Here is a 60,948-nt window from a genome sequence, read left to right as displayed (position 1 = left end):
CTACAGGTCCAAAGCGCCGAATAACCTCCTGTTGACAGGGCAGCCTTGCTCTGCGCTCCAAAATCAATGCACCTCTCCATCTGGCTTTGAATTTCAATGTGTTTCCAAGGGGTTGAAAGTAAGATCACTGCTTCAAATAGTTATGTAAGCTGGAATCCCTGTTATCCAGCCTCTCTTGGCCCTTTACAACTTTCATGGTGTTTTCTTTTCAGATTGACAGTTTTACCTTTGTATTTTTGCACACAGCTGGGTCTGAAACTGTGGCCGAGTGGTACCAGGGGCATGATGCACAGTCAGATGGCTGCTCTCCTCCTGTACGACCCAGCTGACTACATACCACTGTGGCATTCACTGGGCTGGAAGGGGAGAAAGGAGATTTTTATTATGCTCCGTCTCAGCTGAAATGTGTTTTTTTTGTGTGATCTGAAGGGATGAGGGGTGCATTGCACTGGGTACACCAGATGTCTGCCCATGCTGAGACCTGGTTTCTTGTAACTGTCCTAGAAAGACTTCGATCTGTTGGTTTTAGTTGGCTACTTTGAAAAGATATATTATTTGATGTAATTGTATTCTTTGTTATTCTATTCTGTTCTGTTCTATTCTATTCTATTCTATATTCTTTGTTATCTGGGAATCAGAACAGTGTTTAGTGTGATTAATGAGTGGGTTCAATGTAGTCATAATCCAAATGTAGCCAAATGTAGCCAAAATCCAGCACCTGATTTTGAAGTGCTAAAGTATTGCTGGCAAATACGTATATCTAAAAGGGATTATACATATACACTTACACTCAGGGGAATTAAACACAGGTAACAGGTGAGACCAGAGCATCCTGACATCGCGTATCACATAAGTAGAGCTTTGCAATTAAAATTGTAATTGCTTGTATTGCCTATTTGCCTGGAGTGACTTTTCTACGCTGTGAAGCTTAAACGCTGGGAGGTTTGTGCTGATGTCTCTGCAATGGCTCTGGCCCTCCTCAGGATGGGTGGAGGAGTCCAGTTGTTTGGGAAAGATTGCTCATAATCACATGAACACCCAGATCACCCTGAATTTATAGAGTTGTGGATTGATATTGTTTGTGCTTGGCACACTCACGCAAACTATAACAGAGGATATTTTTGCTGAAGCGTGATGCCATACTTCATTTGCAGGCAAGGAAAATTGCCAGAAGCTTTTAGCAGAAGATGCTGAGCAGTTCTGACTGTCTTGAAGAGCATGATGATAGTTCCCACTGTTTTGGCAAGGTAAAGCATTTCTTTTAGTCCCGGGATGCACAGGAATTGCCCTCTTTGCTTGTCTGCACCTCACTTCCCCTCTTACTCAGACAGGCTTTTCTGTGCAGCACGGCGGTGTTGGAAGACGTTTGCGAACATTGACAGCTGTGCGGTGCTTAGAGATCCAAGAGGAAATAGTGTCAGATGTCCTAGGGGTGGGAGGGTGAGACTAGCAGGAGCCGGTCCTGTGAAGTGCTATTAAATGATAAAAAAATGCTGAATGACAATCTGGGCTGGGCTCAATTTCCATGGCAAAGTTCACTCTTACACATGGAGCCCTTCCCTTGGGTCTCCCCGAACTTGTACTGGCCACTGGGGGCAGAGAGCAAAGCCAGAGCCTGGCTTCTCACGGCTTTGGTCTCGCTGGTACTCCCTCCTTTTCCACTCAGGTGGCTCAGATTCTCCCATTGTCTTCCACAGCTGAGCACTGGAGGTGGAGAGAGCCCTCAAAATGTACTGCTGTGTCAAAGAGGTTTTGTGCATCCAAAATCATGTGAATATCTAAGATGTCCTGCTGGCTTCCGCAACCTGCGTCAAACTGCTGCTGTCCTTCCAATTCCTTCCATGCTGCTCCGTGCACCCGCTGCCGCTGGCATTTGGGAAGTGACGCCTCTTTTCCAGTCTTCAGTGGCAATGGAAGATGCTGAGAATTTCAGGGCGTGTGTTTCACTGTTATCCCTGCCTCTAAACACGCCATCCATCTCCTAGTGGGTAAAAATAAAGCAGCATTGTTTAATTTCTGGAAAAAGCCAGATGACACTGGAAGGGGTCAGAAATATACATACCAGCCCTCCCTGTCCCACTGGCTCAGCTGTTGCTTCCTGAGAGACAGAAGCATGTGGTTGCTAAAAATACCCTGCAAAGAGAATACATTCTCTCTCCAATGGGAGAGTATAAATTAATCTGAGTCATAGCAGATACAACGGCTTGTAGCTGGGAGAAACAATTCCAAACGTGGGTTTTGGAGGGGGGTTTCCTAATGAAGCAGCAGCCCCAGCCCTGCGCCTTCCCTGCGTAGGTCGGCGATATTGTGCGGAGGATCTTCGCCTCCTGCCCCTCCTGCTCCCACCCCCTCGCCCTCCTATGGGAAACGGTGTGGCCGGGGGTGGGGGAGGCCAATCCTTTTATAAGCGTGGTCTTGCGGCAAGTCGGACCCGACAGAAGTAACGGGAGATTTGACTCGCTCTGAGATCCCCACTTCCCAAGCCTTGGGGTCCCTTGGGATGACCAAAGGGGGAATGGAGTCAGTCGAAGTGTTCACATCTGAAGGCAAAGGCAGGGGCTTGAAAGCGCAGAAGGAATTCTTGCCTGGGGATGTCATCTTTGCGGAGCCAGCCTACGCGGCCGTGGTTTTTGATAGGTAAGAGAAAAGCACACGTAAAACACGGTCTGAAAGTAATCTCGATGCAAAATTTCATCTGGCTGGGTGGGTGAGAGTTTGAAGGCGTCTGGACAACATCAGAGAAGGGTGCGGAGGGGAGTCGGCAGCACTTCTGTAAAGACACACACAGCTTACAGTGACTGTGCTTCCCAGGGCTCCGATCAGCTTTTTTACTTTTAATATGGCACAATCTGTTTCCAGGATGTGATCTGGCAAAGTGCTCGGTGCCGTCAGCTTTTGCCAAATGTGAAGAAAGTTGTGTGCGTTCGGTGCCTCACAAAACCGGACCCGTGTTCCGCTCTGGTGAACTGCCAGGAGTTAGTGTAATTCAGGTACAGCAATCTCAACCTGACTTTGCTGAAGCCTCCGATGTACAATGCGTGATGAAAGTGAGTTACCTTGTGCTCTGCTCACGTGTACCTCCTCCCAGCTTCATCACCCACTGCCTTCAAACTGGAAGTTAGTGGGGTCTGCGAGTGATATTGTTTCTGTTAAAGTGATTTTATATTCCCTGCCCGTGGCAGGGGGGTTGGAACTAGATGATCTTTAAGGTCCCTTCCAACCCAAACCATTCTATGATTCTCTGATTCTATATTTGTAGTCAGATGAGTTAACTGGAAACAAGTCTCTACTTTCACTCTTGCACGAGTCTGGTTTTAAATTTTTGTTCACACTGATGTATCCAGAAACTGAATTCTGGTGCAAATGCATTTTTCTTTTCTGCTGCTTGTTTCAAGGACGAACAACATTCAATCAACCTGTGCTGCCAGTGTGGCTGGTAGGTGCCCGCTTCTGCCCTTCGAGTCAGTGGAAGATTCGCTTAAATACCTTGAAAGCTAAAAGACACAAAGAACCAATTTCAATGTTAAACTTCCATGGGATAAATGTAGAATAAAGCCTCAGATATGAATGGAATATGTTCAGCATTATAATGTGCTGAATAGAATTTGGCCCAAACTTTTAAACCAAGGAGCTAGATGTCAGCTGAAGCGGCTTTGGGCTTAGGAAATTTATGAGCATTCTTCAAGGGCGTCGTGGTGAGTCCTAAGACTGATCTTTTTTCCCCAAATTGCCAGTGACTTTAGTGCATGTTCTGCACACTAAATAGGATGGTGTGTGATCCTGCCTAGCTGAGCTTTCCCTGATTGAATCAGCTCCGCTAATGAAGTCTGGGACGCAAGCAGAGCTCATGCTGCTGTTTTAATTATGGCCATCGTGTAGCTGAAGCTGATTCGTGCTACTGTGTGATCTGGCAATAGCGGAGAATTGGGGATTAAATGGACAGGGCAGGAAAGAAGGTTTTTGTGTCTTTCATTCACTTTTCCTTGCCCTTACAGTGTCAGTGGGTGAACATGTTTATGAATCTATAATAGCAGCAATGACACTTTTGCGTTTGTATTTTAATGTCATTGCAAGAGCTCGCATTACAAATGTAGCTTTTTATTGTAAATTGTGAAGTTCTTGAATTCTTAACCCTGAGTCCAATTAGAGTAGTTAGTGAGAAAACCATCTCTCCTTGATGTGTCCTTCTGGGTCTTGTACTTTAGTTTCACTTGTGTCACTAGCTGGGATCTTGCTGTGATACTGTTGGCTTCGTAAGTGGCTGTGAACAATGATTTCTCCCATATGCTGTATAAAAAAACCTAATTATCCTTTAAACCATTGAAAACATTTTGCCTTTTGATTGCTGGTTGAGAATTTTTTTTCTTCTATGTGAGATGTTGTGAACATCATGCATAGAGTAGAGCTGCCCATGTTGAAGAGCTACAACTTCACTGCATTTTCAAATGTCACTTGTGTAATGTGAGATAAGGGGAAAAACCATCACCACATCAGCTCTTAGACTGCAGACTATCTTAGGCTTAGGTTTCCAGCAGAAAACCTTGGATGGGGAGAGACGTTCTTACTTCCCTCCCCAATCTGTGTTTGTTTAGCTCCCAAGGGCAGATCCAGACGCTGAGCATCAAGGGGGTAAGGTAAACACATCCCTTCTCTGTGACTGCAGAGGATGGGAATGACTTCAGTCATTCCTGCCTTTCTGCTGCTTCTTCATGCTGCTGTGAAGTAATAACAGACTCTTACCCTCCTGCGGCACATTTCATCCCAAAGCACTTCCTATACGTCACTGGTGAAATGCATTCCCAAAATCTCTGAAGCAAGCAATGCCAACTGAATGCTTGTTGGTTAGCGCTCAGCAAGGAATATCCTGGGCCTGAAATATAATGGAAACATGCATTTTTCTTATGAAAAATGCTCTGATGTTTTTCACATGCACATAGGGCTTTGGTTTTGAAGATGTCTTTTACTGCTATCCCAGGGTATTAAATTGCATATAAGCCCCATTGAGCTGGTGGCTATTGAAGAAAGGTAGCCTGCATCCTTGAAGGACCTGCAAGAATAAATCCACACTAGGCCATGGTGGCTGGTTTTGCCCTGAAAAAACTGCTGTTGCCTCTGCAAGGGTGAAGAGTTCAATGGAGAGGCATGTGTTTTCCATACCCACAAATGAGCATTTAGAGGTCCTGAAACTGGTGTTGAGCCTACACTATTAAAAAGGACCTCACTCTACATTGGGAAACTCAAAGTCTGGAGTCCATCATCCTAATTCCACTCAGCATTGTCATCTCTTGCTGAAAGCAATGTAGATATGTACTATGGAAAGAGGATTCCAGTGTAAGTGATTGGTAGGTTTAATTTTTCAGCTCAGGTCCTGCCAAATAGGTGACCAGATTTTCCACAGAGCTCTACTTTCTTTGTGTGTAAAGGCCATCATGGAAGCACGAGAGTGCAGAGTACTTGGAAAGGCTGGTCAGTACTTTACAGCCCTTTGAGGAGCTTAGTTCTTTGGGAAGCCTGGTTCCAGTGTGGATGCTGAGTCCCTGAAATCCTGCCCCTGATTTTGCTGTTGAAACCAACTTCCATATGTTCCATCATACTACTGTGGCCACACTGCATTGTTCTGTGTGACTACATGGGACATGGGAACACAGCAGGCGAAGTGAAAGTCTCTTTTTCAGATTAGTAGGAGCAGCTCTTCAGAGATACAACATAGTTTTCTTGGCGTGACTGTACCACAGGATGGAAAGCAGCTTGTGTTCGTGCCCGGGTACAAAGCTCTCAAGAGATGGGAGGTGTTACTGTTCAGAAATGAGGGATCCCCATAACAGCTGGTCATCATTTTACCTGGTGAAAAACATAATTATGAAATGAAAAAAATTGCATTATCTGCTACAGGTGTTTAACTTCAGGTGTGTAAGTAAGAAACTTCTCCATAGGGCTGTTGCATAGCAGAAACCTACCGTTCACACTCCGAGAAGCTATTGGAAGAACAAACCTCTTTGCCCTGACTGTACAGGGATCTAGGGAGCCTGAACGACTAATCTTGGCACCCGGTGTTAGGTGCTCACAGCACAGTGTGGATACACTACTCTTTGGGCTTAAAGGATGCAAAGGCCCTTCTCTATATATTGATGAGGGGAACTGCTGAAGTCATTTGGGCCTGAGGCTGTGACCCTACTGCACAGTATGAATGTCTGTCTTTCAGCAGGAGGCTGAATTTGAGGAGACGTTGAGAATTTTATTTTGCCAGGAAAAGGAGAAATGTTTTCTTTGACAAGACTCTATAACAAGCCATCATACTATGAGCAAGTAAGACCCAGAAATTTAACTGAACCAACCTACAGGGTGATTTGATGGCTTGTCCAGCAATGTGTGTGTCCAAAGAAGAGCAACGAAGCTGGTGAATGGTCTAGAGCACAAGTCTTATGAGGAGCAGCTGAGGGAAATGGGGTTGTTTAGCCTGTAGAAAAAGAGGCTGAGAAGAGACCTTATCGCTCTCTACAACTACCTGAAAGGAGGTTGCAGCGAGGTGGGTGTTGGTCTCTTCTCTCAAGTAACAAGCGATAGGACAAGAGGAAATGGCCTCAAGTTGCGCCAGGGGAGGTTTAGATTGGATATTAGTAAAAATTTCTTCACCAAAAGGGTTGTTGAGAATTGGAACAGGCTGCCCAGGGAAGCAATTGAGTCACCATCCCTGGAGGTATTTAAAAGACCTGTAGGTGTGGTGCTTAGAGACATGGTCTAGGAGTGGACTTGTCAGTGTTAGGTTAATGGTTGGACTCAGTGATCTTCAAGGTCTCTTGCAACCTAAACAATTCTATGATTCCATGATTCTATGGTTTGAGAGTGAGCTTGCAAATTAAGACACACAAAACTAAGGTCTGTTATAAGTGTCTGTGTAGAGCTCAGGGCAGGTTTCAGTTGCCATAGGTGTTTAGTGTCATTTGAGATGCCTCAGGGTGTCTGAGACATCGTCTTGGGGCTGACAGGTACAAAACAGGATTTATGAGAATCAGGCCTCCTCTCAGCCCAGATGGGTGTCCCTGCAGAGCCTAAAATAACATTAGGCTCCTATGTCGAGGCAAGTGAATCCAGCCCTGAGTGTCCGTTACAGTCAATGGAGCACTATAATGTGCACTGAACACAGACACCTACATTTGAGCTTGATAGCTTTCCAGACCCCACTGAGTGTTTTGGTGGGATCTCTACTTAGACACTGAGGGTACAGATGAGCACATCTAAGTGTCTAAACCGGTAGACTGCATCCCACTCTGGAAGCCCCCGAAGGTCACAGAGACCCTGGAGGTCCTTGAGGGTCCCTGAAGTCACTAAAGCTGGTGAGGGCTTGTACTCTTCAACCCAATGATGGACATCTAAGAAACAGTTTCTTAGCTGGCGCCAGAGACTTTTAATCCAGAAGTACATAAAACTCAAAGTGAAGCTAAAGAAGGTTCCTATAGACATCAGCCAGCTCACAGTTTCTCAAATTTTAAGGCCAGGTTATGACTCACGAAGTTAATCCTGCTTGTTGCAGGAGGGTTGGACTAGATGACCTTTAAAGGTCCCTTCCACCCCAAACCATTCTATGATTCTGCAAGTCTATAACCACAGTGGTTACCTGGTGTTGACTCCTGCATCAAGCCTGTTACTTCTACCTGAACTCGATCAGGCTGTTTAGAGAGTCGGTGAATACTGATTGAAAGGGGGTGCAGAACTCAGTGTGATCTCCGGTATTTTGCTGCTTGGACAAAGTGCAGACACACTCTCTGGTCTGTGTTTGAATCAGCCTTGCTGTTATCAGCTGAAATAGCTTTCAGAGAACACCAGTGTCAGGCCTGCCTTGCCCTAAAATAGATGCAGAAGATTGGAAATGTATCTTCTCAAGGGATTCTTTGCCTTTGTTGGGGTCATTTTTCGATTTGCAAAGCCCCTGTATGTTCCCCGTTGACATTACCTCTCACTGAAGCTTTCTCTAGTGCTCTGCTTAAGTGCTGGCGTTGAATCCTTCCCTGCTCCCTCTTCGCTTTCTCTTTGAAGATCCCAGGTCTCCTTTCCTGACTGGCACCTTCAGGACGATGGCATTCCCATCGCCTGGGCTCCATGTACAGTATGTGACCTTCTCCTCTGGCATGTCAGTTGGCTCTCAAGACTGTAAGAGTTTGCATTTCCTACGGGCATGGGTATACCTGATATATCTCTGTCAACCTTCATCAAGAGAAGGTTTGTTCTTTAACCAGTGGGGTTTGAGAGACAGTAGTCAAGGCAAACAGTGTCATGTGGTAGAAAGCCAAGATCACCTGAAGATCTGCTTGATGAGCGATCTGCAAATTACTAAAAACTTGAGAACATGCAATTTTTGCACTCCTTTTTTGTGTGTGAAGCAGGCTCAAAACATTTCCCAAGGAAAACGTGGGGAGCTTCGTTATTGTAGCTGGGATGACCTCGGGATATAAAAATGCAAATTTCCATAACAATATGACTCTGAAAAGATTATGGAAGCAAATTCTTCGAGTTGATATGAATAAAAACTGAGAGCTAATGTGATCATATTCACATTGTTTAGAATTTTCTGGGGTTTCATTTTTTGTTATTAGCTCATTTGTTCAAAAGCTTAAGTAAAACCTGGGAGAAACCTTCCTTTTTTAAAGCACACTTCTTTAAAAGGAGGCTGAGAAAGCTTGTAATGACAGACTAAAAGTAAAACAGTCTAAAATTAGTCTAAAGAAAACCCTCCACTCAAATCAGACAAACTAGGATGTGTCACCACTGACACTTTAAAGACAAAAGTACTAAATTCCAACCCCTCTTTTTAAAGGAGCAAAACTATTCTTGTGCTAATAATTCACCATTATAGATATCCTCAGTAGAGACCAGCTATTGGATACCCTCCTTTTCCTTTCACTGCTGAAAGAGGAGGTGCGTTTCCTTAGGCTGTTGTGTTAAAGCCAAGTGGACTTTGCCTACATCTTAGGCTACTCTTATGCTGTTCTCGGTAGGATACTAAGGAGGGAGGTGCCTAGCCAGACAATAATAAATATGAAGTAAGTGGACTTAGGTGTGAGTTAGGTTGTCTCTGTGTGTCATCTGTCATGTACAGAATAGCATAAACTCATGTTAAATAGTTTGTGAGCTCCTCACCATGCCTATTAGCTATTCAGTGAAATCCTCCTTTTATTCCTTTGCACTACAGTCATTTCTCCTTGCTTTTCCAGATCAGTGAATGAGATGCTGTGGACGCTGGATTGGAAATGATTGTCAGGTGTTTGGGTTGTGCATATCTCAGAGATGAGGTTGATATGTTTCCTGTGGCAGTGCTCAGCCCTCTGTACTGGCAGGTCCAACGGATTTTATTCCATTTGAATCCAGTCCAAGCAGTCACAAGAGCTATTTGTTTCTTCTGCTTTCACTGAGAGCCGTGCTTGTGGGAGCCATGGTTTAGTTGACAGTGCTCTGTCACCTCTTGCATTTGCTGGCTGGTACATTGAATCATTGCTTTTGTGACTGTAGCTACGTCCAGGATTAGTAGTAGTTGTGCATCTCATCTATGTAACATCAGAGCTCATGAGCCCCTGAGAGTTGAGCTCAGTTGACACTTGGATGGGAGGCCAAGGAAACCTGAGGCTCCCCAGAAAGTCATTTAGTGAGTCAGTTAGTGGCATCTGCCCTCCAAGTCAGTACTAAATCTCTGACCTGGCAAGGCTCGGACAGGCTGGAGAAGTCGCTGTGTTAATGAAGATCTTGCTTTTGAGCAGGGTGAAAAAAAGAAAGATGTTCTCGCTATGTGTGGAAGATGGCAGTGAATGCATGGCCAGAGATCACCCCAGGGGCCATGGTGTACATAGATGCAGCAGAAAGCAATTGTATTGTCGCTGTGTTAAAGCAAGGGAAGGTGAGCACTGAGTCTCTAAGGATTCAAACCCCCAGGGCTCTTGTGTTGGTACCACACATGTCTCCAGAAACCTTCAGAGCTGCCTGGCCATGCAGCATCCTGACCACATGGGCATGGGCCACTCTCTTTACAGGGAGAGGAAGCTCCATTCAGACCACCTGAAGCCATTTTGGCTTGTATTAGACACTTTCTAGGCCAGACAAAGGGCTTTCCAGATCAGTGATTTCCACAGGCTGAGACTTGGGTTTAACCTGCTGCTTGCCCTGTCCTTGGGGGACCTTAACCATCGCAGAGGAGATGACAGGGGAGACTGTGGACCTCTGCAAACTTTTGGTGTCCTTGGTGCTGTCTACCTCCGGGACAGATGGTACCAGAGCCTGCTAGGAGGTCCAGCCCTGGGGCCAGGGGAGAGCCCCACTTTGCCATCTCCTTTCAGGGCACCCAGCTCTGAGCTCCTCTGAGATAGCAGGAGTTTGCACCACTGCCTAGAGGCTCCCGGGGGGTTTAGGTGCTTGCAGGGTCAGGCAGTGCTTGGACAATGGTTGTTGGAGATTCAGGCAATAGATCTCAAATACCTGTGCCTCCTGATTTTTTTACTGCACCAAGAGTTTAGCCCAGGCCTCTGCAGTCCTGGTAACACACGTTATCAATAAATCCAGTCTTCTTTTAAGCCATTTCTGAGCACGGAGGATCACATGAGGGTTTTGTGAGAGATGTGATATTTCGTATACCTCCAGTCAGATTACCTATGGGTAATTGTGTCTGCAGTCTTAATACCACATGACTTGTTCTTTTGCCTCCTTGGCAAATCTCATGTAACATTTTTTGTGCATTTCTGCATCTCCTTAGAAACAAGGGCTTTCCAGGGCTGGCAGTAAGTTCCACCAGTTGGATTTGCTTTGGAAACTCTGGATACCCTGTGCATTAAACAGCAAAATGCAAAGCCAACATTTCAGTATTTTTCTGTTCACAGAGAGAGCTGGAGGTAGACAAGCCTCTGCTTGAGGACTTGGGTTTTGCTGCACTGTATTCCCCTCCAACCTGTCACTCCTTTTTACAGGGAAACTTCTTTAATTGCCTTTTTGCTCTCTGACTGCCCTCAAAGTACACAGGCGGCAGGAGGGAGCCTCACTCCTCGCCCAAGATATCTCCCTGTGCTTCACGGTGCGATGTAACCACACGGGTTTTATCAGTTCTTTGGCTCTCCTTTGGCTCTTCTTTGCCTTACAAGGAGCATAATCTCTCTTGCACCTCTCTGCCCCCCTGACTTGACAGCTGACACAGCACAGCCTCACATTTCTCACCAGCTCTTTCATTTGACATAACGGAGCTGCCTGAATCCCCCTTCCCAGACACGTGTTCCCCCTGCCCCTTCCCGGGTGCTTACCTTGCGTTGGGCTCCCTCCCGTGCACCGGCACTGCTCACTGTCATTTTTCCAAACCTCATTTTCACATGTGGTTTTGTCTACTGCAGGTCGTCCTGCTTTAAATCAGTGGCCCTCTGCTTTAAATCAATGGTCCTCTTCATCCCACAAGAGCTGAGGCGCAGGGTGGTTTTTGTCAGCAGCTCATGCAATAGTGCCAGAGGAATGAAAATGCATTTTAAGTTTACTGTGACAGATATAAATACTCATACACATGTGTATAAATATATTTGAATAGTGAAGAGGCAGAATAGTCTTTGGGCTGTGGACTCTGGGGCTGTGGGTCTGATTCCTACCTGTGGCGCACCCTCGTGTGATCATAAACACATTTTTTATTTCCTTGTGCCTCAGTTTCCCCACTATGGGTTGTGGGCGATGATAACGTTCCCTTGGTAATGAAACCTCTGTGGTCAGGGAGATTTTTGCAATGAGGAGAACCTCCCTCCTGGGGCCGGCAGTGTCTAAGTGATGGGAATTTTAATTCTCCTATACTGTTGAGCCTGGCTGGAGGCAGAGGTAAAGTGGGCAGCTGCCTGGAGAAGCAGACAGCTGAGGACACCAAGTCAGACAGGGAAAAGCCTTCTCTAGCAGCAAGGGGAAAGTTGTTTGAGCAAGAGACAAAAGTGTCTCCTCCTCCTTCCCAATGAAGGAGCAAGCAGCTGGACATGTGAAAAGGGCACATGGGGGAGGTTTCCTCTTGGTCCGAGACCCTGGGCACTCTCTGAGGTAGGATATCAGGTTAGACTTCTTCTTCAGTATCCTCTGACACATTCCTCCCCTGGCCTTGGTTATAGTTACCTTCATACCATTGTAGGATGCTTCTTGGAAATCCTGTTTTGATCCCCCCGAAGAAGCAACTTGCTCCTTTTGAAAGGTGTTTCCCACTTATTCCATCACCATCTAACTCAGAGTAACCTCTCAACCAGTTAAACTGCAGAGTCAGAAGCAGGAGTAGCTGGCAAGCACCACTTACTGCTGCTGACACCAGAGAAAGACATGTCAGGATTTGGATTTGGAGGAGAAATCTGCATCGCTAGCCTGCCTGCAGGAAGGCTTTAAGTGGCCTAAAGAGCACAGTGCTAAAGCTGATGCTGGATTAAATAGGGAGGCCTTCATGCCCTGGGAGCAGAGCACATCCTCACATGAGGTGCTGTGCTCATTATCTTCAAAGTTTAACAAGGCCCCCATGGGTGGCATATTCTGGGCCACTGACCAGCATGAAATCATTGGTGTTCTCAGCTCAGTAACATATCAGCCTTGTGAAGATGAAAGATTCCCTGAGTTTATTAATAAAATCTTATGGTGGTCATAAATGCAAGTACTGCTCCCTAAGCTTGACATTACAGCCAGCCCACCCCATGTCCTACCTCAGCCAGTGCTCCTGCGAGCTCTTCAGAATTCATCTTTCCTCTGTCTTTAGCTGTTTGGTGTTTCTTGTCCATCCCTGAAATTCCACTTGTCCCTTGGCAGTCATGTCTGGGGATCTGCTGAGTGGCTGGGAGCCTGCCCTGGTCCCTCAGACTTTCACTGATCCAGAGTGATTGGGACCAGGAGAGCTCAAACCCACCTGGACCAGGGCTCTGTGCTGCTCTGTCCTGAAGATGGACAGCCAGGAGGCATGTGCTGCAACCAAAGGAAGAAGAAGAAATAAAACACTCAGTGATGAGAAGATCTTCCTTGAAGGAGGCTGTTCTCTTGGCTTCCTTATGTCATTTCCAACAGAATGCCACAAATGCCAAGTGCAATGCCTCCAGCACAGCTACACCTTTGGCCCAGTGACAAAAAGAAGTGACAAGCAAAGCTGCTTTTTAATCTGTGGAAACGTATCTTGATATCAAGCAACACAAACACAGGGTTTCCCTATGCAACCACTTCTATCTATCACTCTTCTTCACTGCGATACACCCCTGGTCTGCTCACTAGCAGAGCATTTCTGATGTATGTTTTTATCCTCAACAGCATGCCTGTGCCTAACGAAAGGTTAGGAGAGCAGTTAGGATGGCTCAGAGCCATGCTCCTGTTTGGTCCCTCTCACCCAAAGTTTTCCTAAGTCTCGGGCATGGTGGTGACCTCTGCTATATTCTGTGACCTGATCCATGTGGGGGGGTCACTTCAGCCAAATTCAGAGGCTTTTTAGGCAGGTGAAGCTCTTTGCCTTCATGTTCTTCTTCATGCTCGCCTGAGCCATAGACTCATTAGACATCTGCTTTCTGCTCCCCAAATGGGTGACTGGTGCTTCAGCACGGGCCAGACAGCAAACGAAAACAGAATGAACATCCTACTAACAGCAGTGGTGCTGAGGAGGAGCAGATGAGCTGCAGACAAGAGTGCTGAGAGCTGGGGAATGCTTTATTGCTGTCCTCTTTTAAACAAAATATTTGTCTTTTTGGCATAGCCAAACAGAAAAGCAACAGCGCTGGACAAGTGCACAAGGATTAAGCTGGGTGGAAGGTTTCTCCATCCTTCCAAAAAATCTTGTAGGGTCCATCCTTAGTGAGTGTGGGGAACACAAGGATGCAAAGCTGGCAGGACCCTCACTGGGTGGAACTGGCCCTTCACTGAGGTACGAGCCAACAGGTTCTTCTGTCCTTCCAGCCTGACACACGTCGTCTGTCACACCTGCTTCAAACGGCAGGAGAGGCTCCACCGCTGCGGCCAGTGCAAGTTCGCCTACTACTGCGACCGGACCTGCCAGAGAGCGGCTTGGCTGAACCACAAAAATGAGTGCTCCGCCATCAAGAAGCACGGCAAGGCACCCACTGAAAACATCAGGTGAGAGCTGGCTCCCAGGGGCTGAGCCGGCAGCCTGGGGATGGTGGGAGAGGACAGGGCATCCTCCAGAGGATGGTAAGGAAGAGTTGGGTGGCCAAGGACAGGGTGGAGGTGGGAGACAGTTTGGGAGAGGACAGGAGCATCCCATAGCTAATGAGGGGGTTGTGCTCCTGCTTTTTTTTTTTGGGTGCTGGGCCCTAGAAGCTCTACTGCAGCTGAATGTGGTAAGGCAAATCCACCCAGGGTGGTTTAGGAGGTGTCAAAAAGTGGGGAGTAGATGGAAAAGTGGAAAAGGAGATGGGCACTTCCGAACTTGTCTACAGGATACATTGATTTGGATTCACGTCCCAGCTCTGTTATAAGAAAATGAGAGGAATCTCCAAGGAAATGAGAACTGTTATGGAGGGCTGGGGAGCTGAGGGTCTGTAGCACTTCTCCAGATGAGAACACAGATGCTGCGGCAAAACACTGTGTCTGTGTCCCTCTCCTTCAAAAGCCCATGGATGGTGACCAGCCATCAGCCATCCAATGATGAGCCTGTCTCGGTCTGTCTGTACACAGTTTCCCACCCATGAAATGAATTTTGATGGCTTATCAAGGTCCTTATCCTTACTCTGGGTGGTGGTGCTAATGCCTGGGGCTCTCTCCTGCCAGGTTGGCTGCCCGCATCATGTGGAAGATCGAGAGGGAAGGCAGTGGGCTGGCAGAGGGCTGCCTGGTCTCCATCGATGACCTGCAGAACCACGTGGACAGCTTTGGCGAGGAGGAGAAGAAGGAACTTCGCGCTGACGTGGAGAGCTTCCTTGAGTTTTGGCCGCCCCAGAGCCAGCAGTTCGGCATGCAGTACATCTCCCACATATTCGGAGTGGTACGTCGGAGGGGTGGGAGAGCAAATGAGGGGCTGCTTTTAATGCCAGCTTCCTGGAGAAAGTCTCCAACCAGCCTTTGTTGAGGATGCCCGAGATCATCCCTCTCTTACCCTTAAGAGCCCATAGCGGTTAAGATGATAGCCTAGATCGGTATTTGCTGCAGGCAGTTTGAATACTTCTGTGTTCCCCATTGGCATCCTTCTGCACTGACACTGGGAAACTGAGGCAAGGGAAGGGCAGGGTCTGAAACCTTTCATCTGTCTAACCATGCAGGCTCGCTTAACTGTAGGTGTGTTGTCATCACAAGTCCCACCCGGCATCTCTTGGCACCTGTGAGTGCTGAGAAAATATATTTAAATATATTTTTAGTAAATAGAATATATTTGAATATAGCAGATCTGGTTTAGAATATACAGTAATATCTATTACATATCGTGTGCATTCAATTTTTACTTGTATATTATAAATATATATTTTTATATATATTAAAAATAGGTAAAATAAAATAGCTATTTTTAATAATATCCATTACTAACTTGTGAACCGTTCCATTCATATGTGATAATAATATACCATATAGAAAAGCATAATAATTCATTCTTGGTATACATATCATGCAAAACTAGTCATTCTGAAAATTGACTGGGACTCGTAACAAAGAGTAGTAATTGGTTTTTGTAAGCTCTGTGGGCCACCCATCAAACGTGACCAGGTCGTATGCAGCTCTCAAGGTTAATTTCTAACTGGTAACTATTTTAATAAGCATGAACTTTGCTTTCTGCTGATGCTCTGCTTGAATTGCCTCAAATTCATTTTCCTGTGACCTTTTTCTGAATTTTTTGCAGGAAGTGAATGTAAGAAAATCAATGCGTGATCAAACCAAATTTATCTTAGACATCCCAAATGAATATTAACAGTAAATATTCTGCAGCATTTACTGAGCTCTGCTCTGAGTTGGTCCTTCTGTATGAGTCCTGCATTGCTTCTCTCCTGATGTTTTATCCCAACTAAATGTGGTGTTTCTACAACTACCTTCTGCAGTGATCTCGTAGGCACTCCTTTCTCCTTAAAGTCTGGAGTTTGGATGCTGGAGATATACCTCTTCTAAAGCATCAGTGGGAATTGAGAAATCCTGAATGTAACTGAGTTCAGCTTTTTTCTCCTTTAATGCTTCTTCCTGCCCATGTTTTGGAATTAGATCAACTGCAACGGCTTTACCCTCAGTGACCAAAGAGGACTGCAGGCTGTTGGTGTGGGAGTCTTCCCCAACCTCTGCCAGGCAAACCATGACTGCTGGCCCAACTGTACTGTCATCTTCAACAATGGCAAGTGAGTGGATTTCTTCCCTTGGGTGCAGTGGCGATGTATCCTAATGGGCAACTCAGCAGACTTTGCTAACCCCACAGTATCAGATCCCTGCCCCAGAAAATCTCTTCATTCTTGCTCAGGAAAAAATAGTCAAATTTTTCTTTCTAAAGAGAAACTGTTTTCTTTCTCATTATTGTTATTTTTAAAATTATTGTCTGATATACTAAACAAATACACAAGGTTTGACCCCCAAATCCAGTGAACCAGCGAAGAATTTTACCCTGTTTTCTGTGAGTTTTGAAACTGGACTCAAAATAGGCAGAGAAAGTACTAAGTAGCTGCCTAGATCACTCCTTATATTGAGGCTTTATTTATAAATAGTTAAGGAACAATTATGGTTAATAAATTATTAAAGATTATACTGAGTCCGTAGTCCAAGAACTCCTTGTAGCTGAAGCTTGAAATCAGCTGTGTATCACTATCTGCTGATGTCTTTACAACCATCCCTAACACAAACCCTCATCTTTGCCAGAGTGTACCATCTCTAGTAATCACTGATTAACTCTTCAGCAGTGGGATCTTAATGACTGTTATCTGCAAACCGAGTCACGCGTGAGTGCAGGATGCCCTAAGCCGCTGGGCATTCCCCATTCCCACCCAAGTCCTGTAAGAAAACTTCTGTGGGACATGTGAGATGGAAAAAGATTAAGTGGGAAATGCAGGGAGGTTTAAGCAGAGCTGGGAGTGGAGGCTGCTACTCTCAGTGCTCAGGGCAGCCCGTGGGAGGGATGCTCTGCCCTTCCCAGGCTCCTCCCTGGCCAGAATAGGTAGAACTACTGCTGATCCAGCAAGTTGCAATGTGTACAAGACATTAACTGTGGGAAACTGCTTGCCAAAAACTGCACAGCCACAGTATTTCATCCAAATTTTCCGCTAGGTCTTAAGATTTTACGAATTCCCATGTTCACCAAATTTTAGTGCTATAAGTTAGCATCCCAGCCTCCCCTTCTTTAACTAACACATTGCTTGTATGCTCCAGTTCTCACTGCTGGTTTTACTTGATAAAAATGTATCAGTGTTTATCGAGCAGCTAGTAAACGCACAAAAAGAAAACAAAACTGCATTAGGATGGTTACTTTTGTGGGAAATAGGGTCCGATCCAAAGTCAGATTGGAGTCTGTGCTTTGATACCCAATTGCCCTGGGTCAGATCCATAGCGGGATGATGGAGAGCCTCTCCAACCAGCCTAGGAAGAGGAGGAGGTAACTAGCAGTGATAACAACCCTGAAGTCTGAGTTTCTGGGCGATAAGTAGAGGAATGGCATTTTGTTTGCCTGGCAGCTTGTCAAAGCTCCCACATATATTCTGTTACTGACTTTGAACCTGACCATCTGGTTATTGGCCAGGTAAATTATGAAGGTTTTTTGTCTTTCTGTGGAAACCTGATGATAAGCCCCTGTTGTGGGAACTGAGATCTCTATCAGCGCTCAGGACACAAAACCGAACTTGAGGACCCACTAAACTCATCACACAGAGCACAGTCCTTGCTGATATCCGTGTCTGATTTCCGTTTCAAGCTGTGTTTTAGAAAGCATGAATACTGATGTTGGGGGAGACATTTCTGTACAGGAGAACTAGCCCCCTTGTGCCTGCCAAACCTTTTGTACACCCCCCAGCAGAGACCACCACTAAAATCAGAGTGCCAGGACAGTTGTCTACCAAATCCTCCACGGCCCAGTGATGGGCCATTTGGTTATGGCAGCTGGCATAGCAAAAGCGAAGCTCTCATGCGGTGAAACTTGAGCCAGGCACAGGGAACCCCCTTGTCTCGATGTCCCGATGCCCTACACCATGTACCCATTTTTTTGTTGTTGTAACTGTGTAAACTGCAGATGTTTGTTTTGTCTTTCAGTCATGAGGCTGTAAGATCAATGTTCCACACACAGATGAGGTGGGTCGGTCTTGAAAGCATCATCCTCCCCCCTTGCCCTGTACCCCTCATGCCCTGTATTTAATGGAAAAGCTGCAAACAGCCTGAGGGACTCCCTCTGTTTGCAGAAAATTTCACTTTCCCCATTTTCTGAATTTCTACTCCTCCCCCGTGTAAAGCCCCACTAAACCCAAACCTCACTTAACTCTGTGTTTTGTAGTAAATTAAAACGATAGTGGTAATACTGTGACTGTCTCCCCCACTGCAAATTCCCTCTCTGCCTTCCCACTCTCTCCCTTGGCTTCCTCCCTGTCAGTATTTCCCCTGTCCACTTCTCATTTCTCCTCCCCTGACTACGACAAGAGCATGAAAGTCAGAACAAGGTCTCGCTAATCTTGTACAGCCCAAAATAAAACCTTGCGTATTAGGAGATGAGAAATGATTGCATTACTGACATACTAAATAGTCCACGTTTCTTCTGCAACAAATAGTGCCCGTTGAATGTGTTGACTACAGTAGCAGTACCGTGAGATGTAGGTTTCATCCTTTTTCATCATAATACCTGATTAATGTTTTACCTTTTAATGATGCCACTGTTACCTGATCCAAACTAAAGAAATCACAAAAATATGTGCAAAAAAAAAAATAGTTCGCTGCTTAGCTCACTGCATGTGGTATACGACAGTCGGTCCTGTTAAAGGGACACTGTTGTCTTTAAACTTTAATTTCAAGCAAGCATGCAATTTCCTCAACTAAGACGTGCAATACTTTTGAAGTGCTCTCCTTCACCATTGATGCTTACTCAGTGCATTATAGATAGGACCATAAAAATGGGCAAATGAGTTTCACTTCTGATTAGAGTTGCTATTTGGGGGCAATTTGAGTTGTGAGCTGTCGGGCACTCTCTGTGCCCACGTGTGCGTCTTTCAAGGTCCTCGGTGCTTGCAGCAGATGCTGGGGAAAGAGCACGGGACAAGCTCGGTGGCGTGCTCTCGGCTGACAGTGTCTCTTTAACCATAGCATTTAAAATATGCCATGTGTTTCCAGGCTTATCCGGAACGCTATCAACCCCCTCGACACAAGGGATGGCTGCTTAAAATACACCCGCAGTGCTTAGGCTATCAGGGGCATCATAAAAGTCAGAGGTTTGATTTTGCTTCTCTGGTTGCATGACTCCCTGTAACGAGGATCGCGTTAAGTGTGAACAGGAATGTTTCTATGTGTAAACCTTTCTGATGGGAATTGCTCTTTTTCATGCACTTTCTCCTGAAATAGCAGGTTGCACCTTTCTCTGACTGGTGTTTTCCTGTGGTTACAACCTAACTAATAGCTGCCCTTCGTGATGATGGCATGTTTAGTGAAAAATTTTGTATGAAATATGCTGTTGATATGATCTAACACCCAGAGAAGGTCAAAACCAGCCCTGGAGAGTAGTTTTCTCAGCAGCTTTAGCACAGCTGAAAGGCTCAGAGCTACACCCTTAGTGCCGAGAGTTTATAACAGGAGTTACAGCGGAATCATAAGGGAATTACAATTCCTTTGCAGAAACATGATCACACAGAAAAAGACATGTCCTTCCCAAATAACTTATTTGTAATGCACCTGGTGAGACATTTGGGTCCTATGCCTTTGGTGAGACCTTCACTGGGTCCCATCTAAAGCCCCCTGTGTTCAGAGGGGAGACAGCAGGTCCCCCCCCAGGCCCATCTTGTAGCAGGCATGTACGTCAAACACGCCATTGAGCTTAGCAGGAGGATGCTCAAGGCATGCTGTCCATGGTGAGGGAGTCCCAGGACTGAAGTACCCCTTGGTAGTGTGCCAGTAGAGTGGGAACTCAGACCATAGGACTGAGTCCAGTAAGCATGCCTACCTGCAAAAACATGTTTAACCCACTAACTGGCTTGAGCCGAGAGCCCAAGCTCACTGGTCTCAAGTGCAGTGAATTATTTCTAACCATGGGTAGAGTCACTAGTAGATGGGGGAATAGATGAATACAGAAGCAACTGGTATCTGATGGAACTTTTTCCCACTCTGGCCAAATTCTTCACCCAGTTGTGCCTGTCCAGCCCCTGCAACTGAAAAATGGACCAGAGTAACTGTGAGATTAACCTTGTAGAGTGAAACAGCAAGGGAATAGTTTTGAGTGTCTATGTTATTTAAGAGCTTTTGCAGGGAAAGACATGAGAGAAAGGCAGGTGCAGAGATCTGGTTTTCCAAAAGCCTGTCATTAAGGATTTGCTGTGGATTTTGCTTTGGTTATGTAGACTGGCCATTTCCTTGTGTTTAATATTAGCAATATCAGATCAAATGGGCTGTATAAAAAGTAGACTCTTTTCAGAGAATTGTTTCTAAGCCTTTATGTAGAGATGCGTGAACAGGGTGAGGGCATCTCTTACCCAGCACCCTGAGGGAACATGTCTTAACTTCTCAGAGTGAAAAGGATACTGAAAGCAGCAAGGCTTGGGATCTGGGAGTCTAGCCAGGGATGTGTGGGTAGCATGCAAAGCAGTACTTAAAAAAAGATCCAAAGTCCAACCTCAGCATTTCGCAAGGCTTGTTGGGTATTTCAGATCTCAGGGTTTTCCTCTGGCGAGATCCCCTTTGACATAATAAAACTTTATATCTAGGTTTGGCCCTCATCCGGATAAAGTAATAGAGCCGTAATCTGTTTATAGCTCAGACCCTCATGCATCCCTGCCAGGGACTTGCAGAGAGGCAGAAGAAACTGATGTGACCGTGTTTTTACTCTGTATTCAGTTATCCAGGCTGCTGCCCATCTCTGCACTGCATCCCTGAAGAGCTAAAGCAGTACCTTAGGGCGAGGGCTCCCCTCTGCAAGGCAGGGGCTGGTCACAGGATTTGTCCCTGATGGCTCTATGGCTGCACCTTTGCTTCTGCTGCTTCTCCAAGTCCACCTTTCGTCTCCTTTGCACCCAGGATCGAGCTGAGGGCACTGAGCAAGATTTCTCCAGGGGATGAGCTGACTGTTTCCTATGTGGATTTCCTCAACGTGAGCGAGGAGCGGCGGAAGCAGCTGAAGAAGCAGTACTACTTTGACTGCACCTGTGAGCACTGCAAGAAACAGATCAAGGACGACCTGATGCTGGCAGTGAAGGAGGGAGAAAGCAAGGTATGATCTATCCTGCTGTGTCCAAACCCAGAGGTGGCTGCGTCTCCTCTGCCAAGGCATCCGTGTGTCTCTGTGACTGTGTTTCCTCAGCCCAGGGACACTCAATAGGAACAGAGTCAGATTTTGGCAGAAGCCTGACTAGTACCAGTATAAAAAATAAGAACAGAACTGAACCTGGATTGAGTGCAACACCAATTCAAGGCCATCATGCAAGGCCAGTTTAATCCCTATTATGCAACATAAGTGCAGTTTTTAATTTAAAAAAGCCCACAAAACTTGCCTTTAGCCTAAAAGTCCATCAACAGGCAGAATGGTAAAATATTGGAAAACTGGGTCTGAAATTGAGAAAAATGCTGGCATTTAGATTGTGGGTTTTTTTGAGGAACGAATGGAAAGGGAATCAAAATTTTGAACAGCAGAGAGGAAAATGTGTTGCAGGTGATTAGCAGTGACAGGACCGACCAGCACTGCTGAAGCTGTACGGTTTGTAAGCCGTGTACCACCACACTGACTCCAGCCTGAGCTTCAGCTCGTCCTTGCAAAGACTTGGCACAAGGAGTTTATACCATCACTTGACATTTGTGCGTGGTTGCTGTGGGCAGATCGACTGCAAAGAATTAACATACTTGACTATTCATTTTTAAGTAATCTGTGTTTTCCTTGGAGGTCTCACGAGTCATCAAGTGGGAGGGTGTAAGGCTGTGTCTTGCTGTCGGCAGTGGGATGTATTGCTCTCATTCAACAACTCCTATCAAGCCTTGATCGAGCAGTCAGATGCACCATCCCCTTTTTCTGAGCATTAGAAGTGCTCTGCAGCACGCAGCGGGAAGACTTGCATTTTTGGGTAAATGCCCTCCACAATCATAGAATGGTTTGGGTTGGAAGGGACCACCTAGTTCCAACCTCCCTGCCATGGGCAGGGACACCTGCCACTAGATCAGGTTGCTGAAAGCCTCATCCAACCTGGCCTTGAACACTTCCAGGGATGGGTCATCCACAACTCCTCTGGGCAATCTGTTCCAGTGTTTCACCACCTCATTGTAAAGTTGAAGTGCTTGTATAGAAAAAGCCTGTAACTATGTAAAGTGCATGATTTCAGCTATTAAAAATACACTCCATCGACAGACAATAAGTATCCAGACTGACCTCACCTGCAGAGCATGTCTGCTCGCCGCCGGCTGTATCGCGTTTTCTGGATTCAGGCTGACTTGCCCTAGAGCAGCGACGCTCGCAGCTGCGTGGAAAAAGCGCTATGAATACATGCAGGGTTGACAGCTTACATCCTCAACAGCCGCTCCGACCTCCAATCCTTCACCCCTTCCAAATACCAGCAAAGTTCCCATTGTTTATAATGGCAACAGACTTGGGGGTCTAGTAAACGCGAGAGAGGGTTTTTATTAGACAAAGGCACTGTGGAAGGGCTGTTTAAAGTAGCTATTCTGGGAGTCTTTACTCAGACAGCATAGCGACGTGATTTGCGCTGACAGTAACGTTGCCTTTGAATGTGCTCTGAGCACTAGGACACCCTGTGTGCTGCTCAAACAGCTGCCAAAAGCTGATTATCTGTGATAGCTGCAGTCTAATAATATAAAATAATGAATCATAACACAAACATATGTATCTGTAAATAGATGGGGAGTATATGGCTCTGAAAAGCTACCGGTTTTACTTCCATACTAGACTTTCAAAAGCTTCTCCCAACTAGCAGAATTTCAGATACCTCAAAAATCTGATTGACCAGCTGTGGGAAAAAGACAACAGGACAGTTTTACGGTCCTGACTCCAAATCTTTGCATCCTTCATTGCATCGTTGGGTCTCTGCTTTTGATCCATACCCAGAGGTCCTTCCTGGCTTCTGGGCACATGCCTGTGGCTCTATTACATTTCTCCAGACCAGGCTCTTCCTGGAGTCATGCAATTGTGGGCTGATTTCAGATTTCCCATTTATGAAAAGGAAAGTCATGATAGCTAGAACAGTTTGAAAATGCAAATTTGAAAGGCTCAGAAAAGCAGATGATGAATGATGATGCTGGGTATCATAACGTATTTCAGTATTAAATGAAGGAAGAGGAGACAGCTAATTACGAGCTGGTTAGTGTTTTGCCAGGCATGCCTAGATGTGCATCATGTCTTCAAGTACACGGTGAAATCCAAACTTCTTTGAGGTGTGTGGGAAAACATATTTCACTCTCTAGATGCAGCTGAAATCTGAGGTCAAACATCTTACAGTGTTTGGAGCTAATGACAGCATTTCTCAGAGTGGGTAAAATTTAGTGATCCTTCCTATCCTTATTCCACTCATCTCTCATTCAAGAGCCTCATTTCTCTCAACCAGCTGCACTAGGAGAACCTGATACACACCAACTGGTGGCTTTCACAGCCTCTTTGGCATCTTGTGAGACCTCCCAGTCGCAGGGTCAATTATGTCCCTTTTTCAGAGAAGAGAAGTGGGGGAAAGCGTCAAGGAACCCAGTTATGCATGCCAGATGTACGTGCCTGCTGCCCTCATGAGCAACACTCTTGCTGAAGCCAGCAGGACCTTCACCTCCCAATTTTGTAGACATTTCAGTCTAGTCTTGGGCAGGTCTGAGGAGCACACTGGGTTATACAGCCAGTGGTGGGAAGGTAACGGGTGATGTAGGCAGCATCCTGCTGAGCTGATTTGTGTTCCCAGACTGTGGAACAAGAATCACTTCAACCAGGGTATTTTGGCATGTGTCAGACAGTGCATTTTCCTCACTGATTTTCTTAATGTTGTCCCCAGCCGTCTACAGAGACAGTGAAGGAAGTCATCCAGTTCTCCAAGGACACGCTGGAGAAGATCAGCAAGGCCCGCATGGAGGGACTTTACCATGAAGTGAGTCCCTGTACTTTTGCTCTCCTGCTGTATATGCACTGCCAGGGAAAGCAGGTCTTGTCCCTCTCCACATCAAAGATTTAAGGACGAAACAAACCACCATTGCTGTAACCTGAATATCCCCATGTGCGTCCTGCCCTCTTGGCAACTCAAATTGCAAAAGATGACACTGGTTTCTGCCCTATGTAAAGCACGACCACGTCTGAGACAACATCCCAGACTGATTTCTTTTGTAGTGATAATACAAGGAGATTCAGGTGACTTCCAGCACCTCTGATTGACACAGGTGTTGAATCAAAGACCTCCTAGGTGAAAAACATGAGTTACAGGGCAAATGTAATGAATCAGCTCTGCCAGGTGGGCAGATGGTGGGTTTGGGAGAAGGACAGGACAGTGAAAAGACTTGCCATGTTGAGCTGTTTGCCTGTGTTGATCTCCTTGTCACCTCCGGGATGTTGCTTATTTGTTTGATGCTGAGGATGGTGTGGTGTGGGAGTGGTGTGGGAGACCTGTGTCCTACCTGGAGCACATGCCACAAGGGCAAAGATTGAGTGAGCTCAAGTCACTTCTTCCTTTTTTCTTCTTTTGCTGACCCAGAGAATATTTAATTGTTCTCTTCAGAGTGTAACAACTTCAGGAAAACACTCCAGGTTGAGCAACAGCCTTGGGGTTTGAACTTATTTTGGGAAAAGGCCGAAGCCCCCCAGAGCAGAAATCTGGACACTGGGTCACAGCTAGGTGCAGACGTGACACAGCTGAGCAAACAGGCATGGGACAGTGCAGCTCCATGTCTCCAGGCCCATGGGGTCATTAAGAGCATTCATTGCATGAAATGCTTAGAGGAGGTTAGGTAGACAGCTTTGGGATATGAGAGTCCTGTAGGCATTCAGTATCTGACAAAACCCAACCTCCTGGGGTCTTTCTTCTCCTGAACAGTAGACATCACTTCTTCCTCACCAGTTTTATGAATGCAACCCTGGGAGGGAAAGCTTTGAGCACCTATCATTTTGCTAGGCTGATGTTTCTTGACAAATCAAAGCACATCCTATCTTCCCTAACATTCACGAAGGCTGACTTGGTGTCTAGGACTGGTATGGACCATGCAATCCACAGCTTTGGTATGACAGCTTCAGGGCCAAAGGTGCTCTGACTTGCCCTTCCTCTTCCTGCTTTCTCCGGGTGCAGGTTGTGAAGCTGTGCCGTGAGTGCCTGAAGAAACAGGAGCCTGTGCTGGGGGACACGAATATCTACCTCCTGAGGATCCTCAGCATTGCCTCCGAGGTGCTCTCCTACCTCCAGATGTTTGAGGAAGCAGCTGACTATGCCAAGAGGATGGTGGATGGCTACCTGTATGTCTGTGCCCTATTTTTAGTGGCTTTCTGTGGTTATGCTATGTTAGACAGTGTGTTATAGGAACAATTTTTCTTAAGTCTGCTCCCATCGGGGCAGTGTTCAGATTGGGACCTGATTATATCACTAGGCAGAGTGGGACCCCTTCTTAAATGCACAAGAGCTCCCAAACACCTTGATTTCCTAAACTGTAATGGGCAAACATTTGGGTACATAGAATCATAGAATGGTTTGAGTTGGAAGGGACATTAAAGACCATCTAGTTCCAACCGCCCTGCCATGGGCAGGGACATCTTCCACTAGACCAGGTTGCTCAAAGCTCCATCCAACCTGGCCTTGAACACTTCCAGGGATGGGGCAGCCACAATTTCTCTGGGCAACCTGTTCCAGTGCCTCACCACCCTCATAGTAAAAAATTTCTTCCTTAGATCTAATCAAATTCTCCCCTTTCAGTTTAAATCCATTGCCCCTTGTCCTATAACTACACACCTTTGTCAGAAGTCCCTCTCCAGCTTTTTTGTAGGCCCCCTTTAAGTACTGGAAGGCTGCTAGAAGGTCTACCTGAAGCCTTTTCCAGGCTGAATAACTCCAGCTCTCTCAGCCTGTCTTCATAGGAGAGATGCTGCAGCCCTCAGATCACCTTTGTGGCCCTCCTCTGGACCCGCTCTAGCAGCGGGACCCCATGTCCTTCTTGCGTTGGGGGCCCCAGAGCTGAATGCAGTATTCCAGGTGGGGTCTCACAAGAGCAGAGTAGAGGGGCAGAATCACCTCCCTGGCCCTGCTGACCACATCTTTCATTAGCCTTTTTGTTTTGTCTCAGGAGCATCTCAGGGCTGCCCTGGTAGTGAGACACAGAGCCTGGGTGCAGAACTCAGAGGCTGTCACTGGAGGAGATGGTCTGTTCCCCTGCACTCTGCAGCAAGGGGAAGTTGCAGAGAAAAGAGAAACGGTGTCAAATGGCTGTCACTCAGGATATCCCTTCACTCTTGAATAATACATGGATTTTTGTCTTGGCTAATTAGTAAACACAAATCCTGCGATAAAAGCTCAGTGGAAATAAAGAAATTCAGGCTTAGTTCACATAGATCCCGGACAAACCTCACAGTAAAAGCGATGTACTGCATTATTACTGTGGTGTTAACTACAGGACTGATGCGTATATAAAAAAAAAAAAAAAGTAATGGAAACCATAGAGAAGAGAGAAAAGCCAATTTCATCATCTTGTTCACCCTCCTTCTGAGAGCATCGCATACCCATTACTTGTCTTTTTGGTCAGTTCTACCCCAAAAGGCTGGTGATATTTTGTTCTTTTTCAGAGGGTTGACAGAGTCACCTCCCTGGCTTGCAGGCCTGACAAGCCACTTCATGTCCCAGCCCTGGCATTGAGCTAATGGAATGACACAGAGGAAATTACCCCTCCTCCCTGTTCCTCAGTTTTTCAGTCCAGAGTGAGGACTGCAGTAATTTCCTTCCTTGCTTTAAGATCTGCCAATTCAATATGCCAAATAAGCCCTTGAAGGCAGGTTTTCAGGTAAGTCCAAGCAGATTCTAACTCTGCCTCAGCTTCTAAAATTGGATGTAGAGGCCAGGTTTCGTTTTTCCCACCTCAGGTACTGGCCGTAGAGAAGGGATCTGACAGTCTCTGGAGGCAGAGGTGCATTTCCAGGGGGTGAGATGAACATTTCTAGAGTTTCTGGAACCACCTGTTTCTCTCTCTACTTTGAATGAGAAGCTGGTGGTCATTGCATTCTCAATTTAGGCACTGCATTGAGTATCTGAAGTTAAGTTGGTGCCGTCTGGACTGTAGGGTCAGATCTGGGGTTTGTTTGTGCCAAAATAATGTGGAATGACAGAGCTTGGCCTTCTCCAACCCAGGTGTCCAACTTCCACCATTCTCAAGTTGTTCATCGTCTTTCACAACAACTCATGTCCTCATATCACTCATGTCCTCGTGTAACTCATGCCTGGCCCTTTCTAAGCAGGGCTGCACGTTTCAGTGGCACCGAATGCAACAGGCTCTTCACTTGAGTGAACAGTCTGCTCTTTGGCAAACATACCACGTCACTGACAAACATTTGGGAACCCAGATCTTTCCTGAACTGAAGTTACTCTGTTTTTCTAGGAAGATATACCATCCCAACAACGCGCAGCTGGGGATGGCCGTGATGCGGGCAGGAGTGACCCACTGGCATGCTGGTCTCATTGAAGCTGGGCATGGCTTGATCTGTAAAGCCTATGCCATTCTCCTGATAACCCATGGACCTTCCCACCCAATTACCAAAGACCTGGAGGTAGGTGTCATCTCCCACGTTGCGACTGCTGTCTGTCTGGGAAAAATAACATTCAAGCTGTAGGAACAGCCCATCCGTAAGAACTGAGAGACGTATCAAATACTGACTGCTTCTTACTAGTGCTGTGGTTATCTATAGATTATGTTACAGTCTACCGGGAAATGCATGTCCATTCATATGGGAAATTCTCTTCCTGAAAAACAGCTTTTATCCTGCACCAGGACATACTTTAAAAATGGCCACTGAGCCCCTGAATCTTCTTTGAAACTGCTGTGCCCAAGGTCAGAGGCTCCCATTCTTCAAATAGCCTGATTTCGCTGACCTCAGATGGATGACCTTACAACTTGACTATATCAAATTACATATTCTGGATGTTCCCAGTTTACCAAATGATTTTCTTTATCGGGGTCCATTCTTCTTTATTTACCACTCCCCAGTCCTTCTAAGCTGCAATGTATTTTTTTTCCTCAAATGACTGATAGGTGTGTGTTTCCTAGTTTAGGGTCAAGAGCTGCAGATCTCAGGGAATTACATCTACTTGGATATGATGAACTATTTACAACTGCAGCTGGGGAATCTATAATTTCTTTAGCCTTTAACTCACCTGATGTGACCTGTTGGCTTTACAGCATTCTCCTTTATTAGCAAAAAAAAATTACACGATACCAAGTGAAACCCTTTATTGATGTTTTAGTCCCCATTACAGCAGAGCTATAACCTTTATTAATTCAATTTTATATCATCAGAAAAATTAGTATCTAGTATGTAAAGCCAACCTATCTGTTGACTGTTTCCCTACAAAGAGCAGAGGGCGAGACCCCAGCATCTCCATTTCTGTATTTCCCTTCCCACTTACTTTAGAAGGAAAATAGGAGATATGGCACATGCTTATCTCTGCTCCTAAACCAAGGGATGAATAAAATCAGTCAGGTGTAAAAACATTTCCTAAAATCCCTTCTGAGCTTCTGCTCTAATGCAGCACTAGGAATGACTCTGCTCATGGTGAGTCCTGGGATGCAGGGGGTGCAACTGTGACGTGGTTGAAGAGGGGCTGAGCATCCTTCTCCTCCTCCCCTACCTCCTTCCACATCAGGTGACCCCCACCCTGGTGATGGGTCACACCAAGGGTCAGGCCCAGGGTGTGGGTGGGAAGTGCACTCGCTCCCTGGCTCTGCACAACATCACCTCTTGGTCCTGCATCAGGTTTGGGAGCATGAGGCTTCTCAGCAGCTTGTGAAAGAGCTGGGTGCAGGAAGGGCTGATGCCTTCTTCACCTTCACAGTACACAGGCAAGCAGGTTTGAGAAAGTGACTGTGTATCTGTGTCCAGTCAGCTTTGGTCCTGCTGGTGGGACACCTAGGGTAAGGTGTCATTACTTGGCCTAGGGCATCCCTGAAGGACGACTTCCCTTTTTAAGCAGTGCGTTATTCACTTGCTTTGAGATGTCCTGCATCACAGCTTTGGTAACCTGTTGTGTCCCTCAGGTCATGCGTGTCCAGACGGAGATGGAGCTGCGCATGTTCCAGCAGAATGAGTTCATGTATTACAAGATGAGGGAAGCTGCCCTCAAAAACCAAAAGATTCAAGTCATGCCTGAACCCAGCAATGATACCTCACCAAGCCTCTTCCACAAGAAGGAATAAACCCCGAGCTTGGCACAAATTCATGCCTGTGGAATAACATCACTTGTGGCACCTCCAAACATTGGAAATGTGATATAGGAATGTGATATATGGATAAGGATTGTTTCCAGTGGCAGCAGTCTGACAGCATGGACCTGCTGGAAGAGTCCTGAAAAATCTTCTGAGGGCTCAAAGCAGAAGAGATCTTGGCAGAAACACATCCTTTTTCTACCACGAGCATTAAAAATCCAAGCAAAAAAACCTGTTATAAAATTATTTACGTTCTTATTGGAAGCCTGTTTCTCTCTACGCAAGTCCTGATTCTGAAGTCCTTGGTTAAATTTTAATTGATTCTTTCCTAAGTGTTTTTTTCCCATCATTTCCTTGTGATGATATAATTTCTTTCCAGTGATGTCCATAGGTGGCTGACCAAGACATGGTAGAAGTGAGAAGCTGGTTCCAAAAAGTGCCATGTATGCCTGTGGGCATTGAGTGCAAACGGAATAAGACCCACAGATGGTGTTTTGTGTCAAATGGTGTTTTTCTAATGAAAAACTGCTGAAAAATTATTTTGCAGCTGACACGGGTGCAACATCAAACTATGGGCACTTTGCAAGCGAGACTAAGTGGAATTCCTACATCAGGATAAAATAATTAGGGTAAATTAGTCTCCTTAGTTAAAAATTGGAAGAAGTCTGCAGTGATGGCAGCAGACGGACATGAGTTGGGTCCATGTCAGAAGCCAGTTGCACTGGTGGGGTGCACTGGCTGTGCGAATTGCTCTGAATGAACAAGTGGTTTCCAGGGAGGGGGATCCACCTTTGCTCACCTTCAGGGTGAGCTGGGGGGCTCTGACGCCATTCAGCACCTGCCTTTCAGCTTATTAATCAATTTTGCACTGAGCAAAAAAGGATAGTCCATGGGTCTGCCAGTGGGCAGCCAATAGAGCTAAGGAAAAGCCTAAAGGCAATGGTTGGATTTCTAGATAAAAAAAAGGTCTTTGCTATCTGCCCATCTATCTCAAAATCCAGCTATTTTGCTCCAGACCTTCAGTGGAGAGATGAAAAGGGATGGTTTGTTCAGCAATCCCCTACCTGGTCCTCAGCAGAATAGCCAGAAAACAAAACCAGGGCTTTTCCTCTTTGAGAGTTCTCAGTGATTCTGCTGATGTTTCTCCAGATCTAAGGTGAGTTCACTGGAGACCAGCATCTACTTTTTAGGTGGTGTTGAGTTAAGCCCTTTCATTTGTCCATGAGGTACCCATCTGATGCCCAGTGTGAAAATCCATATTGATTCGGTTCTCAGCATGAGGATGAATGTCAACCAGTAACATGAATACCTTTCCTGAGGAGAGAGGAGTCATGAGAAAGATGCACGTGAGGACAAATTGGTCCTTTAGTGAAATGTGTTGAGGTTGCAGGAGGAGGTGAGGAAGCATTTGTGGTGTTTTCCTAACATCCTGATCAACTTTGAGCAGTTGCAAGAACATCACCCCAGCTCGGTATATCATACCAGCCATATACCCATTTCCCAGTGATGATTCCCAAACATCATCCCAGCACAGGGCTTGGAAAAGGCAGCTAAGAAGGAAGAGTATCCTCTCCTGTGCACTCCACATCTCCATCCAGCCTGCACTGTCAAGCAAGAGCATGGGAGATGACTTTGGTGTTCTTTCTGTGTCTATACTGTGAACAGTCAGTGCCCATCTCCTGCCAGGAGAAAAAAACCTGTATTTCACCCTGGAAGAAGTGTTCAATTCCAGTTCAACCCAATTTATCAGGAACAGTTTGGGGTGAAACACATGCTGGACACTTGAAGGCTGTCTGAGCCCTCCTGCTGGTGGGAAGGAATGGGGAGGAGATGAGGATGGGGTGGCCAGAGCCTGTAGGGCTGGATTCTGTTGCAGAGGTGTGAGGATGAAGATGGTGGATGTGACACCCAAACTGCCCCCATGCTGGTTGCTTCCCCAAGGCAGCTTTCCAGTTAGGGTCACTGACATTTCCTTGAGCCAACCTAAACCACCCTATCCTTTGTCCTCCTGCCAGTCACCTTGTGGTCACTTTGGCCATGTCTGTAAGGAAAGGGAACAGAGCCTTTTCCCTGCCCAGTTCTCCTCTGTCCACCCAGCCAGGGCAGCTTTGGGTGCAAGACTCATTAGGACACCCCCAGCAGGATGCTGGCACCTGTCCCCAGGAAGGAGCTGGAAGAGTGGTCATCAGCATGGAGATCATCTCAGAGAGTGACTCAATGGCTCTGAGCCTGCACCCTAGACCAGCTCTACTCACCAACATCATCATCACCTTGGCTCAACCTGTTGCCCGATTTCTACTAGGGCTTTCGTGACTTTTGGAGGCTTGCATCTCTTTATAGTAACAGTGAAGAGGTTGATGATATGAAGAGGCCTTTAAAACAAATTTTACTTTAATAGACACATTTTACGCAGTAAAATGATTGCTGTGTGCAGGGTTTCTAGATTCTCTTGCTGATTCTCTTGAAGGTGAGGTCTCCCAGGGTCATCACCTGAAAAACAAATGAAGAGCTTTAGCTTTTCATGATTCTTGGCTCCAAACTCTACTTGGAAAGGATCTGGTCTTACAAATTAAAACAGGACTGGTTCCCAGTCTATCTGGGATAATAAACTGAATTATTAAAGTTTTGGATGTCTTCATGAATATTCCGAAGCAGGTACAGATAATCTGGCATCCCTCAACTGGGATCGGTCTGCTGCACCTCTCTTCTTTAAAAGTGCCAGGCCCAGGCACATACCTATACCTCTAGGTAGGTAAGAACACGCCCTCACTAAGTGAAACTTTGATCAGCAATGCCTACTGGAGTCTTAAACAGTACTTTTTGGATTGAACTATAGTGAAAAGCTGCCTTCAGTGCCTGGCGTACTGATCGACTTTGGCTGCAGAGTCTGAGTGCAAGCATGTGCTCATCTCCAGTACCTCCCTAAGGTCTCCTGCATCTCTGTAGGCTTCCTAGGTCCAGACCCCTGAAGGCAGCTGTATGCACCATTGCTCCAGCCACTGCCCTTCTCTTTTATACTTACATGGGTGATGGTGTCTCCGTTGAGTTCAGTGACGGATTTCAGCCCTTTCACATTTGTGATCAGTTTGTTACCTTCCAGCTGAACAACAGTCTGGTAGGAGGAGACAGAGACATTCACATTATTGCTGGAGACCGTCTCAACCCCTGCGTTTTGTCCTTCCCCTTCAGTACTGAGTTGCCACTATCCCCTCTGCAAGCTGTTTGGAGCAAGCTGCTGCCCCGGTGATTTTGGCTTTCCTGGGAGGAGGAGGAGAGAGGGTTGCGCTGGTGGTGACTACAACACAGCAAGGGTATGGATGTTTACTTTGGCCTCTACAGGGATGTGATTTTGCAGTCATACCTACCTTTCTCCCATTCAAACTGAGACTCACTCACAGCTCCTGCACTGTTAGATGCCAGAGCAGGGATCCTTGGCATCCCTTGGCATCACACCAACACATGAGTTTTGGTGGAAAAGGAGGAAGGCTCTTCACTGCCAATGCTGGTGTCTCCATGCAGCCCTGATGCTTCTTGGGACAGCTCCTCATGCAGCACCCAAACCAAGAGGAGCTGCATGCCTCCAAGGAGAGGACTGCAGAGTGACCTGAGCACATCATGCCGTCTTGTCTCCACCACCTGCCTATTGTACATTGATGCAGCAGCCTCCTTTGGGGTGGGTTGGTAGGGAGCTGAGTGACAGCGTGGGGCTGAGGGGAGTCTCGATCAAGGTGGGAAACTATTTAAGGAGCTTTCAGAATCTCAGTCACAGCTGGAAAGCTGTCAGAGGGACAGGCACACCTGCTGAGTCTGCCCCCATGAGCTGCACATCCAGGTCTCAGGGTGCAGAGAGTGCCAGAGCCTTTCCCTGGTAAGGGACGGCAGTGGTGAGGACAACTGTGTGAGGTGTGACCATGTGGACAATCTGCTCAGAGTGGTGGCAGAGCTGTGAGAGGAAGTAAAAAGTTAACCTTTCTACACTGCATCTACATTGGTCCTTAACGGAGCATCAGGGAGTCTGAGAAAGAGATAGACTGATGGTGTCATGCTCTGCTCAACCTAAGGCAGAAAGAGGAACAGCCACCAGAAAAAAAAAACAAGATCAAGGGGATTCTGTATTCTCCCACCAGGCAGAAGGCAGTAGTGCCTCTGGACAAGTATGAGGGTCTGGAGGTGGAAGGCCCATCAATGGATGATGTGGATGACAGTCTATCTACACCAAAGGTGTTGCCAGGGTCAGAAAGGCCTATCCCCCAAATCACGGCTGCCTCCACAAGGAAGAAAAGACACGTAATAGTTATAGGCGACTCCCATCTTAGAGGAACAGAGGGGCCGATATGCCAGGCAGACCCTCTTCTTAGGGAAGTCTGCTGCCTCCCCGGCGCCTGGGTTAAGGACACCACTTGGAAACTTCCCAGCCTGGTACAGCCCTCGGACTATTACCCGTTACTGCTACAGGCCACCTGACCAGGAAGACCAAAACCAGATGAGACCCTTCATGGACAGATAGGAGCTGCCTCACGTTCACAAGCCCTGGTCCTCATGGGGGACTTCGACCATCCCGATATCTGTTGGAGGGACCACTCAGCAGGGCAGAAGCAATCCAGGAGGTTCCTGGAATGCATTGATGATAACTTCCTTCTTCGAGTGATAGAGGAGCCAACAAGGAGAGGTGCTTTGCTGGACCTTGTTCTCACCATCAAAGAGAGGCTGGTGGGGAACGTGAAGCTCAAGGGCAGCCTTGGCTGCAGTGACCATGAAACAGCGGAGTTCAAGATCCTTAGGGCAGCAAGGAAGGAGCAGAGCAAGCTCACTACCCTGGATTTCAGGAGAGCAGACTTCGACCTACTCAGGGATCTGCTTGGTAGAGTACCATGGGAGAAAGCCCTGGAGGGAAGAGGGGTCCAAGACAGCTGGTTAATATTCAAGGATCACCTCCTTCAGGCTCAGGAGCAGTGCATCCCAACAAAGAGGAAGTTAAGCAAAACCACCAGGACGCCTGCATGGATGAACAAGATGCTCCTGGACCAACTCAAACACGAAAAGGAAGCTTACAGAGGGTGGAAGCAAGGACAGGTAGCCTGGGAAGAATATAGAGAAATAATTCGAACAACCAGAGATCAGGTTAGGAAAGCTAAAGTTCTGATAGAATTAAAGCTGGCCAGGGACATCAAGGGAAACAAGAAAAGCTTCTATAGGTACGTCAGTGATAAAAGGAGGACTAGGGAAAACATAGGCCCTCTCTGGAAGGAAATGGGAGACCTGGTTACCCAGGATATGGAGAAGGCTGAGATACTCAATGACTTTTTTGCATCAGTCTTCACTGGCAAGAGCTCCAGCTGCACAGCCCAAGTCACAGAAGGCAAAGGCAGGGACTGGGAGAATGAAGAACTGCTCACTGTAGGAGAAGGTCAGGTTCGAGACCATCTAAAAGAACCTGAAGGTGCACAAGTCCATGGGACCGGATGAGATGCATCCACAGGTCCTGAGGGAACTGGAAGATAAAGTTGCTAAACCTCTGCTATGAAGACAGGCTGAGAGAGTTGGGGCTGTTCAGCCTGGAGAAGAGAAGGCTCCGGGGACACCTTCTAGCAGCCTTCCAGTACCTAAAGGGGGCCTACAGGAAAGCTGGAGAGGGACATTTGCAAGGGGATGTAGTGATAGGACAAGGGGCAATGGATTCAAACTGAAAGAGAATAGATTTCTATTAGAAATAAGGAAGAAATTCTTCACTGTGAGGGTGGTGAGGCACTGGAACAGGTTGCCCAGAGAAGTTATGGCTGCCCCATCCCTGGAAGTGTTCAAGGCCAGTGTTGAGCAACCTGATCTAGTGGAAGCTGTCCCTGCCCATGGACAGGGGATTTGGAACTCGATGATCTTTAAGGTCCCTTCCAGACCAACCCATTCTATGATTCTATGATCTAAAAAGGTTACAGACAGCACCAGAACCCCCAGGGCAGCTAACACTGATCATTGAAATTACTGAAGTAAATAACCCAGCAAGCAAAAACCATTTCTGTTCTTCTGTCTGTCCAGGTATGACATGTTCATCTGCCCTTGAGCTGCTCTTTTACGGAAGGTAAAACTCTTCTAATAGCCGTTTCCCCCTAGTTTATATGCAAGAGTCTTCAGTGATGCTGAAAATTGTGGTACAGCTGTACAGCTCTCAGAGCCCGATTCACTGGGGCATTTCTTTGGTGATGATCTCTGCTGCTTTCAAAAGTCCCTGCAATATCGTGTTCTCCCTAGGTAGAGGTGAGAGGCAATATTTGCCGGTGGCACTGTCTTGACATTTTACGAACCATTGGAAACTAATGTCCAGGAATGGGAGCTGACCCAATTTCAAGGGTGATAAATCCTCACCTTGCCAAATCATCTCACCCAGTGTAAACAGAAGCAGTGGAAAAGGCTGGAAGAGGAGCTAACAGCTCCTGAGACTTAAGAGGAGAGATTTATTGGTTTCTGATTTATTGGCTGATTTTCCTGCATTGTCTTTAAGTCAACAAGAGGAAGGTGGGGGTATGTTTTGTGTTTCAACATGACAGAAAGTCAACCTTTTTCCAACTCAAATCTTTCAGACCTTTTGCTGTCAGAAAAATTTACCAAAGCATCTCTATCCCCATTTTCCAAATGGGCTATTAAAACACTGGCTTCCCAAGTTTTCCAAACTGGCTATTAAAATAGCTTTAGAAACGCAAGGATTCGTCTGCAGAAGTGCTGGTTGGGGAGTTTGTTGTGTAAAAGAGAAGAAGGGAGGTGGGAACTTCAGAGTCTCGAGCTCTGAGTTTCTCAGGAAGGTGGCTCAGAAATGAACTGTCATTTTCAGAAATGTGTCCCTAAGAGACTTGCTGAGGACCTGCAGGGAGCAGGGCAACGAGTGTCACATCTGCAGACTTGTTTTCAGCAATTAGCCCCTTCCCGTTATATTAGATCGTGCAAACTGTGAGAGATAGAACCAGGCTGGGGAATTACCCAGGACTTTTCCCTCTGTCAGCTCTAACGCTTGTGGTCTGGTCATTCCCTTCGCTCAAGTGTAGAGGCAATGGCTGGGAAGGGAATTTAATGTCTCTGAGTCCCTGCAGCCCTGGCAGAGGAGAAGCTGGTCACTCACCTTGACTTTCTCTCCTGTCAGCATCTCTATGTCGCACTCCTCCCCGACGGTGAACTCGTTGTGCAGCACTTTGGAGCCAGTGGTCACAGTAATCTTGAATTTTTTCCCATCCTGCACGATTTCCGAGATGCTCTTGATGTCCTTGCCTTTCTGGATCTGGTCATCGGGAAGTCCTGCCCAGAACAAGAGACATTAGGAGGACCTTAGAGCCATCAGTGGGCAGATTGTTATCACTGAATGAATGTGATGGGATTTGAGGACCCACAGCTGGAAGGATTTCTATTCCAGTGTGGAAGAACCTTGCAATGACGATGTTTCCCCAAGGGCCACATGGCCCTGAGTCTGCTGGGGAGGAAGAACAACAAATACTGTCATTCTGGGTTTTGTGTGGGAACTAGACTTCTCCCTTGTCTCACCAACGTGGCTGGGAGCAGGACAACTACCTCCATGCTAAGCATCAGATGGAAAGAAAAAAATCCTGTTTTCCTTCATTCACTGAGAGGCAAGCAGAGAAAATGGAATAAATCAAGGCAGAATGAGGGAACAAAGTAGGGTTTTTTGTGATATTCAAGATCCCTCAGAACCAGCTTACTAAAGGCTTCTCCCAAAGCCTTAAGCTGGTCTGACACATAAGCTCCTCTGGCACATAACTGTGCAGAAGTTGGACTCCCAAATATCAGTGGGATCCACGGAGGCAAAGCAGCACATAGCACAAGCAGGCACTTACCAAGGGCTTTCATAAAAGGCTCAAAATTTTCCTGGGACTGGAGTTCGTACTTTCCAGTGAAGCTCATGGTAGAAAGGCTCTCTGTGCTCCCAAGACAAGAGAATGTGCCTTGCTAGTAAGCAGAGCTTGGTTTTATAAGGTCCTTTTGCCTTGAAAGTTGGTCAGAGGTAAGATAATGTAATTCTTTTATGGCCCTGTCCAAACATCAACATAAAACTGAGCAATAGTCAGTGATAAATTGCTCTACATTTTACGGACCTCAATTTACAACGTGGGGGCAGGGAAAATCCCATAAACCCATTTTATGGAGGTAGTAATGTGGCATCCATAAACAAATCATAAAATCATAGAATGGTTTGGGTTGGAAGGAACCTTAAAGATCATCGAGTTCCAACTCCCCTGCCACGGGCAGGGACACCTTGATCAAGTTGCTCAAAGCCCCCCTTGAACACTTCCAGGGATGGTGCAGCCACAACTTCTCTGGTCAGCCTGCTCCAGTACCTCACCAACTTCAGTGTAAAAAATTTCTTCCTTAGATCTAATCAACATCTATCCTCTTTCCATTTAAAGCCATTAACTCTTGTCCTATCACTACATCCCCTTGCAAAAAGCCCCTCTCCCCCTTTCCACACTCATTTGTGTACCGAAAGAGCATCCCAGCCCTCGGAGCTGCATTTCTCCCAAATGTCGTGTCAGAAGTAGGGCCAGCGGCAGCCTCCAAGCTGAGCTCGATTTCTCCCTCCAAAGCAAGACTTGGGGCTGGGCTCCTCCCCCACTGTGGTCCCTTCGGCCGAGCGTCCTGGGTTGCCACACATTGTGCATCCGCCCTCTGGGTCTGGATTCCCAGGCTCAGCTTTCTTGCTCCTGTCTTTTCCTCTATTCACCTTGATGAATTCCTCCTCCCTCCCAAAGTCATCAGCTCAGGGATTTTCCCCCTTTTCACTCATGTGCCTTCTCCTCTTTGCAATTCTTCCGCTCTGCCTTCTCAAAGTGTCTTTGGTCTTTTTGTCAGTGAAACTACAGCTAAGTGTGAAAAAATCCTATCTCATTCCAATCTGGAGACGCTGCCGGAGCCCTCTGCAGCCGTCTGTCCCACTCCTGCAGGCTCAGCCTGGGGCTGCCGCCCATCTCCGCTCTCGGCACTACAGCGGTGCCCAGTGACACTGCCCAGGCTAGATCCAGCCTCAGTTTCTCGTTAATTAGTACGGGTAGTGTCTGCCTGACGAGGCAGGAGAGGGAAAACCTCTGCCTGTGGGGTGGGCGGTGGGTGAAGTTGGCTGGAGGAAGCATCCGTAAGGGGACATCACCCCTCCGCACCATGGAGGGGGCCAGGCAGGTTCAGAGAGTGTTCATGGGGGTGGGTTGATTCAGCAGTTTCTCCAAACAGCTTTTCAGCCTTTTCCCCTTTTATCCCTCGCTTCCCAACAGGAATGACGTCACCTTCAGAATTGCATTTCATTTTTTCCTTCACCCTGGGTGATACCTCAGGACCACATGAGGCTGCGCTGCCACAAGAACATTTTCAATGTCTTCTTCATGGAGACAGTGGTGACTGACCTCTCCAGCCGGGTCCTATTAGCAGCCAGAAATGGCAGCTCCCTGCCTCCCACCAAGCAATGTCCTCTGGCCATGGACCACCTGGAAGCACGTGTGCCTCCCATGCATTCATGCACTAAACCTCTGGCTGCTCTTCCAGGTGATTTGGGTCCCCTCTCCTTGCATGATGGGAAGAGAGATTCAGACTTGAAAAAGACACCTGAATATTTTTCTATCATCTGACTCATTTCAGAGCTGATGCACTGGAGGGTGATAACCATGGGAAAGCTCCAGCTCTGCATGGCTCATTTTTCCCCTACCATCATCAACCGGAGCAGCCCAGAGTTCATTCATTTTTCAGTGAGATGTATTCCTAGACCAGCCACATCTGACAACATCCCACTGCTGGGAGGGATGCCCAGTTGTCACCCATTTCCACATGCAGGCTAGGGACAAGGGGTAGTCACTAAGTCAGTAGGGAGAGACCTTTCTCAGGTAACCTCAGCCATGTCCAGTGTAATGAGTATCTCTGAGCTGATGTCTAGATAAGTCGAAGGAGAGAAATGAGAGAAACACATCATGAGTAGTGTCCCAGGGCTGCCTATCACCCTTCAGCCTCTCCAAAAGACGACTACACATCTAGGGCATTTGTAAACATTCCATATTATCCAAGATAAATCCTATCTTAGGTGCTTGAAGGAGCTCCTTATTTTCCCTGGCCCCCGAGGAAGCCTGACATCTCAGCCACTGCAGACTTCCCAGACCCACAATCTCCCTGGGAGACTCAAGCCAGCTGGAAAGGGGATACAACCAAGCTAATGAGACCTGATCCTAAGATAGGATTCGGAAAAGCCCACTAGGTTTTGTCCCATAAACTTCTAAATTATTATCATGCCTAATCTGGGCTGCTAAACCCCCGCCATGGGCAGGCCAGGCTCCCAAGGTCTGGATGTCACCCATCAGATGTTAAAAGGGGAATATAATTGTTCAGGACTCTCTTGGTAATTGGGAAGAAACTGTTCAAGTATTTGGCAGAAATGGACAACTCATGACAGAATTCAGTCCCTTTGGGACCCAAGTTGTTTTGCTGCAGGTATCCTCTCCTCTTATAATTATTATGGATAGATACAACATATCTATGCACCCAGCTTCGATGTGTTGGGTAAATATGGACTATGGATCACAGCTGGCAAGTTTGGAAATGTAACCAACTGAATTTTGATCAAGAATCAAAAATAAAACCTCTTTGTTTTGTCTGCAAGTGTTCTGTTGGACTCGGGTTCTTTTATTTCCCCTAGTAAAGAAATGCAGAACCCTTACTGAATGAAATTTGGCTGGGGTAATTATCATCTAGCCAGGACTGCTGACCAAATGGTAAGTGAGATAAACATAATCTCAATAGCAAAGTTCAGAATACTTGTACATCTCCCCACCAGAATACAGGATCTTTAAAACATGACATCACTTTTAACTTTCCAGGGCCAAGAAAATGCATTTGATTTGCATTAACACAAGGCCAAATCGACTCACCATTTGATTAAAACTAAATCCATATCCTAAAAACTGGACTTGATTTGTAGAAAGAGAAAAGGCATGGATCATTTTCAAAAATTACTGAGGAAGCTGCATCTTGTGGGAAGCCAGCAGGTACTTTTGTGTTTAAGTCGCTTTGAAAATAAAGCGCAGGATCTTAAAAGCTTGTGAGAAAAAAGGACACAAGCGACTCATTTCTGCTTTTTGCACTTGAATCAAAGATATGGACATGCAAAACTTCTCAGCTCCCTCCTAGTCATATGGAGTTATCCGAATGCTCTGTGTCCCAAGGTGATGAATCAGAGGAATGCCGGTTGAGAGGGAGCTCTGAAGGTCTCTGGATCAACCTCTTGCTCAAAGCAAGAAACCAGATCAGCTCAGCCATGAACTTTGGCCAAATCTCTAAATCCACCTCCTCTGCCTCTTTGGGTACCCATCCTGGGGCTGCACCACCCAGCTCTTGAAGAAGAGGTGCTCAACCCAAACCTCCCAAAGTGCAATTTGTGGCCAGTGCCTCACATTGTAATATCTGCCATAATCAAGAAGAGCTTTACCCCGTCATCTCCGCAGCCGCCTGTGGAGCAGTCGCAGGCTGTTATCACCTTCCTCCAACCCTTCCCCGAGATTCCCAGTCCTGGCTCCCACTTTCACTCAATGTCTGTCAGGTCACTGGGAAACCACCCTCCTACATGCACTGCTTCTTGACGAGTTGGACATTATGGTTGGGAACAGGATTTTGAGTCTCAGGGCTCCTGCAGCAAAAATCCTTCTCTATCTCCTCCAGTTTGAACTAAAACTCTTATTTAAGCTCTGAACTATGAAAACGACTGTGGGGAGAGGCACTTTGGACTAGGATGGGGTACTTGGCAGCCTTGTTGAGATCTGTGAATGTCTTCATGCACCTCGCCTCTATCTCCTCTCTCGCTCTTATCTATTCTACCAGTGACTCCTCAGACTTGAAGGTGAAGCTTTTGGTTTCACCTCAGTCCTTTGGGAAGTTGGGACTGGGCTCTACACTAGAATTTTTCACTACCTAAGAAGGACATGGAGTGGGTCCAGAGGAGGGCCTCAAAGATGATGTGAGGGCTGGAACATCTCTGCTATGAAGACAGGCTGAGAGAGTCGGGGTTGTTCAGCCTGGAGAAGAGAAGGCTCCGGGGACACTTTCTAGTGGCCTTCCAGTACCTAAAGGGGCCTACAAGAAAGATGGAGAGGGGCTTTCACAAGGGTGTGTAGTGATAGGACAAGGAGCAACGGCTTTAAACTGAAAGAGAGTAGATTTAGATTAGATCTAAGGAAGAAATTCTTCCCTCTGAGGGTGGTGAGGCACTGGAACAGGTTGTTCAGAGAAGTTGTGAATGCTCCATCCCTGGAAGTGTTCAAGGCCAGGTTGGATGAGGCTTTGAGCAACCTAATCTAGTGGCAAGTGTCCCTGCCCATGGCAGGGGGGCTGGAACTAGGTGATCTTTGAGGTCCCTTCAAACCCAAACCATTCTATCATTCTATGATTTTCTTAGCCCAAATATGAAAGGCTACAAGCCAGGGCTTTTGCTGATTTAGTCATGGATTCCTCTAATGCGGGTCCAGTTGGACAACCCAAAACCCAGTCACAGATCCCCAGGTGGGCTTCCCTCTGTCTCAACCCATGTTATTTCTTGGGTCGTCCCTATTTCTGCTGTGCTTGTACCTGGGAACTTGGTGTGTTGCCCAGTTTTCACATCTTTGGTCTGATTATTTTTAACCTTGAGGAGCAAAGGTTTCTTCTGCAGGCCACATGGCTGTATTGCTTTGAAAGGTTGGACGGGAAAAGATGCTGATGCTGCCATGAACTCTCTGTCCCTCTTGGTTTCCACCAAGTTTTCATTGTGCTGCATTACCAAGATAGTGCTGACATGAAATATGGTACCTTTCCCAGATTTTTCTCTTTTTAAAATGGCCATGGCAGTCTCCTGGAGGCTGGCTGCCTCCAAGCTGTAACTTCCAAGCCGTAGACATGCAAGTGTCAGTTCTTACCGCTTTAGATTAGATATGCCATTATCAGAGCCTTGATAAGACTGCCGAAAGCGGCAGCTTGTACTGCCACTGCTGCTTGATAAAACCTTCAATTACTGCGGAAATTCAGCGAAGGGCAACCCTCAGCCCTTGTCATCTTATGACAAAGGTCCCAAAGGGAGCAAAAGTTCAGTATTGCTTCTCCAAGGATGAGGCAGCGCTTTCAGTGACAGCATGAGACCTATCACTGCCTTCGGTTTGCTTGCCAATAATCACCTGGGGAGCAGAACTTTTAGGGTCTTGCCTTGCAGAAATAAAGCTACTGGCCGTGCCACTCACCTCCCACTCTCTTGCCTCCAACATCTGTGGCGTAGTGCTGTTGTGTCTCTCCGGGCACATGAACCCCTGCTCATGCCCTCATAGGGCATCTTTCATCCTTGCAGATTGGCCTTTGGTGGGATGAGGCTGTCATCCATCCCACTACCCATCTTATGGAGTCAGGGGACAAGAACTGAAATCGGTGCTCGTTGCTTATGGAGCTATTTTGTGCCAGGGCAAGGAAAGAAAATGTTGGGAAAGAAATGGAGCCATTAGCAGTTAAATGTTCTTGAGCAAGGAAGGTCTGGAAGAGTCCCCCAAAGCAGAGCCAGTGAACATTTAACCAGTGCAAATGTGTTTCATCTCACCCCACCACACGTCTGCAGTGCAGATGTCTCCATCTGGTCCAGTTCTATGAAAAGCCCCTGAGACACAGTGGGGACAGATAAACCTTTGTCTGACCAAGTGGAGACTCGCGTGTTGGGATGCAAAGAGCAGGAGCCTCCAAGTGCCTACAGGTGGTCAGATGAACTCCAGTCCTGGAGGGACACCTGGCTGTCGCTGAGGGCCTATGCTCACCTCTCCAGCTGGCCTGCACTCTCCTCGATCCTGATTCATCAAGCACAGTGGCTCACAATCACTGCTCACAGCGAGTTGCGGCTGATTAGTCAAGGAGAGCTTCTCAGGCCCATACAGGCATGAGGAGCAGTCTGTGCGTCTGCGTGCCCTACTCTTTGCACGTGAGTCCTGATGTGCAACCCATCTCAGCACACATGTGCACTACACCAATGTCCCGTTCCCTGAAATGGCTTTTCATAAATGTAATATTTCTGTCCAAGCAATTGACCTGGTGTCGCACACCCATAGTATCTAGCAGATTCTCACGCTCCAAGGTCATCATCACGCAGGTATCTTCACTGCTATAGAGCAAATGTGCAGATGCACTGTGCCAAAGACCACGGTTCTTGTCTCTGTCTGAGCCAAATATACAACTACAGTTTATATTTAAAATACATGAAAGTCCAAACAAAAACCCTCAAGCGCTTCCCTAGCAGGTGGTGCTCCTTGGCTGGGGAAAATGATGACACAAGAGGGATGTACCAACCAGAGGCTTAGAGATGAGGCAGGACACTGCTGCGAGGAGGGCACAGAAGTTACGCAGCATCTGAGAGCACGTGAGTTTTCACTAGGTTCACAGCCAGGGACATGCTCCCTTCCTGTTCTGCCTTTACAAGTGTGTCCTGCACTTTGGTCTACAAGACACAAACCACAACACAGATGTCCTTGAGCTTGTGAAAAACCTCGCGGTGAGGAAAGAGCATCACACCCAGCCATGGATAAAGGGCCGACACGTTGGCAGCTCCTTGCCCTGCAAAATCACCAGAGGCAGAGGTGGAAAAGTGTGTGTGTGTGTGCACATTGGCAGGTGAGAAGAGGTGTTGTCTCATGTGGAATTCCTACCTCATGTCAGATTTACAAAAGGGGGAAAAGAGCCACATTTGCTGTAACAAGGCAGCTTGGTGCACTTTAATTAATTTACAATCATACATTTCTGCCTTGTATCTCCTTGACATGAGGCTCGAAAAAATTATTTTGGATGTGCATTTGCCTGTGCAGCTGCAGACACTCTCTGCAAACTCCCCTAAGCCCCCTTCCTGCTACGGATCCTTGAACCTCACCAGCGCGTGGGTCTGCTTCTGAGAAAGGCAGAACTGAAATAGTTTGATTTCTGGCCAAAACCTTACAGTTTTTACCTGGAATCTCCCTGTTTTCTCTGTGAAAGTTCATGCTTCTGTACATGACAAGGGAGGGGACACATAACTTCTTCGTCCAACCCCAGCGACAGCCCTATATGTTTTTTTCTCAGACAATACCACACGCTTCCCACTGGGACGTAACTCGGCACAGGGTAGCAAATGGCATTGCAAAATCCCAAACATCCTTATCACCCGCTTACGGCACCTGCCTGGCGTTGCTTGGGTCACATATATCTGACAGCTTTTGTTTGTGTGGTTTGAGGACACTGGCCAGCTCATGGGCAGAGGCAGGACTGGGAGATATGGGGAGATTTTTGTGCTGTTCAGGCTTATGTGATGCTATTTTATTAAATTTGGAATGTTCTGGTCCTGGTTGCTCATTGGGGTCTTCCCATGCGCCCCTTTCTGAGTCTCTTCCTGGAGGGTAAGCTCCAGACACCCCCAGGGGATGAGGGACTGGGCTGGAAGGAGGATGTTAAAACCCCAGGATGGATCTCAAGGAGAAGATGGGGTGAACATAAAGAACCTCCTTCCTATCTCAACGAGTTCTTGCGTTGGCGCAGACCGCTCAGCTTCATAGCCTGGCCTCCTGCCGCAGGACATCGCCCGTGCCCGCAGGGATGGCTGGGTATCCATGGCCTGAAAGACGGAGGGATCTGTGCGAGGGCGGGAAAGGCTGGGTGCAAGCAGGACAAGGCTCCCCGGAGCAGCGTTGGTGCATCTCCTCCATGGACGCAAGGCGTTGTCGCCACCTAGTGACATGGGGATTCAGTGGTGGCCCTGGAAGAGCCTCTGGTCCCCAGCGCTCCTGGGCCTGAGGATGCTCTGCTGGGGATATGGAGAGGGGACCCAAACTCAACGTGTTGCTTGTGCTTGGGACATATAGAGGGGCCATTGATGGAGAGGACAGCAAGTTGCTCAGCAAACACGAAGCTGAGGGAGTAGCGGTGTTTGCCTTCGGGTGCTGTAATATTTGGGGGTGCGACCTGAAATTTTGGGGGGCTCACGCAGGAAAAAATTAGCTTCTCACAGCTCTGCGTGCTCTTCTGCTTCCTTGTTCTTCACCATGCTTTGGGATGCCTTTGGTGGGGGGAGAGGCTGAGGAAATTCTGACTGGAGGGGTGGAAACCAATGCAGTATGAAAAAATGTTGGAAAAGTCTGACAGCAGCCTTAGCTGGGATTTGCAAACACAGCTGATTTCTGACAGGTGAGTCCAAAGAGCATGAACTGCCCAGAACAGACAAGGTCCAAAGTGGAAGTGCAACTCCCAGTAGGAAAAGGGAGGCTCTGAGTAAGAGCAGGTTAAGTAAAAGGTGTTATGTTTTCCAAGTCCTGGTCTGTTGCTGCAGGGGAAAGGCCCAGGAGGGCTGGTGTGTGGCAGCACAGACATGCTCTTCCCATCCTTTTTTTTTAAAAATTCAAAATACCATTAAAGAAATGGCACTCCAGACATCAATGCATGGAGCTTGCAGGGCCGAGCATGGGAAAAACCCTCCCAAACAATGTCATTGTCACCTCGGTACGTGTGCCGGGTGCTTCCCCCCAACTCCGTGCTCACCTGTGACTGCCACATAAGCAGTCCCTGCCATCACAGCATTGACCCACGATCTCATTAGTGAGGGTTATCACCACTGATAGGGCCAGGGCACAGATAAAGCTGCGGCAACAGCCTTGCTGCTATTTCTGTCTGCGAGAGCAAAGCGGTAGGTATCCTGGTATAACCTATTTTTTTTTTTTCAGGGTTCCTACGTGCACCGGGGAGAGATGTAATGCTAAAGGGATCATTGAATTCATTGTAAGTTCTTCACTTTAAGAAAACAAAGCAAACGTAATTATATGAATCAGTGAAGTTATCTCACACAGCTAATGCACACATTAAAAGTATTAGACGTACAGTAAGTAAATGCCCAGAGGCAGCTGCATCAGCAGCCCTGAGGAGAAGGACTTGAGGGTGTTGGTTGATGAGAAGCTCAACATGAGCCGGCAATGTGCACTTGCAGCCCAGAAAGCCAACCGTGTCCTGGGCTGCATCAAAAAAAGCGTGGCCAGCAGGTTGAGGGAGGTGATTCTGCCCCTCTACTCTGCTCTCATGAGACCCCACCTGCAGTGCTGCATTCAGCTCTGCGGCCCCCAACACAAGAAGGACATGGAGCTGTTGGAGTGGGTCCAGAGGAGGGCCACAAAGACAATCCGAGGGCTGGAGCACCTCTCCTATGAAGACAGGCTGAGAGAGTCAGGGTTGTTCAGCCTGGAGAAGAGAAGGCTCCGGGAAGACCTTCTAGCAGCCTTCCAGTATCTAAAGGGGGCCTACAGGAAAGCTGGAGAGGGACTTTTTACAAGGGCATGTAGTGATAAGACAAGAGGCAATGGCTTTAAACTGAAAGCGGGTACATTTCGACTAGATCTAAGGAAGAAATTTTTTACAATGAGCATGGTGAGGCAGTGGAACAGGTTGCCCAGAGAACATCCCTGGCAGTGTTCAAGGCCAGGTTGGATGAGGCTTTCAGCAACCTGATCAGTGGAAGGTGTCTCTGTCCACGGAAGGGGTTTGGAACTAGATGATCTTGAAAGTCCCTTCCAACCTGAACCATTTTATGGTTCTATGATCAAGTTCCACAGTATTGGGAGTAGGTGAGGTCCCATCAGAGTGTGCCAGGTGCCCTTTGTGGAGCTGCTCAGATACACATTGGTGATATTAAATTATTACATTGGTAATAAAAACTATCAGCTTGTGCAGTTTTTTCTAAGGATTTGTTCTTTTCCTACTTCTGGCCTAAATTTGAGCTAGGCTCAAAGTGTGCTCTGCCTCTGCGTGGGCAGAGACCACTGCAAGGAAGGAAAATCCTGAATTCACCTTGGCACATTGTCATGGGAGAGGTTAGGGTAGAGAAGCCAAATAATGGATCCTGTGGCTTTTAGTATTTTTTTTATTTCTATTATTTTCAGGGATTTGCCCTGCACGTTGAGACGAGCTGAGGCGAGCGGCCGATGTCCCCGAAACGGCACCTTAGCTCGGGGACATCGGCCGCTCGCCTCAGCTAACCAGGTGACCTCGGAGGCTTTAGGTCATTCCAGGGATGTCCCTGGGGTGGTATCACCATCAATTTAAGCCTAAGCCATCCCTGAAGAACAAGGTCCTGCCCTGCTGCCTGTTTTTTCCAGTGCCTTGCAAAAGGACCTGGATGCACATTTGGGATGGGGTCAGACCCTCGTTATGGGGTCAGCACCCCACTACATGCCAATGTGCCATGAGGACTTGGTGGCTGCAGGTAAGGGGCCAAGACAGGTTTGGGTGGCTCAGGCTTCAGCTTTACAATGCGATGAGAAATGTTGGGCACAGAGATCTTCTTACGGTGGACTGGCTGGGTGATATAATTTATAGTCATAATAAGTAAGTAACTCCCTTTCTAGCTGATTCCCTAGAGGTGGTCAGAAAATGGAGACTATTAATGCTGCTGTGGCCCGTCAAGCTCAGATATATCATTAAAAAGGTGCTGTTTGCTTCCTACTCTGCTACATCTATCCTCTTCGACCTTGAGCAACACCATCACAGGCAACTCTGCCCAGAACCTGAAATTTAGCTTTTGCCTCCTGCTGAGGAGCTTGCAGAAACAGTCCTTTTTTTGGATGCTGGGTGTAGAAGAACCTGTTTCCACATTGATGCTCAGGGCAAAGACTGGACCACTCTCTACAGAGACTCTTCTCATGGCTCCAGTTACTCGCCAAGAGAGGCAACACGTGCTGGGTTGGACTCTGCCGCTTTGACAATAAATGTGTCCCTTACTGTGGACGTGGCCTTCCTGACTCGCACCTGGCTAATATCAGCCATCCTTTGTACCTCTGCACCTTGTCTTCCTGACCCAAAGTCCCCGCACGCCCTCCAGCACGCGCTGACCTTGCCCTTCAAAAAACACTTATTAAACTAAAAAGCAAGGAAAGGGATGCACAGCCCTTCCCTGCAAAGGCGAGCTTAGTGTTTTTTTTGCGCAGCCCCACACACGTCCCCTCTCCCTCCCGTGCCTCAGTTTCCCCATCAGCGGGACAGGGCTGTTAGGACGGGCTCAGGGCTACTCCTGCTCAATTTTGAATTTCTCGGGGGTTATACAGGAGACGAACAGCTCTCCGCGCCCTGTGCTTGATCACTCTCACCATTAAAACCTAATATTTAACCCGATTTCTCCCCAGCTGCTGCCCTTAGCCCCGACACCCGGCACCACCACCTCGGCTCCGTCTTCCCCACGCGTTCCCCTTCCCAGGCTCGGCGCAGGGCGGCCGCCCCGGCGAACCTCGGCGGGTTGCAACGGGGACGGGTTTTCCGTGAGCACCGGTGCAAAGGGCGACCGGGGTGGAAGGGGCGGCCGCGGCCTCGGGGCGCTCGGTCGCTTTCCTGCTCCCGTGCGGGCCGGGCCGGGAGGCTGCACCGTTGGCCGCAGTGCCCGAGGTGGGAACGGCGGAGGGGGTTCACGGGATTGGGGTGGATGGGGGGAGCCTTTCCCGGAGCGCCAGCGGCTGCGCAGTGGGATTCGCGTCAATCCCGCGGGTTTAGCGCAGGATTTCCTACGCTAAGTTAAATCCTGCCCTTACTGTAACCCCTTTGGATAAAATCAGCCTGCTCGAAAAATGTAGTTATTTCCCTTTATTTAGGCATTTTGTTGTTAAAACTCCAGCTTTTGCAGATAGGCCGCAGGGGACACGAGCTGCTTGCGCAGGGACTCCCGCGCCCTCGGGGTTTTTGCCCCCGGTGTCCCCGGGCAGGGCGGGGGGCGGCGGGCTGGGGGGGCTCCCGCCACCTCGGAGCAACTCCCGGGCAGCGTTTCCACTTCCCGCACAACGCTGCGAACCCTGCGCCAGCCCTGGCTGCTCCAGCTCCCCGTGGCTTTTATTTTTTGGGAGTTTTTTTTTCGTTTTTTTTTTTTACCTGAGGAGCTCGGTCTGTCTCCATGGGAGGTGTCTGGGGGAGTCAGCGCGGGGTGCAGGGCTGTTCCTGGTAGAGGATGCTCTGGGGTCCTTGGGATGTGACTGCGATGCTCCCCAGCACCCATGGAGTACGTCAGCACGCGGGGCGGCGCGGGGACTGTTGACTTCGAGGAAGCCCTCTTGTCCGGCTACGCACCTGATGGAGGCCTCTTCATGCCCCAGCGCATCCCCTCGCTGGACCAGGACACCCTGCAGAGCTGGAGCCGCCTCTCCTACCGCCAGCTGGTGAAGGAGCTGTGCTGCCTCTTCATCACGCCTGAGCTGATCCCACGGAACACGCTCCATGGTGAGCCTCAGTCGCACACGGAGCTGCTCGCAGGGACATGCACAAAGATTTCGGGGCGTTCAGATGTGTCTGCCAGCTTTTGCCCTGTCCTCTGCACAGCCCTCAGAGGATGGAGCCTGTTGCACCATCACCTGCTCCTTTCTGTACCCTCTTCTCCTGTGTCACCTTGCTGGGGCTTGTTACCTTCTGGAAAAGGTGTCCCCTGTGTGCAAATAGGGATTCTGGTAACTGCTGTAGAGATGGCTGATGGGCCCTCCTTGCTGCTCCAGATGTGCCCTCCCACCAGGGCTTCCTGCTGCTCTGCACCCGCGTTGAGATCTGATTTTTAACATTGATGTCAATTTTAAACATTAAGTTTTTAAGAGCTGTCACTTCCACCAGAGGGCAGCTGCAACCTCTGTCTTGACAGCGCATTATGATAAAATTCATGTTTCCTGCATTTTATATTTTAACACAGTTTACTCTGATTGTGCCAGGTGTTCCCAGGGGTCTCTCACCGTAGAGGTATTGAAGACAATAAAGGGGGCTGGTTTACTCCTAATAACTGAGAATAAATTGTCACATATCTGTCACTGAGAGTCTTCGGCTGTGCAGAAAGCTTCCCAGGAGCATGAAGAATGCAGATGCAGGAAACCATGGGTCAGAAAAGTACTCCTCTACCCAATCTAACAGGCCCTTTAACTGTTTTCCCTCTAGACCTGATTGACAAGGCCTTCAGCAGGTTCAGACACAAGGATGTTGTCCATCTGTCCAGGCTGAAAGATGGGCTGAATGTTTTGGAGCTCTGGCATGGAGTTACTTTTGCGTTTAAGGATCTGTCCTTGTCCTGCACGGGGCAGTTCTTACAGTACTTCTTGGAGAAAAAGAAGAAACACGTCACTATTCTGGTGGGTGAGTATGCCTCTTTGGGCGAGGGGGTCAGGTCTTTACCTTGAGAGCCATCATCCCATGTCCCTCCTCATAGATGCCCTGGGGTGGTATTGCCTCGTGGGTGGCTGCTGAGCGATCTCTGGGCAATGTCAGAGTGGCTGCTCTAACCAAAAACATCTAATGGAGCATCTCTGCATTTTTTTCTAAAAGTGCAGAAATGCAAGTTTGACTGATGCATCAGTGTTTGCTTTTCTTGGTTCTCCTTCACTTTGAAACAGGGACTTCTGGAGACACAGGGAGCTCGGCCATTGAGAGCGTGAGAGGGCAGAAGAACATGGACATCTTTGTTCTGCTGCCCAAGGGGTTCTGTACCCAGATACAAGAACTTCAGATGACCACCGTCATTGAAGACAACGTCCACGTCTTTGCTGGTTGGCATTGCTGTTGAACTGTCCAGTTTATGGTCCTGCTGTGTCAAAACCAGGACTCTCAAAGTCTCAGGAGGCTGCTGCTTTAGGAGCTGCAGCCAGCCAGGTCATTGCCATCATGGCCACCGTGCCCAGATGTCTCGCTAACAGGAGCCTATAGCAGATGTCCCCACTTTGACAAAAAGTGATTCAAGGCTTCCTTTTCCCCTGCCCACAGATCAGAGCTGCCTCCATGCAGGTGGTTGGTGTTTAGCTGAACTGAATTCAGCACCGTTTCTTGGCGCTAAAAGGATCAAGAGTCACTCCTTCCCTCTGTCCCCTCACCTTCATAGGTGGTCCATCCCCTACCTCTGTGCCATCCCCAATGGTTAGGAATCGCTGCTGAGTGCTTGAGCTGTCCCATGGGCTGCTCAGCTCGGCCAGGTCTCACCTTGGCATCTCACAGGGAATGCAGGCGTTTGTCTTCCTGGCAAATACATACTTGGCGTAAGCGAGGGCCCGGAGCCCAGTGTCTGCAGAAACCAGCCGGCATCCACGTGGTGCTACTTGGCCCCTGGCTCCGTGCAGCCCCCGCGGCAGACGGGCAGCTCAGGACACTCCTGGCTGCAGCAAACCCCAGGGCTTGAGACCGGCCCTATGTCAGAGCAGAAATACTTTGTGCCTGATGCGCTGAGGTTGGCAGATGTAATCTTTCCTTTCTCCTTTTGACAGCTCATGGGAACAGCGATGAAGTCGATGAGCCGATCAAGGAACTGTTCGCTGATGTCGATTTTGCCAGAAAACACAATCTGATGAGCTTGAATTCCATCAATTGGTCTAGGATTATGGTGCAGATGGCTCACTACTTCTACGCTTACTTTCAGTGCGCCCCGTCCCTCGATACCACCCCGCTGCCAGTGGTGGAAATTGTTGTGCCAACAGGAGCAGGAGGAAATATCACAGGTGAAGGGAAAGAAGATAGGTTAGATAGGGAAGAGAGAGAGTGCTGTGACCTATGGACTAAAAGCACTTTGCAGATGATGGGTATTGCTATTTATCAAAACGCCCACTCTCTGGTAGGATTTCTTCAGAACCACTTATATTTTATTACTCACGTATGGTTATTACTCATTTAAATGTCACTGATGCAAGGTGCAGAAAATCCCAAACCACCCTTTGATGATGACTGTAGCTATCTTGAGGATGGGCACATTAGAAGAGGACAGAATGTGTTCAATCCAGAGAAGAAGGAAAATATTGTGGCTCCGATTTCCTAAGTGAGACATTAACAGAGGGGCGCAGTCCTGCCTGGTCTTACTCTGGTTTGCGTGGTAGTGCGCAGTCAAGAGAACCACTCTTAATTGCATAATCTGACCTTCTAAATGTGAGCCCTTGATTGCTTCCATCCCAAAATAGGCGTACAACTCTCTTGTGAAAACAGTAAAGTATTTGATGCACTCAACTGCAGTCGCTGTGTTTCCAGGCTGCCCACCTGAGGCTAAAACATTAATGAGCTGCAAGAGCACAAAAGCTTCATCTCTCTTGCTTGAATGACAGCTGCCTGACCTCTCAATCCCCTGTCCATCCATCTTCAGATGTGGAAATGCCCAAGGGTCAGTGTTCAATGGCAGGTGGAGCATTGCATCCCTGGATTTTATAATCTGGTGCTCTACCAAAGCTCTACCAAAGACACATATCTCAGAGTCCATTAGGAAATGTCACACTGAACGATGTGCTCAATCATTTTGTACAGTGACTCCCTTGCTAAATCTCCTTTGAATGTTTCCTCATCAAGCATGCATGTATTTTTTCACTTTTTTTCCAGCTGGCTGTATTGCCCAGAAAATGGGTCTCCCAATTCGGCTTGTTGCCGTGGTTAACAGCAATGACATCATTCATAGGACTATTCAACATGGAGATTTCTCACTGTCAGAGAGCGTGAAGGCTACGTTAGCATCAGCCATGGATATTCAGGTATGTAATGAAAAATACCAAATATTGTGTATTTTTGTATTTTTTTTCCCTTTGCTCTCTTCTGCTTGGTTTATGTGAGCATAGTTCTGCCACTGGCAATGCCTCTCAGTGATGCATTAAGAGGTGTGACTCATACTGAGCATTTATGCTGCAGACTGCTGAGCTGAGAGAGATCAAACACCTTCCTCTTCCTCACTTTTCAGGGCTTGACTTTGTAATCTTCATTGTTAAGTGCTGGGTTTCTGGGGCTCAATTATGTGCGAGGTTAGCAAGAGAGGGACGTTTTCTCAAAATGTACACTTAGAAAATTACAAATCCCTTCATGTCTCAAGGGTTTTGTTGATGCTTCTGAAAGGCTCCACCAAGAGCAAGAGAAGAGACCAGGAAGAAGGTAGGGAAGCCCAGAAGAAACGCCTCTATGGCCATCTGCAGTTTGCTGGGAGCAGAACAAGTCTGAGCAGGCAGGCAGAGGCCTCAGAAATGAAAAGTCATGGAGGTACAGAAAACAAACACCTGGAAGCAAAATACCTCCCGTTTCTTACCTACCCTGTGATCCACAGGGATTGGGTCTGCTTCCAAACAAGTGACCAAAGCATGAAACACTTGGTGTTCTATCACTGTGGCCTTAAGCTACTTGGGTTTTCCAAAAGCTGTTTAAACACATTGGGAGGACCTGGGAGCCTGGAGGAACTGCCACGATTTGCAGTCAGTAAGTCGTTATGCCCCTACACCAGGCTGCTTGACTTTCCGCCGGAGGCATGGATTTGTGCTCCAAGGGTAGCTGGGCTTCTCTCTTGGCCTGTGTCCCTTCTGTAGCACTGGTCTGCTGAGGCACCTCAGCACGTGCCAGACTTTGGGATCATGAGGGAAAGTATCCAGGCGAGGTGATGTCCAGAGATTCCAGAGGAGCTGGATGAGTGTATCCCTCTGCACATCCCTCTCCGCAGCTGCATGGGACATCCTCACTCAGCTCACATCTGAAGCATCCATGCAAATATTTCCATAGCTCAACAAATGGTTCATGCTGGAGGGGAATTCAGGAGATCTCTAGTTGGGACCTGCTCAAAGCAGGGTCAGCCCTGAGGTCAGACTGGGTTGCTCAGGACTTTGTCCAGTCAGGTGTTGGAAACCTTCAAGGACGGAGAGTGCACAGCGTCTTTAGGTTGTCTCTTCTGGAGACTAAGCTAAAGCAGAGAAAACTTTCTAGTTAGACACCAACTGAAGAGTTGAAGGTAAAGCAGAAAGTCTAGTGTGGATGGGCCTCGTAAGGAGCAATCCCAGGAGAATCACAGCAGATGATGTGTCTTTGCAGTACCTAAAGCCAACCAGGGGCTATTCTCTGACCCTGAGGTCAGGAAGAAACATGCAGCTCATGTCCACATGTCAAAACTTTCCTTGGGAACAGTCCTCGGCACAACCTATCCTCCAGCCTGGACCTCAACATTCTCCTGGACAACTCTAGTAGCATGGGACAAATCCAGACTAGAGAGCTGGCTAATAACTTAAATGGCAAGGCCCGTGCTTCCACCAGTGTCCTGGCCCAGTTTGACTAACTGATGTCAATGGAGTGATCTGTAGTGGTAAGGCTGGTACAAAAGGAAGGTGAAGGAGAAGGTCTGGATGTGGGACTAGCAGAAGGAAGGGCAGGAGAAGGGCTGTCACGAGGATGGTGCTATCTCTGGTAGCAGGTCATCAAAGTCCAGACATGCTAACATAGTTTCTCAGGACAGCCGGGTTGGGAAGCAGAGGACAGTCTAAACTAGGGGACAGCCTAAAGCAAAGGGCAGGCTACACCCAAACTAGACTGAAGATTACAGGCTGGAGGCCCTGGGAGATGATGGTGGGAAGATGAAGAACAGGACGGGGCCATAAGCCACTCAGATAAGGACACGAAAGACTGAGTAAGTCCTGATGACACACCAAGGTAGGACAGGATGGAGAGACAAAAGGTCACAGGCACTGTCAGCCGCTAAAAGGTAAAAAGAACTCATCCAAAACCAGCACTTGAACGCAGGAGATGGGATCAGGACTCAGTAGTTGATGCCCCTTGTCCTGTCTGTTCCTACAAGGTAGCTTGGCCAAACCACCTGGATGAATGTTTCTTCGTGCTTGTGGGCATGCAGGAATGAGACAGGGAGCGGGGAAGTTGGTTTGGGACCCTCCGTATGGTCTTGCACTGACTTCTGCTGCAGTGTTGCAACTCTGATTGCTACACAGCCATACAGGGCAGTCAGGCCCTATATGTGCCTTACACGTTCATAAAGATTATGGGTCAGCCCTGCAGGGAGCTGGGTGTCTCATTAAGTCATGCGGGAGCCGGGTGACTCAACAGCAGCATCTGCAACACTGAGTAAACAGCTGGATATTTCTGGTTCTCAAATACGTAGTGTGTTATTAGCCTGAGTTCCTCAAGGTGATCATACAGATGTGGTCACACTGTCGATTTATCTATCGGTTGTCCCTTCATGGAAGTTTTTTTCATCTGATGGTCACTGACAGACTGCTCTGACAGGTCAGAGGTCTGAAGGACATTGTGTTCCCAAAGACTCGTCTTGGGATGTAGGTGTGCAGGGGGAAGACACAAAGCCCACTCCAGCCTCCACCAAAAAAAGGCGGCAGTAGGACCGCAACCCTAATTAGACATCAGAGAATCCACACATGTGCTCTCCCCCTGAGACGATGCTGGAATTTCCGCTGCTCACCTATTGCCTTGTTATCGCAGGAGCCCTACAATGTGGAGAGGATCCTCTGGTTGTTCTCAGACTCCAACAGCCACCTGATCAAAACGCTGATGGAACAATTCAGTGTATCGAAAAGCCTTAAGCTGCCGGAGGATTTGCACAGAAAGGTCAGTTCCTCACGCACGCGGCAGTATGTGTGTGTGTGTGTGTGTGTGTGTGTGTGATTAATCAATGTGTGCACATGGAGATGATAAAAACTCCTTTTAAATTATGTTTTTAAAAAGAAACTCCTTTCTTCTTTGCAAAACTAATTTAAAAAATGCCTACAGTTATTCAAGTAGGATGTGAAACCAGCCCCTCCTTGGCCACTCCAGCATCGGCATTGACCGTCCACCGGTACGTCGTGCAGTGGGGGCTGCCATGAGCCGAGCACGGCGTTTGGGAGTGGGTCTGCTGGGTTTGGTGCTGCAGTTCAGCCTTGATGTTGTGGCAAGTGGGAGCATGAACACAAACCAGAGACAAATACAAGAGAAAATGGAACATTTGAATTTCAAGGCTCTTTGGGCCAGACGCAAAGTCCTACCTCTTCCCATTCAACACCTTCTGTCCCCCACTGAGCATCCTTTGCTCAGTGCCCACTCCTGCCTACACAGCAGCAAAATAAATACTAAAAAATTACGTTGTTAAAAGAAGAGCTGTTACACTGAGGTGGGTTTTACAAGCCCTCAGAAAATCTCTTGGAGGGTGCAAATAGCAATGCGGAGTTGAGCAGCTGAGTTTCACCTCCTCTCCACCCACGCTCCCAGCACTTGGGGATAGAAACCCCTCGCTCATGCCCTGGCCCCGTGGCCGTTTCCAGCAGTGCCTCATCCCCCAGCTGCAGTAGCAACCCCTTTTCCTTCAGGCCCTGGGGAGCTCCATCCTCCAGCCTCCCTGTTTCGAACTGCTCTGCTGCGTGCCTGTGCCACAAGCCCTGCTGGGAACACGTCGGGTGGTGATGCCCTGTGCAGACCTCCCTGTTTTCCTTGGATTGCAGCTCTCCGAGACCCTGTGCTCGTGCTCAGTCTCCAACGAGGACATCGTGAGAGCCATGCGGCGCTGCTGGGAGGAAAACTGCTACCTGCTGTGTCCCCACTCTGCCGTGGCCGTTCACTACCACTACTCGCAGCCGACCGGGTAAGGACAGCTGTGGTCAGAAGCATCAGGGACTGGAGCATCGCTTCTCCCTTTGCTCCTCCAGCATCTCCGGTTCAGGGCTTACTTACATCAAAAGTTTTCTTGCTTTTCTTTCCTTTTCAGCATGCCCCGGTGTTGCTTAGCTCCAGCCTCTGCAGCTAAATTTCAGGACGCCCTGCTGCGAGCCGGCCTGGTTCCCCAGCTCCCCCCTGAAATCACTGCCTTAACGGCGATGGAGACCAGGTCCACTCCTCTGGAGCGGGGGCAGGACTGGGCACGGATGCTCCGGGAGCGGATTGAAGCCATAGCACAGCGGTAGAGGATCGCTGGGCAGGAAGTCATGCAGACAGACCTGGGCTACTGTGATAGGGCTGGCCGATGCTTCCCAGGGCTCATTTTCCATTCCCAGGAGAGCTCCATGTTATTCTGGGAGAGGAGCTTACTCTCTCCATGCAATGAATTATTAGCAAGAACACACCACCATTGAATTCTTTAGACTATTTCATGACGTTTTCCGTAGAGCTCTGTAATTATATCCCCTTTTTCCTAGTAATTCATAAAAACTGATTGAAACTGAATAAACCTGCCTGTTCCATCATTACTAGCTCTCACACAAAGCTCTTGTAGCACTACTTGCAGTCACCAGCTTCCTGAGCATTATCCAGCGATTCCCCGTGCTGGGATGTTCAGCCCAGTGATCCCAGTAGGACCTGAGATGCTCAATGGGAAATGCACGCAGGGCTGGAGTGGATCTGTTTTACCCATCCCTGTAATTCAGGCAGTGCCAGGGATCACTCCCAGGCATTGAAACTTGCTCAGTGATGATGTTAAACAGCAGATGTTTTTCCTGAACATGTTTATCGTAAGGAGCTACCTTCCAGTGCTGTATCTCACAGCTTTTGATTCTAATCCTGCTGCAGACTCTTCCTGGGCGACTTCCACCGAAACAAATAGGAAATAGGAAATTCCCTTTATCTTCTGCCTGAAACTTCAGGTTTTTCAATACCATGTTCCCATCATATACATATAAATATATAAATACCTGGTGTGGGAGCTGCCTCCACAAGTCATGCATCTGGCAGGAGTCTCATGCCTAAAAAAGGGGGGAGAAAAAAAAAGGAATAATTACACCAGGGAGGAAAAATCCCCCTTTGCCAGCAAAAAAAAATTCCCCCTTTGACATCAAAGGAAGTCCTGTAATGGGAGGATTAATTTGAAGGTTTAGTGGCATTCAGCAGGGTAAAAGTAAATCCTGTGAAGTGGATCAGCATGGGATGTTGCAGAACATGCGGGAAGAGTGGGAAGCTTTCCCTGGGCTGCAAACCGCCTTCCTGGCACCTGGGCAGCCTTTTCCTCAGCTGCCCCACGCAGCCTCCTTCCATCCCACCGAAACCGTGCAGGAGGGAAGAGACCCGCGCCTCCCCCAAGATGGGGGCCGAGGCTCCCCCATCCCATTTAATGAAGATGAGGGAAACAGCTTAGTTGAAAACGATGCAAAAACCTGCGGTGCTTGGATGTGGGATGTTTTTAATGCTAACGGCTCTACTAGTTGCATGGCTCGAGCAGTTGAGAGGAAAATGGTGGTGGGGTCCAGGGAAAGTCCCCTCTTTCAGAGCCAAACCGGCCAGCAAAATGCCTCTTATTTAAGTAGCAACGCAGCCTTGTCCTCAGGAATAGCCTTGTCCCAAAGGGTGGCTTTACCCTGGGTGATGCCGATGAGAAACCTCCCGATCCCATTTGACTCCCACGATCGGCTGCCCCTTTCGTTGACACACATGTTATACCCATGGGACTCCACCACCTTTAATAGCTGCCTCCCCAGATCTTTCAGTTCTTGGCCAGGGACAGCTGCCTGGTTGTAATTTAGCTCTTAATCACAGCTTAAGATACCCCATGGCAGGAGAGAGGCCTGAAATTGCACCTGGTTCCGCATCCAAGCGAGAGGTTGCAGATCTGGCTTGCTGTCTGGGACCAGAGCAGGAGAGGCAGGTGGGAGCACCGGGAAGGACAGGGTGAGTGGTGCTAAAAGCCCTAGTGTGTTTTGCAAGCAGAAAGAACAGCAAATACATCTCCATGCTCCTGCATCGAAGCAGCCAGATGGGAAAATGGTTCAGCCTCGCTGCAGGAAGGCGGCAGATGATGCCCATGTGGAGTGAAAAGGGGTTTAATTCTCAGCCATCCCTGAGGATACCCCTGTGGAGTGAGGATGCTGCTTCTCCCCCAGTCAAAACCTCTCTCTGGAATTTCCAGGGCAGAAGAGCAGCGGGAAAAGCCAGTTTCACACCCGGAGCCAAGGCAGAGGGAGCACAGACACGCTCGGCTTGCAGGGCGGCCGGAGGGCAATGCACAGCCATGCATGGCAGCCCGGGTGTCCGGGATGTGGGGATGAACCTGGCCTTATGGGCATGCCGTGTCCCACCACCTGCTTGGGGACCATGGCATCCCCAGCAGTTCCCACACCAGGAGCTCCCACTTTTGCCCCAAAACAGGTGCTTGGGGCTCTGCTCACTCCTCTTCAGGTCTCCAGCTAAGAGGTGGTCAGCTTTGTTTGGTGGAAAAATGGAAAACGAAGGGAGGAAAGTCGTGCAGAAAGGCGGTACCTCCTTGCCCAACACTTTGATGGGCAGCTGCAAGCTCTGACAGCTTGACGTGTTCCCACGGTTAATGGTATGTTACTTCTGCACCTTCCAGAGCTCTTCAGGCCAGACTTGTGAAATAATTAATCATCTCATACATCAACTGTTCACACTTTTCCCCAGTAAAAATTCCAATTTCATGCTCCTCATCCTGAGCAGACCCCACCTACATGCCCTAGGAGACAGTGTTGCTCACAAGCCAGTGACCGTCCTCCGCAGGGACCCCATGTCTTGCCAGGGATGTTCCTCTGGAGCTTGGAACCCCCTTCACACTGAGGGACATGGCTGGGACGTGCTTCTAACCCCTAAGTACACCAAGTAGGAAGTATTGATTGGAATGGAGATGCAATGTGTTGGGATAGAGGAATAGGGTCCCCCATGGTTCAGCAGGAGGCTTCTACCCATGAGCTCACAGGTACCAAAGCATCTTGCTGCCCTGTAGCCATCTGTTGGGGTATCCAACATGGGATGGGGGTGCTTGTCCAAATGTGGGTTGGAATCTGTCTGGTGACAGTGAGGTCTACCCTTCAAGCCGTCTGCCTCTGAGCTAGCGGTCATTGCTTGGCTTTGCACCCTGTGGAGACATCAGCAGCAGAGCCACAATGTGGGTTCTTGCTCCAATCATTAACAGTGCCATTAAGAGTGCTATTAATTAAGGAGGGACATGGGATGACTGGCAGGCCGTGGTGCTGGTTGAGCTAAAACTTGGGGGGATAATACAAATCCCCAGTGGGCTGTGGACAAAGATGCTATTTCCCATGAGCAGAGCAGTCCAGCCTTCTTCCCCTGTGCTTTGCCACAATGTCCATCCCTGTCTTCCAACTCGTGGCTGCGCACCCTGTCGCTGCCACCCAAGGAGCTGATTTTGGGGGCATTTCCTCCGCTGACGGGGGCGTCACGTCCTCCTGCTCCAGTGTCACCTTGATGGACTGGGAGGAGGAGTCTGCAGCGTGGTGAATTATAAGCCAATTCTTTAAAACAGTGTTCTGAAGGTTTGGGAGTTGAATTATTATTTATAATGCCCTGGGGGCGCTGTGTAATTTATGGACAGGTATGAAGACAAGTAGGCGCTCAGACGTGGGGATGAGCCCGGTGTAAATGCCGAGATAGAAAGACAGATAGATTGATAGATGAAGATAAGCTTCTTGGCCAGCAGAGCCAGAGATTGAAAAGCCTGCTCTTATAGATCTCTGCTCTTCTAGGGTAATACCTGCTATCCCAGTACTCCCACTCCGTATAGAGTCATCTCAAATCTGGTGCAAATGGTTTGTTTACTCTTTTTTTTTTTTTTTTTTAAATTAATTTATCCCAAGTGCAAGGGAAAAAAAAAAAAGGAGTTGCTTTGTTGTTGCAATTTGCTGCTAGGCATTCCTATGTGCGCTAATGATAAGTATTAATTAAATAGCTCGCTGTTGTCTTTTAAATGCAGTTCTTTCAGGCTGTAATTAAACACAGACACCCAGCCCTTTCTGTCTGGATAGAAAGAGGCAGGCAGGCCTC

General features: G+C 47.8%; 3 protein-coding genes across 4 annotated transcripts; 2 read left to right on the top strand and 1 right to left on the bottom strand.

The window, feature by feature from the left end:
• The first annotated feature begins 2,500 nt into the window (after positions 1–2,500).
• SMYD1 (SET and MYND domain containing 1) lies at positions 2,501–29,460 on the top strand. 2 transcript variants are annotated; one of them, XM_009980029.2, is made up of 10 exons: positions 2,501–2,637; positions 13,906–14,082; positions 14,737–14,950; positions 16,150–16,280; positions 18,172–18,210; positions 21,127–21,319; positions 24,084–24,176; positions 25,362–25,525; positions 27,649–27,817; positions 29,302–29,460. In XM_009980029.2, the coding sequence occupies exons 1-10, from the start codon at positions 2,501–2,503 to the stop codon at positions 29,458–29,460; spliced, it is 1,476 nt and encodes a 491-aa protein (XP_009978331.2). The 2 variants fall into 2 exon arrangements, with proteins under 2 accessions (XP_009978331.2, XP_009978340.2); XM_009980038.2 differs by lacking the exon at positions 18,172–18,210.
• Positions 29,461–31,908: 2,448 nt separating this feature from the next.
• On the bottom strand, positions 31,909–37,371 carry FABP1 (fatty acid binding protein 1). The gene is made up of 4 exons (XM_009980049.2): positions 37,305–37,371; positions 36,578–36,750; positions 32,492–32,581; positions 31,909–31,959 (listed from the first exon to the last, which is right to left on the bottom strand). The coding sequence occupies exons 1-4, from the start codon at positions 37,369–37,371 to the stop codon at positions 31,909–31,911; spliced, it is 381 nt and encodes a 126-aa protein (XP_009978351.1).
• A 12,110-nt stretch (positions 37,372–49,481) lies between these two features.
• On the top strand, positions 49,482–57,131 carry THNSL2 (threonine synthase like 2). The gene is made up of 8 exons (XM_009990390.2): positions 49,482–49,704; positions 50,401–50,595; positions 50,853–51,005; positions 51,714–51,944; positions 52,807–52,955; positions 55,678–55,803; positions 56,673–56,812; positions 56,936–57,131. Exons 1-8 carry the CDS (start codon positions 49,482–49,484, stop codon positions 57,129–57,131), a joined length of 1,413 nt encoding a protein of 470 aa, XP_009988692.2.
• Positions 57,132–60,948: the final 3,817 nt, after the last annotated feature.

Source organism: Tauraco erythrolophus, chromosome 5 (genome assembly GCF_009769465.1).
Source record: "Tauraco erythrolophus isolate bTauEry1 chromosome 5, bTauEry1.pri, whole genome shotgun sequence".
NCBI classification, from domain to species: Eukaryota; Metazoa; Chordata; class Aves; order Musophagiformes; family Musophagidae; genus Tauraco; species Tauraco erythrolophus.
Note: the sequence above shows the minus strand (reverse complement) of the source record. Positions and strands in the feature narration are given on the sequence as shown.

What these genes read in the sequence shown, in the direction of transcription:
- SMYD1 (XM_009980029.2), top strand. Translation starts at nt 2,501, where the DNA reads ATGACCAAAGGGGGAATGGAGTCAGTCGAAGTGTTCACATCTGAAGGC. An exon ending in GTCATCTTCAACAATGGCAA is followed by an intron (nt 16,281 to 18,171) that starts GTGAGTGGATTT and finishes TTTGTCTTTCAG; the next exon opens with TCATGAGGCTGTAAGATCAA. An exon ending in ATGTTCCACACACAGATGAG is followed by an intron (nt 18,211 to 21,126) that starts GTGGGTCGGTCT and finishes CTTTGCACCCAG; the next exon opens with GATCGAGCTGAGGGCACTGA.
- FABP1 (XM_009980049.2), bottom strand. Translation starts at nt 37,371, where the DNA reads ATGAGCTTCACTGGAAAGTACGAACTCCAGTCCCAGGAAAATTTTGAG. An exon ending in TGACAGGAGAGAAAGTCAAG is followed by an intron (nt 32,582 to 36,577) that starts GTGAGTGACCAG and finishes TCCTCCTACCAG; the next exon opens with ACTGTTGTTCAGCTGGAAGG. An exon ending in ACGGAGACACCATCACCCAT is followed by an intron (nt 31,960 to 32,491) that starts GTAAGTATAAAA and finishes TTTGTTTTTCAG; the next exon opens with GTGATGACCCTGGGAGACCT.
- THNSL2 (XM_009990390.2), top strand. Translation starts at nt 49,482, where the DNA reads ATGGAGTACGTCAGCACGCGGGGCGGCGCGGGGACTGTTGACTTCGAG. An exon ending in AGCAGGAGGAAATATCACAG is followed by an intron (nt 51,945 to 52,806) that starts GTGAAGGGAAAG and finishes CTTTTTTTCCAG; the next exon opens with CTGGCTGTATTGCCCAGAAA. An exon ending in CGGAGGATTTGCACAGAAAG is followed by an intron (nt 55,804 to 56,672) that starts GTCAGTTCCTCA and finishes CTTGGATTGCAG; the next exon opens with CTCTCCGAGACCCTGTGCTC.